Raw genomic sequence first — 58243 nt, 5'->3', positions numbered from 1 at the left:
TTTTTGACCATTTTTTCAAACCAATCCACATATGCGGTTTTTCTAATTTCCCAAACCGTATCCGCACTGCAAAACTAAAAAACTGCAAAAACCGCACCGCAAAAAATGGTGCGGTGCAGTTTTTGCGGTTTTGCGGTTTGGACTATCACAAAATGATTAAACTATCATAAATACAACAAAATTTGAGCAACACTTATCAAAAATACCATAAGTCTTGAAAATAAAAATACAAAAGAAATTAAATTTCAACAATATAATAATTAGTGGACTTTGGGTTGAACATTCACATATTGGACCTAAATAAATATAAAAATTGGTATTTTTATAATATGTGGTACGGTGCGGTTTGGACCGCATATTAACAATTCAAAACCGCACCGCACCGCGCGGTTTAGGAAAAATTCAAACCGCGACCGCACCGCGAAGAATTTCAAACTGCATTTTTTTTGCGGTGCGGTGTGGTGCGGGCGGTTTGATGAACACCCTTATGAACTATATGACAAAAGAATATTTTTATTTTTTTGAAATTAAATGGAAATACTCTACATCGAGCATAATCAACAAAAAAATAAATTAACTAATTAAACCGTTTAAATTAAAAAATATTTAATAATAAAAATAGGAAAGTTTTAATTTTTTTGATCGTTGATTACATATGTAAAAAATAATTTAAAAGTAGTTAACAACAAAATTATATACTAATCAAGCTTTACCGTTTAGTTTTTATTTTTTACATAAATAGTTACTATAAAATCTATAGAAATGTAATACAGTAGAACCTCTATTTAAGAATACTCTATTCAAGAATAAATTCTAATTTATTATAAAATAATCAAGTCCCGATTTGGGCCAGTTATAAATAAGAATAACCTCTAAATTGTAATTAGTTATACATTTTTTTCAGTCCCGTATTAACAAAGTATACCTCTATATAAGAATAATTACATCTTAATAAAATATATACATGTATTTTGTAAATTTATATATATGTAAAATTAATAATTTTATTTTAAATTATAATACAGGTATGAAATTATATTTAGTTTAAAATATTTCTATTATGATATAGTATTAATATTTATTTATTGTTATTATTGTTACATTGATATCTTTTGGTTTTTTAATTTTTTTTTTAGTGTAACTCTATTTAGTTATAACCTCCCAATTAGAATATAATTTACTTGGTCCCAAGTGTATTCTTGGATAGAAGTTCTACTGTAATTAACAAAATTTTACCTGAAGTTTAGCCACAATTATTATCTTTCTACATAAATAATTTTATTTTATTTTATTTTTATTTAAAATTTGAGATGTGGGATGAAGATGTTGGTGTATTAGAGCATCTTCAATAGTACATTATTATAATAAATCGATCTGAAATTTTCAAATCATTTCACTCTAAAGTTGTGTATACTATGTCCCAAGTTCTACACTATATATAAATGATGTTAGATTTTAAATGTACACTAAATTGGTGGATAATTTTTTTTTTTCATTTTAGCCCCTCTTTTAATTTATTTAAAAATAATAATAAACTATTTGTTGAGTGATTGCCTATATAATTACATCATAAATTAGTTATTATTTATTATCAATATGAATAATATAAAATATGAAATCTTTAAAGCAAATTTTTTTTATTTGATATCATATTTGGAATGATATTTGATATTAAATCATTAAATTTGTTGTACCAAAAGTAATATACAATAAAAAAAATGTACACTAAAATAATACTTGAAGATGGTCTTAATTAATTTTGAAGAGAAAAAGAGCAATGGAATGCAAAGCAAATCCTATAGTTTCGACAAGTTAGCATTTGGATGGTTGTTTTGTTTCTGAAATGGCTGAAGCCTTGACTATCCGCAACACGTTTTTTTAGTGCATCTCCTTCGAGTATAACATATTATTATTGAGTTTGTCTGATTGAGTATTGTGATTAAACTGAAAAATAAGACTAATATTACTAATTATTTGGGACTTAATTTTGATGACATTATTGGTCTTTGTAATAATAGGTTCCAAGATGTTAGTTTTGTGCATTGTAATAGATCTTGTAATGGTGTTGTCGATTATTTTAAAAAGTATAATTGGTGGTCAGGGATTTAGGGAAGCCTACTTGTATTCAGAACTTAATAATAGCGGATGATGTAGTTGAATAAATCTTCACCCCTATTTTAATAGAGTGCTTGTTCTTGATGTTTCGCGGTTGATACTCTTTTTCAATAAATAATAATAATCAAAAAAATCCTAGCAAAACGTGTCAAAAAACAAATGTGGTCGCTTGTTTCACCATTTCAGCACTCTTGTACTAAAAATTACACACCTAATTTTTTTTTAATTATTTCCAATTTTTTTTTTCTAAAGATTTTCATTTTTTATTATGTATATATATGTATATATAGGCAATAATTAAATTTTATCTTTTTTTCTAAAAAAAATGACAAAATACATTTCTATTTTAATTTACTTTAGGTTCTAATAATTAAAAACTATTCACTCAATCAAATTATGGGAGAATCGGAGTTGAATCCAAATTCAACTCAAGAAAAAAAAATAAAGAATACAAGCCAAAACATGGGTTAATCTCTCAATTTGTAGTTATATGAGCATTGAATAAGTTAAATTAAGTTTGTGAACCAAGAATTAATATTTACAATAAAGAGATGTTAGTTATTATCAGCAGTAGCAGTGTATAATACTTTTTTTAGTATCATATATATTATTTGTAGTATAATTAAGTATCGAGTCCTATATTACTCAAACTAATAATATTTAGAATATATCGCAAACCAATTATAGGACGTCACTTTTAAGTAGTATTAAACACCACCAGTGTCCAATAACAATATTTTTTACAATATCGTCCCTCACAAGTGGTGATTACTTGTCACTATATGATTGGTTGTTGAGCTTTCAATATCACTACCTTTTTTTTTCCCTTTCCTAAGTAAAATATTTTTTGGAGGAGTTGGGGGAGGCAAGGATATTTAGTTTGATATTAGAATTATTGGACAATTGTAATTAATTAACAAACTAATATAAGCCGTTTTGTTCTATACTCAAAATTGGATTATTTCTCAACTCAAAGTGCTTAGCCATATACATAATAGATAGCTCTATTTTTGTAATTACATGCATGATCATATTAGAGTATTTAGTGAGACTACTTACTAACCGATAATAAGGAATAAATTGTATGTCCAAAATTTGAAAATTCCATTCACAAAAAATTAAGTTCACCAACACTTATGACTTATATATGTACACTTATGAAATTGACAATGTTTTTTATATATATATTTATTTATAAGCAGAGCATCAAATAAATGATCAACTTGGTTGATAAAGCCAAAAAGTACAAAGCTTTATTTATTAATTTTATTTTGTCTCTCACGAAACATAAATATATAGTGAATTAGTACAATACTATATATATGATTTACCCAATATGATATATACATACAAAAAGACACACCATGATCAGTACTACAGTCTTTAAATGACTTCAAATATTTAATTGGATTTACCTTATTAGGGAATTAGTCTATCAAATATAATATATATTTACATATTTATATTTAGTTGTAAAATTTCTCCTTAGTACAAAAATATTGTATAGGAATTTTCACCCTTTTAAAAAAGTTGTTTTGTAGACCTTTTATCTTTTTTGGTATTTAAAAAGAATTAAGTTCATTATTTTTTTAAGATTGCGTATATTTTAGTTATTTAAGATTATTTGTAAATTTAAAAAAAAAATTAAAAATAAGATTTAAATAATTATTTATCACAGTATAAGATGTAACGTCCGCGCTTCAAGCCTGCATTTGGCCCTTACACCCACGGACTAATGGCTCTTATACACGAGTTCGTCACTTTAGCTGCTTCATGGACTGATGACTGACCTTACAGACCAACACGAGTGTTTCCAACGTGCTTTGTCCTCACTCGCATGCTTCCTGGGAAAACTTTCCAGGAGGTCACCCATCCTGAAATTGCTCCAAGTCAAGCACGCTTAACTGTGGAGTTTTTTCGTGATGGGCTACCGAAGAACAAGATGCACCTTATTGATATAGGTAGTACCAATCAATTTATTTAAGCTCTCTTCAACTGTGAAGTCCCATACCTACACAGTCTCAGAATCATCCCACTTGACATTCTCCAGGCGGTGTGGGATTGCACAGCTTACCCGGTATTTTCCCTTACGGATCACGGGACTACTGACTGTCACATAAGAAAAAACAATCGTGTGTGCAAAAAAATATACAAATCTTATTTTCGGTATTGTAAACTACTTAAAAATCTTTAAAATTTTAAAGCTAATCTTAAATAATTATAACATATACGATAATAAAAAAAATTATTTTTTATAGCAAAACAAATATAAAATCTACTGAAACATTGAACTGTAGAGTGGTAGCCACACTACACACATTAGATAAAAAAAAGATAATATATATATTGTTATTAAAATGAAGAATATATACAAAATTTCAGAAATTCTCATTAAATTCCAAATCAAAAATTCTATTTCTAATTAATTAATTAATTAATATATAACTATTAATTAGATAGAAGAGAAAATGGATAATTTGGATTATATCAATGAGAGAAAAAAACAAAAAATATACATATATTATATGTAGCTTTCTTGGACTTTGTCCAATTTTATTGATTTGATGAAGCTAATTATATTGTGAATGGTATATGAAAACCATAGATTAAAAAACAAGCAAACAAGTACATGGGATTCGACAAATAATCGTATTACATATGAGGTCACACATATATATTAATATAATATAATATAATGATTTATATTAATTTATATAGTCCGACCCACATGACAATATATATGAGAAATTAATTAATTAATTAAATTTGATGTTTTTTGTTTTTGGCTTCTTAAACTATGAAATAATATTAATCTTACATAAATCATTTTGTTATAGAAACAAGGTCAATATATCATCACCCCCTAGAAATGCATTCTTTGAGCCACAAAAATGGAGAGAAATTCTATATATTAATTATTTATTATTAATAATTATTATATATTAAATATTAATTTCATTATATTTATGGGAAGACTCCATAATTTATTTTTGGTACATTGGGATTTGACTGTATCTCAATGTAGTTATGTGAGAGTCAATAAATATTAGCACTAACACCTAGATTTGCTCTTGTTTCTGAGTATGAATTTATATATATATATAAATTGTATAAATTAATTATTGAACAATGATAATGTTTATGAAACATATTAGAAGAAGTACTTCACTCTATTCTCCATAATTAATTAATAAATTAAAAATTATTAATAATTAATAATAATAATATATAGAGAGTTGCATGCATGTGGAAATGGAGCTTGATCTATAGTACACTGCTTATTATTATCATGAGATTCTTTTTTATTTCACTCATATATGTTATTAAATATATAATTAATTATTTTTATTTTAATAATTATATTTATGGTAACTAGTACGTAGGAATTTGATTTCGATTCAATGTATGGACATATATCATAAGGAAAGTTAAAAAAAAAATACTTAATTTTAATTTTTTTTTTTAAAAAAAAAAACAAAAACAACACAATTCAATGTAAACGGTTTGGTCTTGTGATATGGCTATGGGTGCTTCAATTTACCAATTTTAGATTTTTGTGTTCTTCTTACTAGTTTTTACTTTTTTCACTTATTTTTAATTTTTTATTAATTTTAAAATTTTGGGATATGTTACGGTCTTTATTTACTCTATTATTATTATGTTTTTTTTTTCTTAATTTTAAGAAACTTTTGTGTTTTTTTTAATAAAAGAAAATTATCATTAACTAAGTCCTAAAACTTACATAAACTCAAGTAATTTTGACCACCAAACTCTTGCCTCATCAAGAGAAAGAACGAGTTTGGCAAGGTTATATATGAGCTATAGAATTTGTAGAACGATTGCAAAATAAAAACTTAGAAACATTAAGCTTATTACAAACTAAATAAATATCTTGTAAAATCGAGCCATAATCCGCCAGACAAGCCTCTCTTTTATTTACGAATTTTGTAACAATTTGACAATCCGTCTCCTCCTCAATATTATGACATCCAAGACGAGAACACAATTGCAACCCAACCAGTATAGCCATAACTTCGGCAAAAAAAAAATGGAGTTAAAAGACGCACTGTCGGTATTGCTGCAAATGCCACACAAATGTCCTATAAAGTCTCGCATGACCGCTCCAAAATTCATACAATAGTCAGAAGGCCGCAACCTAACATCAAATTTAAGTTTGAACCACCCTTCAGTTAGAGGAGACCACAATGCCTCAGGGGGTCAACCAATCGGACTAACAGCTGAAGTATGACTAGAAACCACATTGAATTCTCACTTGAGCTTCTTGATAAGTCTGAGAAAATGAAAAGGCCCAGCCCAATATGCCTTCGATATCAAGAAGTTTTTGGTCATGAACCCAATGGTTTCGACGATATAAAATGCGCCAAAGAAGAACTAGAAGCAACTCCATCTCATCTCTACGAAGAATAAATTCACATTCTCGGAGGAAAGAGAAAAAGTTAACTTGAGGCAACTCTTTAGATGTAGGAGCAAAATCCACTAACTTAATTATGGAAGCAAGACTTGTACAATCCCAAAGTGCATGGAATGAAGTTTCATTTTTTCAGCACACAAACTGGACAAGAAGATTCGTGGGAACTTTATGAGAGGTAGGATTAGACTTAGTAGGAAACCAATATAAACAAGCTCTTTAAATAAATATTTTTACACTAGGAGGAATAGTAAGACTCCAAAGGTACTTCCACCAAGAAGATGAGCCCAAAGAGGAATCGAATTGACCCAATCCAAATAACCTTATGGCATTCCAATACTCATTCTTAATCATATAACTCCATGAAGAATTATAGTGCCAGATCAAACGGTCTTGATGTTGATTAGATCTCGGAATAGATAGTAATCGTGAGACTTCATTCACCAAAAATAAAGATTCAGCAAGACTTTTATTCCATTAGCTAATTTCAGATCACTAATCATAGAAATTGAATCAATTAGCCACAAAGAATAAAAGAGAGCAGTTGAAACTTTCGGGATCTAAACATGATGTTTAATACTCACAGAAGACCCACCACCAATAAACCAACGACCACCTTCTAAGAACAACTCTTTCCCCCACAGAATACTCCTCCAAAGATAAAAGTCTTTGTTAGATTTTTCAATAAAGAGAATATTCTCTTTTTAAAAGTAAATACCCTTCATAACTCGAGCGACAAGGGAATGTGGAATAGAATATAAACGCCAAGCTAGCTTGTTAGCTAGCAAGGCCTTATTGAAGATGAAAAGATCCCGAAAACTCATGCCCTCATCCGCTTTATGCCAACACAAGCAATCCCAAGAACACCAATACAGTTTCCTATTATCATTATCACCTCTCTAATAAAATTTGGCGCAAAGTCTATGAATTTCTTGAACCAGTTTTACAAGAAGCCGAAATAAATTCATAGCATATGTTAGAATAGATTGGATAACAAACTTTAGAAGCACTTCACGCTCTCACGCAGAAAAAGATTCAACTTTTCAACCAAAAACTTTATACCATACCTTGTTCCGAATAAACTGAAAAAGATTAGGCTTACTTCGACCCACAAAACAAAAAAGATTAAGATATTTTTCATGACAAGAAACTTTTGTTCTTAAAACATGAAATATTTGTTTTCACTAGTATATATTTTTACAAATACATTTTTTTGAATGGAAAATATAATTTTATTAATCGTTAAATACCTTTACTAAATGTTGGTAATAAATCACATGAGACATCTCCCAAAAAAGATTATCAAAATACAAATTAAATAAATACTCTAATAAAATTATATGACATGTTAGTTGAACGTTTAGCAAAATATAAATTAAAACATTCTCCTTTTATTTTAACAAAATTAACAAAATTAATTACCTTCCACTAGCAAATTAATTAACCATATATGTATATTAAATGTTTGTGTATATATACAGCTAAGTAATTAGTAACCATGTGGAAAGAGTACAAAAAAAGATAAAAGTGTCAAAATGTGTAGAGAAAACCTTAATTTTACTTAAAGAATTTTCAGATATATATGTAGAAAAACATTTCTGGCCATGGGAGACTCTAGTCAAACTCTATAAATATATATATATATATAAATTACACGTGTGTCATGTAAGTATCCAAAGAAAAAAATAGTATTTTTTTGAAGTTGTGAAGGCAAATGGTGTATTTTGTTTGTTCTCATGACTTAATTTGAAATAGTTTTATCAAAAAAAAAAAAAAATGGAAATACTTAATTTGCAAATAATATAATGGAGACAAATTTTAGCCTTACATATTATATAAAATATAAACTATAAGATGCTTAATCTATTTTAATTGGCTAATTAATTAAATAATAAGATTTTTTTTTTCATTTTTATATTTTAAAGCAGTTTTTTTTTTTTTTTTTTTTTTTTTTTTTTGTATTTTTTGATAGAAATTCACATTGTAATCCACACAACAATTAATGGAGAAAGTTAAATCGTAGCTCAAATATACATAATAACTACGGGAGCAGTCCAAATTATAAAAATAAATAAAAAAAAAAAGATATATAGAGTGATTCCCCTTAAATAATTTATGTGTAAGTTAGTTCGATTTTTAAAATGTTATTTTAAGAGTTTTGGAGCTTAATTTATATTAGAACATGTTTGGATACATTTGATTTGATTTGATTGTTACTAAAAAGAGTTAATATTTTGATGACAAACTAATCTTAATTTGTAACTTCTCCAAAATATGGTTTTAAGAAGCTAAAGCAAAAACTTAACCAACCAAGCTCTTATTATAAAATTGTTTATTTTCGCAATAACTTGAAGAAAAAAATTAATAATTTTTTATTTTTATTTTTAAAAAATAAAACCTCCAAAGAGTTGAAACAACTATATATGAGAGAATTGACAAGTCTGCAATAAAGACCATATACTACAAAAATTTTTACTTTTAGTCACAATAAAATTTGTGACTAAAGATAATAAAGTTGTAGCTAATTATAAATTATCATTATTGTGTTGTGACTAAAAGATCCGTAGCTAAAAATATCAGTCACAAGAATTACAATTTGTTGTGACTAAATGTATTTTTGGTCACAATATTTGTTGTGACTAGAACTAAATTAGTGACAACTTGTAACTAAAGACAGTCACAAGTAATTTTTTATTGTGACTAAAAGTCACATTTAGTCACAAAAAATTTATGTTGTGACTAAAATATTATCACTAATAATAGCAGTTTTTTGTAGTATATAAACTTGCAAGTTGCAACAGTGAAAATATCCCTATTTCAAATAGCATTAACTCGTTGATCAAGATCCTATTGACTCGACAATAAGCTAAGTTATTATTAATCTCCCTAAAACTAAAAGAAAATCCAGCAAAACAATTATTCGAAGTTAAGTTCTTGATGCTCTCCACACCAATCGAGATATTCATAATAGCTATTCGAAGATGAAAGCGTCAAGATAGCATTAGCACAATCAAACTCGATGAAGAGAATTTATCCCCATGGAGCTCCATTTCGAGAACTAATTCATGTCTGATCGCGAGAAGTTTATTTAATAATTAAAAAATAATTAAATAACTCGTATTATTACTCATCCTCTCAATTAAGTTTATTTTAATCCATGTAGAACTAGCTAGTATCAAAAGGAAGGATTACAAGTATGACTACCTACCAGTAAGCAACGGTCTATTATAATTAATTTTGCTTAGTGGTAAGCAAATTAAAGGTGAATATTAATTAAGGAAATTAATTAGTAATTAATTAGCTCTAAAGTACAAATAAATAAATTAATATATATATAATATAAATAGGCCATCATCCAAGGACAAAGAGACAAAATCTAGGTCAAAGCTAAGTATAAACAAATGATCACAAACATGTAATCTAATTAATATATGATAAGAAACAAACAAACAAAAACGTAATTAATTAATCTTCATTTTTTGTTCTAAGTATACTTACTTAGGTGCTAGGCCCTCTTGGAAATTGGAGCTTAAAAATTAATTTAATTATTACCATTTTTTTAATTTCACACAATCTCACACCTATCTACCTTTTTTCTGTCCTTGATCTAAGGCTTGATATCAAATCATAAAAGTTTTATTTATAATTTTTTAGTAATTATTATTATTATTATTATTATTATTATTATTTTACAGTTTGAGTTGTTTGGCAATTGCTCAAATGGTTTTTATGTGGGTTTTGAGTTGTTTTATTAGTTGCTATGTGAATTTTTCGTAAAAATACAAAAAAAAAAAAAAAAACTACTTTCAAGTGTAAAAATTAAAAATAAAATCCTAATTTTTTAATAAAGAAAAAATATTTATCATATATATTAAATTTCAAAGATTTATTCACATATTTAACAAAATTTAAAATATTTTTCGAAGCACATATTATATTAATTTCCAGATTTGATAGATAATGTGAAAATAATAGTAATTTGCTTATTAAGTGTTTTTAGAATTAATAAATTAATTATATATTTTAAATAATATCATATTATTAAATTAAGTGTACATATTGTTTATAAATTTTAAGTGTAAAATTTACTAAATTAATGTGAAATATTAAAATTAATAAAAATAATCTCACTTAATTTATTCTATACAATTCTATATAATCATGATGGCCGCACAATGTAAATTTATGATCATTTTGCGACTATAATAGTCATTTATAGTCACATAATGTAATCCATAATTATTTCTTTGACTATATATACAAAATTATTTTGTTAATAATTTTTTTTTTTTGGTAATTCATAATCTGTTTATAAATATTTTTGATAGATAATGTGAACATAATAGTAATTTGCTTATTAAGTGTATGTAGAATTAATTAATTATTTATTTTAAAATGATATCATATTATTATATTAATTTTGTTTACAAAATTTAAGTACCATATTGGTAATATTGATATATTCCCTTATTCTTAATTATTTACTATTATCCTAAACTTTTACAAGTACCTGTCAATAAAAGGCTGCCATAATTTTCAATATTTTTACAAAAGAGAAAGCATCTTTAAATTAAAAAAAAAAAAAAAAAAAAAAAAGGTTTCTTTATCTTTAAACTAAATAAAATATTGCTTCTCTTATTATTTTATTTCTTTACTTTTAATAAGATTTTATTCTTCTTTTACTATTAATAAATTTAACTTTTAATCCTTCATTCTTTTAAACAATTTTTCTTATGCCATTGCTGCTCATCATAATAAATTTTCTTTTTATTTCAAAAATTTCAAAAACACATTAAAACTTATTAGTTTAATATTTAAACAATGATTTCAAATAAAGTAAATAATAATATATATTTATATATTTCTTTTCAAAAAAATAAAAAAAAACAATGGTGTGTGGAGTGGGTATACTGGTATAGGTCAGTGACTTGAAATTAATATTTAACAAACTGTACGGACTTATTGAAACTCAAAGAAGATACAGCATGAATTAGTGGGCTCCACTTCTCATAAACCGCCACGTGTACTTACATCTCATGGTGACGTGGCATATATATGAAATAAATAGATATATTTATATTTTCAAAAGAAGAAGAAGAAGAAGAAATTGTTGTTATATGCCATAGTCATTACTCTCACCAAAAATATATTATGCCATTAAGATCCCAGCTAAAAATATATGTTGATAAGATATTATTTATTTCCAATTGGGTTTTGGCAGATAGATTATTAGTTGTTGTTGTTGTTGTTTTTTATTTTTTTTTTTAATTTTATTATTTTAAAAATAAATAAATAATTAATCATGTCTTTATATTATTGTGTTTTTGAAGAAACATTTTAAGTTGTAACTAAAGTGATTGTGTCTCTATTTTGTGCAGAAAAAAGTGGTCCTTAAAGTTAAACCCTGAAATTAAGGATGTTTTTAGAGAGTTTAGGTAGGCAATAATATTAGGAGACATATTATCTATCAAGTTTTGGAATGTATGTTTTCAAGTCTTTAATGGGTTAGGTTTCATTGTTTATTTCTTGACATTAATTCTCATCAACTTCCCTTCTTCACTATACATTGGAAAATTATCCATAAAATATTAATTTTTTTTAAAAAATTTACAGTTTGGATTTCTCCGGTAGTTTCTATATTGGTTACTATACGGATTTTTGTTGCGATTTAAGTTGCTCCGTTAGTTGCTATAAGAATTTCTATGTAGAATTTTGTAAAATGCAAAAAAAAAAAAAAAAAAAAAACTGTTTTAAAATGTAAAAAAAAAAAGTCCCTATTTTATATTCATATATCTTTTATATTAAATGTGGCTATTAAACAAAAAAAAAATATTATCTTTTTTAAATAAATTTACAGTATATATTTTTAAAAAATATCTTTATATTATTATTTGTTTGACATATATTTATATATATAAAAAAATTATTTTTTTTAAACTCACTGCACATATTTTTCTATTAGTATTTTTTAAAAACAATACAATAAAGAAAATGTTTATGATTTGTGACTTCATTACTAATTGTATTTATATAAAATAAATCATTCTAATTTTTCTAAAAAAAAATATAACTAAAAATTTACAAAATTAAATTAAAAATTAAAAATACAACTAAATATACATACATCACACGTTACCATTATATAATTACATAGTATATATTTCTTCTCTTTGTTGGGTTTTATTGGACCACACCAAATTTTCTTAATTTCAACTCTCTCTCTCTTTCTCTTTCTCAAAGCATTTATTATACAATTAAAGAAAGTTTTATTTACTTTAAATGCAACTCCAACTCTTTCATGAGTTGATATATATACATTTGTTAAGGTCTTTATCTAGCTCAAGAGAATTTTGGACACCAAATCCATGATGGGGACATTCCATTATATATAATGAATAGTATAAGTGTATATATATATAGCATTTTAGAAAGATATTAGAGAGAACATGTGCAATTTACATAATAAACTTCTTAATGATAATTTAATAATCCCATTAGTTTTTAAAATTTTATCACAAATATGAATGATTGTGAAGCAAATATAGTAATGGGTTGAAAAGGTTTTCAAGATTTGGTGGACACAATGTGTGTGTGTACTTATCCAAATTCCATTAGCTAATAATGAAATATGGCCAATGGGTCAAGTTGAAATGGCAATGAATGAGTAATAATTTCGCAAAGAGATTTTAGCAAAAATGTCCTTAAAAGAGTTTTAGTTTAGCAATTTTGTCCTTAATAAAAAAAATTGACAAATAATTCCTTAACTTTTATAGACATTAGCAAATAAATCTTTATTATTTTAGGTGAATATCATAGAAAAATATCAAAATTACTTAAAACATCATAAAGACTTAAAAAAAATAATTATATAAAATATTAATTTTTTGTAAAAATTTTACATTTACGTTTAAAGATTTTTTCTTTTTACATTTTTACTTTATTTATAAAAACAATACGAAAACAACAAGATGACTACATAAAAGTAGTAACAGAAAAATAACATCAAAATAACAACAAAAAATAACATATAAATAACAAAAATCAACAAGAATTAAATAAATGTACAACATAAAAATATTTCAAAAAATTGTATTTTTTAAATAAAATCATAAAAAAAATAAAAATATTTAAAATTCTATACGTATTTTTGTATATTTGTAAAATAATCCCTAAAAAAACTCAATTGGTCTTGATTCCAAGAAAAACACTTCTCAAAAACCAAATTGCAAATTTAAAAAATACTCTAGGGGCATTAGAGCTAAAAATTTGTACCACTATAATTGATTAATGATGAAGAAATGATTGGCAATCCATCCCTCTTTTAACATAATAATTATTAAGTAATGAAAGTGGAGAGTAAATCCACGTAGGCATCCATGTGGCGACCAGTAGACAATGGCCACGTCATCCCAATACTAAATTATTAAATAATTATTAAGTGGGATTTTTGGCTTGTGATTTTGTCACTATTGTCTTCATTAAGAGACAAAAAAATCCCCTTAACAAGTAGAATAATAATTATAATAATTAATAATAATAATAATAATAATTAATGGGGTATATGTGATGTGATTAATTAAAGTAAAAAGGCCTAATTTTATGGGCCCAAAAAGCCCTTTCCAACTCGTGGGCACGACTTCTTTGCCGGGCAACACACTCTCTCTTCTTTTTTTTTTTTTTAATTAATTATTACATTTTTTCATATAATTAATTTTTCTTAATTTACTTTTTTTAAAAATATCATCATATCTTATTAAATCAAATCAACCATAAAATTATGTTCATTCTTCAAAAAAAAAAAAAATAAAAAAAAAAATCAACCATAAAATTATTTGCTAATTCAGATGACACATGCACAATCAGTAGTGAGCCTAGTTACTTTAGCAATAAAATATATTATGGTGACACAATTTACAAATCGTTTTACAAAAAAACAAGTTTTATTCACACTATAAAATTTTATAAATGTATATTATTTTAATAATTTTTTTTACATAAAATATATGTATTGAATTATGTTTTTTTTTTAATTCATATTTTGAAAAAAAATATATATTAAATAAAAATAAATTATATTTTAAATACTTTAACAAAAAAATTAAAATTATAAAGTTATGTGAAATTTTAATATACATATATAAAAAGATTATATATGATTTTTTTTAAAAAAAAAATATGAAAAATAAAACTAAAATAAGTATTGACATTAACACAAAATAATTTGAGAAAAAAATATTAAGAGTAATTTTTTAAAAATTATTTTGAGTTTATTTTTTAAAAAAATATTGTAGTGCACTTATATTATTTTACCGAGTGCAAATAAACGTTACTTTTACAAAATTCAAATAAACACCACATAATCTTGAAAATAAAGTCTTACAATCATGAATAAGTAAACCGAAAACAAAAGACATAAAAAAAAATTAATTACTAGATTATTAATAATTGTTTTGATAAAACCACACCATTAAATGTAATAAACATCACAAATTACTCACACATATGTGGGACAAACACATTTTTTTTAGAAAAAATGTAAAATCTAACTCTAAAAATAAGTATATTATTTTAGTCATAACTCTTAAAAATTGTGATAACAATTTAGATAGCTATACTTCATTTTTTTTATATCTATATACATACACATATATGATATTTTACATCTTAAACTTTTAACAATTTTTTTTAATAAAATTAGAATAATTTACAGTAATTTATTGTAGGTATGCTTGTTTTATTTTATATAAGTATAAAGTAAATTATTATAACCTTGTTGTCTATACAAATAAAGGAATAGTGTTTTCTAATGAGCTGAAGTTGTTGTTTAAGAATGTTATAGTTTTATTATTTAAATGTTTAGGAGTAATTTTATCATATGTGGCTTACGATATGAATTCTGCAGCTTAGGGTTTGGCAAAATATACTTTTCGGTTAGATGATAAGCTATCTTAATTTGAGAAAGTGTCGTCATCAATTGTAAAACGTTGTATTATTAATCATGTATAATTTTAATTACTATGTTAAAAAAATAAAATTATTTAGATGCTCAAAATATATATATATATATATATAAAGGGTATATTTATTTTAAAATTGTACAATAAGAGAACCTTTAGTTTTAACTGTATTTTAAAAAAAAAAAAAGTTTTCACGTGCAAATTTTAAAATTGGCTTAGTTAGAAAAGATGAGAAAAAGAAAATCAAAATTAAAAAATTGGGTCAGTCTTCTTTTTGATTAAAAACTCCAAATGCAACAGTGTTAGACATAAAATGACAGAAATCACAGTGTCCCATATAAAAAAAAAATTAATAATTACAATAACAAATTATTACAACTGAGATACAACTAATAATAAGTTAATAATTTTATTTTATTTTTAAATTTTTTTGCTTTTCTTTTAATTTTTTTTTTCTCTTTTGTATTTATGGGGAACATAGCCTCATAAAATACGCAGAAGAGGCACAGCAAACACAGCATGGTTTATAAAATAAATAAATAAATAAATATTTATAATTTATATATTTAATTTTTTTTTATTTTGGGTTGTTAAGCACTCACTTGAAACATTTTCTCTAACTCTTTTAATTATTTCATCATACATTAACTTCAAATAATGTTGTTATTACCTAATACACTATTAAATGTTTTGTTTTTCTTCCTTAATATTAGCACCCTTTACTAATTACAATCTCTTTTTTCTTACATTATTAAAGAGGGTCTTCCATAAAATGAGCACCCCTTTAACTAATTAATTTTCTTGTTTTTTTTTAAAAAAAAAAAATTAAAAAGGTTAAATTGAATTTGAATAATCTAATATTTTCTTAATTATAAAATACAGTCATTAAAGATATAGGATGCTTATTATTACATTGATCATAGTAGAGTTAGATTAGAGTAGCCTTGTTTTGGTCCAACGTTGAACATTGTCCATCCTAGTTTTGACTTTGACTCTATGATATTTAAATAAAATAATGTGATTAGATATTTTTAAAGGACATTAATTTTAGGAGAAATCCTTATTAATGTATTTTAATATTAGGTTTTTGTATATTTTCATTTAATAAGTTATATAAAAAATTACTAAAGTGTCATATCATTGTTGTGTTAAACACCTTAAAGATACGTAGTTGCAATGCTTTTAATATTTCTTATTTTTAAACAAATCGTTTTTGGTGCATTTTAATATCGATACATTTTAATTTAATAAGTTATATAAAAAAAATACTAACTAATAATAAAGCGTTACATCAGTATTGTGCTAGACACCTTAAGGTGCGTAATTACAACGTTCTTAATTTTATTTTTTTTAGACAAATCGTTATTTGTACATTTTAATATCGAATCTCATATATTTTAATTTAATAAATTTCATAAAAACTCACTAATAAATTATAAAGCCTATTAGACACCTTAAGCTACCTAATTACAATGCTGTTAATTTTTTTAATTTTCTCACTAGGTAGAGAGTATAAGATACCTTTTCAAAACTTCCCTTTGTTTAAAAAACTTACAAAGAAGATTGTCCAAATCCCATAATCAAAAGAAGTAAAAATTAGTGTCCCAAAATGGCCTAAGACCTACTCTATTATTTGGCTTTCTCTTAGTAAACACACTAGTTTTAGTTTTAGTCTTTGTTTTTTTTTTAATATTAAATTTTCACAAATAAATTAGACAAAAGAGACAGATAGTTAAGAAAGAGGAAACAATAGGGGGTTATCACTTTAGGGGTATTTATAGCCCTATCAGTTATCACATGATTTGTCTATATATATAGACAAAAAACAAACTCATGTAATCTCAGCACCATACCCACTTGGGTCTGATTCTCACCACAAGCCAACAATTTCTTTTTTTTTATCTTTTAAAAAGATCATTATATAATCAAATAAGGTGCAAATTGTATATCTCAAAAAAAAAAAAAAAAAAAATAGGTGCAAATTGTATATTTTGGAGTTTATTTTATTTTCTCTTCTGTCCCTTTTAACTTCAGTCTTTATGTAGATTTGTTTTCTGTGTATACCAAAAACCCCTAGTCATGATATTAAAAGAAAAATCTTTTTTTTTTTCCTTTTTGGGGATATGGGCCAGAAAACGGCCACCCAGTCTGAATTTTCTGACGTAATTTCGATTTTCCCAACAAATGAAGAAAGAAAAAATTGCTGAAACTTTTAGGGTTAGAGCAGTACAAATATTACACAGGTTAAAGACTTGAAAGTTACCCACCCAATAACAATTCTCTACGAAAATTGAACAATTTCTTCTACTATCAGATAAAGTACTATTTTAAGTTTCGATTTGCAGATAAGAGATAAAAAAAAAAGGTAATAGTTGAAAAAACAGCTTGACTATTCAGCTTAATTGCTAAAACTCTCTTGATTTTTGAAGAAGTTTGTTCTTTTGGGCTAAACTCGGCCCAAGTTTGTTCTGAATGGGCCTGTTCTTTTTGGCTAAACTCAGCCCAAGGTTGTTCTGATTGTGCCTTCTTAAGGCCCATAAAAGATAGGGCAAAGTTAGTTACTTAGAAGGCGTTTGGTTGGGAGGAATGAAAATATAGGAATGGGAATGTGAATAGGAATGGAATAAAATTTAAAATGCATAAAAAAATTGATAAAAAATTCATTAAATTTTTTTTCTTGTTACATTGGAAAGATAATTCCTTTATTTTTAAAATGGTTTTTTTCTTGTTCCATTGGAATGATCATTCCTTTCTTTTTAAAATGAAATAGTCATTCCACCAAAATAATAGAAAGAGCATTCTATTGAAATGCTATTCCAATACTTTAAAATACAACCAAATAAAGAAATGAAATAAAAAATTATTTCCTTTCCATTCCATTCCATTTCATTACCTCCAACCAAACGCCACCTAGTTATTTCGGAAGTTTTAAAGTTCAGAAATTTACATAAAATACTATTTTAGTAGAAAAATTTATACCATTTCAAAGATTTATTTTTTATATTTTTATAATTTTCAGAAAAAAAAATTACAAAAACAACCAAAAAAAAAAATCATAAACCGTATTTTATGATCTTAAAAATATTTAAAATTTTGTAAAACCATATTTTTATAATTTTTTTTTTTTTGTGTATTTTTGAAATAATCTGTTTAAAGTTGTCAAACTTGTGACAATGACAACTCGTTCAAAGGGTATAGTATTTGAAATATATATAACATGAAGATTATATTAACTTTTACATATTCTTTAAACAATTTGGCATAGTAAACATGAAAGTGACATATTGTCTCAGTTTTTTTAGGGAGAATGATATTCAAATTTAAAAGACAATATTTATCATACAAAATGGATTAATAGAGCTGTGTTCAAAGAAGGGTAGAATTCATCAGAATCTATTTTCCCACTTAATAAGAAGAACAGATCATATTTCTTCCATAAATGTTTAATTAGAAGAAAGCATTGCCCCCACTTAAAGACACAGCTTTAGCAGAGAGCATATACTAACCCATAGCATACTTCTGAGTCCAGCTTCTTGCAGTTGTCTCATACTTATTCCTATCAGTCTTGTACATATGGGCGATCTCGGGCACCAACGGGTCATCCGGATTGGGATCGGTCAGCAACGAGCAAATTGAAAGCAATACCTGAAAATTCAAAGGTATAATTTAGCATTTGGTAGTACCAAAAAGTCTGTTTCTTGTGCATAGCATAATAACTTTCGTGACTCGTGATATGTGTAAGATAGCTTCAGCTAAAAATGACAACAAATTGAGCTAGTGGATAGACTTATTTCCAAGTTTTTCTGTAATAAATGAAGGAACACGTGAATGTGATGGTCCAACCATTAATACAATCTTGAGTTTAGAATGAGGACATAGAGACATTTGTAAACTTTAAATGACTTAAAACCTATATACACTGAATTGGAGCAGATTTGTACTTGGAACAATCAGGGAATGTGGGGCAATGCAAACTCATTATTTCTCTTTAGCCATGAAACTGTGGGACCAATCCAAACTCACAATTGTGTGGTGCCATAAAGTTTCAAGTGCTTGTGACAGAAATTTTACCTTGGATATGGTTAAGGCAGGGCTCCACTGCTCCTTCAGTATATCGAGACAGATACTACCATTGCTGTTGATATTAGGGTGAAAGACCTTTGTTCTGAATGCAACCTGCAAAAAACATCTCCAGAGAATCGCCAGATTAACAAAGTCACGTGTTTAAAAAACACAATATTCCTACTCGAAATTTAAAGTATCTTCTCATAGAATTTGTTATCTGCAGACTTCAGATACAACACTATTATCTTTTTATCAGACTTTCATTTACAGTTATTGACCCTTATACACTAGTAATTTCCACTACAGTTGAGGAATTCAAGGCCTATACTACTCAACTTTCTCCTCAAGAACAGTTGTAGTTACAAATTCCATGCAAGATAATAAAAATCATCCTAGGACCAGGATATGGCGATAAGAAAAACCTTGGTGTGCGTGTGGGAAGGAAAAAAGTACAAAAAGGAAAAACGAATAATCAAAAGATATCATTGATTTGTCCCTTGAAACGGTAAAAAGAGTAAAGCATAATTTAAGTACCTTTGGTGGTTTAAATGGATAGTCTGGAGGAAAATGAATAGTGACAAGAAACACTCCACCCGCATATGGGCTGTCTGGTGGACCCATAATTGTTGCTTGCCAATGAAACATGTCTTCGGCTACTGGGCCTAAACATGAACGAGCACAATCAACTTTGGCATATGAGATTAAACATTCCTAAACAAAATATCAACATTTGTGTCTACACACAGCATAGAAAATATCTATTTTTAAATTAAGCACAGGGACAGGCTAAATTCAAATCATAAAACAGCAACTATAAGCATTAAATTAAAAAGAAATAGCGAGAACAAAGAGACTGTAGTGTACTTTACTAGTTCATAAAAGAAAAAAGATACAATGATTGACAGTTCAACACAGCAATGATGCAAATATTCTATATTTTGCATTGGAAAAATCAGCAATTCACTGTAGTCCATTATAAAATCAAACACATTGTTTGGCATGAGACCAAATGCTATAATGTGCAACAACCAAGTGCAGTGAAAACGAGGTTCTGCACAAACAGAATCCTATTAGCTTTGAGTCGCTACAGTAAGAGATTCATATGACTTGAAAAATATAGTACCATGGCGCTATAACCAAAAACATGATTTTTAAATTGTAATTTTAGCTTGTTCTGCCTATAAACTGTTGATGGTCCGAACTTGAACTTCCAGTAAACTTATAAACTGAGAAATTCTTTTGTCAAGAGGCCCTATATTAGAAAGTTCTGATTTTGTACAAAATTATATTTCAGTATCCTCCACATGTTACAACACAAAGGAACAGTTCTATTTCATAATCCGTGTCATCATTATAATGCAACTCTAAATATAGTTTAAAATTAAAGAACAACGAAATCAAATATACAAATATATAAATCATAATTCATAGAAAAATAAAATCAAGAAAAATAGCAATGACAAAACACCTAGTGAAAGTGTGACTGTAAATTTTGTGTTTTGGTATTCCCAGCAATCAATTCAACAAACTAACAACCATTAAGCATTATTAATAACAAACAAAACGTATAACTATTATATTAACAATATAATTAGGTTGTTTGTTGCAGTTGTACCCCTATCAATTACCACTTATTACACTTAGGTCCTGGAAAGCAATTTCTTTAGCATTTCCTTAACTTTTTAAGGCTAATTAGGATTTTTTTCTCCTGAACTTTGACATGTACTAAATCATGTCCTCTGAACTTTTTAGGCCATTAAAAATTTCCCTTAACTATTGAAATTGTTAGATTTAAGGACTTCTGTTCAATTTTATTCAATTTTACTAATATGACAATTATCCATATACTAAATCCTACCCCCAAACTTTGATATCTACTACACCATGCTCCCCTAAACTTTCAAAAGTACAAAATTGTGTCCCTTAAATTTTTAGTAAAATTAGACAAAAATTTCTAAATCTAACAATCTCAATAGTTCGGAAGGAATTTTAACGACCTGAAAAGTTCAAGGGACATAACTTGGTACATGTCAAAGTTCAGTGGACAAAAATCAAAATTAACCACTTTTTAAATTTATAACTTAGATTCTAAAAAACCTCATTCCGTTAGTTTTTTCTATCAATAGTTACACTTTTCACACATGGCTACTAGCTAGTTTAAAGCCAGTTTATTTCAATACTAAAAATTTAGGGCAATACCAAATAAACTCATTTTTTCTCCGTTCCTTCAAGTATTAACAACTAAGCATTCAAAATGAAATTTTACATTAGAAGTCAAGTTGCCAAAAAGGCACAAACTAGTGTATGAGGCAATTTCGAACTTATTAAGATTGAATAAACCCTAGTCACATCAAGTACAAAAAGTGTAACATTGACGAAAATAAAGGATGAGAAAGGTAATATAAAATGTTAGGGACTTCAAAGCTAAAAATAGTTTTTAGGATCTAATTATAAGTGAAATAACTAGTACATACTATACAAAAAATAAAAAAAAAACTATGTCAAAGGGATTGCTTGGACTCATCATTGATTTATGTTTTTTGCTTACATATAAATAATTAGCAAAATAATCAAAAAAGATGTATTAAAAAATCTATAATATGCATAAACACGAGTACATAATTTAGAAAAAGAAAAAAAAAAAAATCAAGCATTTTTTTTTTAATTTAAAAAAGTGAAAAACAAAGACAATATTTCTTTCATTGTAAAATTTATTTTAGACAAAAAATTGAAGGGAATTCAATCAAGCCCCAAATGTTTTTCTATACATTTTATTTTGTCATATTTATAATCTGTCCAAAAACGAAATTTACGGGCACTTCTGATTAGGTTTTTTTGACTAAGTGAGATGTGAGACAATGTATAATAATATCCTACGATCCAGGCAAAGAATTTGGGGCAATTAGCTAGGCTAGGCTTTACTCAGCTGAATTCTTATATCTCGTTCTTGCATTCAATTCTATCATCAAAATACACAAAAACTCAAATGAAAAAGAAAATCTAGGGCAACAACAATCAATATCATCAACATGCAGATACAAAAACACACACAGTACTGGACCCTAAATCACACACAGTAAAATCCGATCACGAAATAATTTAAAAGAAATTGAACGAACCAGCGCTGCAAGAGGTAGGAGGATCCTTTTGAAGATCCTTGAGCTCTTTCAAGATCCGCTTGGACGCCATGGCTGCCTACCTTGCTGCGATTATTAGGATATTATTCAAAAAAGAAATCAATCGGAGAATAGAAAAAAAGAATAAAGAGAGAGAGAACTGACCTGAGCTGAGTTGAGTTGAGAAGAAGAGATCCTCTTCTTCGAATCTTCTTCTTCTTTCCCCTCAATGCTTTCTTCTATATATATATACTTATTATTAATTTCTTTCAAAAATATATATAATATACTTATTATTTAATTAATAATTTTTCAAAATAATACTTATCATGTTATTACATCTTCATCTTGTTATAAATAAATAGTTTTTGGTGAACTTTATATTATTAGTTCAAAATTATTTTAAAATTAAATAAATTTGTATAAAATAAAAAATAAAATATTTTTTTAATTATTTTTAAATAATAATATTAAGTGTATAAATATAAACTTGCTACATGTGTAAGAGTGTACACATAAGCAGTTCATGTTGGCAATTAACTGTAAAAAATAAATAATACCTTAAATTTGCTAACAACTCTGTAGTTTTGAGAGTTTTACTATCAAAATTTGAGTTTGTAAGGTTAAGTATGCGTAGAATGATAATTAAAAAAAATTAGCTGCAAAAAACTCGTAAATAAATAATGAACCTTGTTATTGGGTAGCAATGATCCCTAACATTTTTTTATACGTGTTTTCTTATAATTGATTAGTAATACTCTCTAAAAGTTATTATATTAGACTCAAAACTTAATTAAAAGTAGAAGAGTGATGTATTTTAGCATTCTCATAAATAATATATATTTTTAGAATATTTGCATCATAAATCACTTATATTTTCGGTTCCATACTTTTATATATTATATGTTTTTTTTCAAAATATTAAATTCTTAAAGTTAGATTTTTGTTACTTCTGTACTACCATTCCGTTAAATAATATTCAAACATGGGAGGATTTGAAACCTACATACTTAATATATTGGGTTCATACACTTATATATTACTTGTTTTTTAAATAATTAATCTAGAAAACGTTTCAACTGAACCTTTCATTGCTTGTATCACTACCAAATAATCTATCTCAAGTGCGATTTTTGTCTCTTGATCTAACTTAAAGCTTCTTTCACCAAAATAGCTTTAGTAAGTTCTAGCCGAACACTGCTAGTAAAGCATCAAGTGATTCCTTCAAACTGAAAACCATGATCATTCCTAGCCACCATTCCAATACCGTAGCCTTGGTCACCATCAAATACAGATGCATTTACATTGACCATAACACTATTCTCTTGAGGCACACACCAACGCTCAAGACCATCCCCGACACTTAGACTAGGGGTGTTCGCGGTGCAGATGGTGCGGTTTTTAATCATTTTTTCAAACCAACCCGCACATGCAGTTTTTCCAATTTTCTAAACCGCACCCGCATCGCGATACTAAAAAATTGCAAAAAACCGCACCCCAAAAACTGATGCGGTGCAGTGCGATTTCTGCAGTTTATGCGGTTTGAACTATCACATTTTTTTTTTGAAATCATCACAAAATAATTAAACTATTATTAATATAATTATTCCAAAACACTTAAGAAAATACAACAAGCTTGAGACTAATAAAAGTTATAACAACAACAATAAGTCAATAATCTTTTTGAAGTTTCAACAACACACCTAAATCAAAATAACAAACTTGAAACTAATTAAATTCCAACAACAATATAAAGGTACAACTAATATACTTTCAGCAATAGATTAAAAATAAAACAAACATAAACTTCCAACTCCAAATTTCAATACACATGTATGGGCTTGGGTTTGTTGCTGTCTTGTTGAAAAGAAGAGAAAGTTTGTGAAGAGTTATGAATTTTACCCTAAGATTTAAAAAATTGGGCCGAAAAAACCGGGATTACAAGCCCAATATACAAATCGTTAAAAATAGAAAATTACCATAAAAACGTCAACTACATATACGGAAACTTAACATAACAAAAATAACGTCATTTTTTAAAATGATTGCCAAAATAAGGAGGCCCATGAAAATTTCCCTTAAATAAATATAAAAATTAAAATTTTAAAACATGCAGTGCGGTGCTGTTTGAATCGCGGTTTAATAATTCAAAACCGCAAACCGCACCGCACCGTGCGGTTTGAAAAAAAATTCAAACCGCAACCGCACCGCGAAGAATTTCAAATTGCATTTTTTTTTTTGCGGTGCAGGCGGTTTGAGCAGTTTGATGTACACCCCTAACTTAGACTAATTCGAGATGACTCTAAATGAGAGTTTTGAGCTGCCTTCCATTGGTCGAGGAAACATTTAAATTCAATTTTATAATTTAACTTCTTGTTTGTGTACATTTTTAATGTTTACCTCTAATAACTAATTGATTGAATTTGTGATTGTGGAGGTTTTACTTTGGCAAGTGAATAAAGTTGGGATAATTTTTTACATTAAATATTTTTTTTAGTGGAAATTACCTGTAGTATGGATTTTTATTAAATGTTTAGATAAATATGGATAAATTTTAATTTTAGGTAAATTATGGTATTTTTCTATTTTAAATTATTATGTGGGTTTTCTTTTCCATATTTTTAACTTTTTTTTTTTTATATTTTCCAGAAAATCATTTTCTCTCTTACCTCTTTGTCTTCTCCACCACCATTGTTTTTGTTCACCTCTCTGTCTTCTCTTCACCATTGTTCCATCTTCACCATTATTTTCTCTCTTACCTCTTTGTCTTCTCCTCCACCATTTCTCTTCACCATTGTTCCATCTTACCTGAAGAGGAGGCATCGATTTACGCCGTCGAAGCGAAAAGAGGAGCCTATAAAACATCGTGAGGTCCCGTCGTCCCTCTACGTCCTCTGACCCCTTTTCTTCGGACAGCCACCTCTGCCCTCTCCTCTGGTTAGTTTTCTTGCTTCTACTTTTCATGGAACTGTTCAACTATTACTCAATGCTCTGCAAGTGTTTGATAAAATGTTTTAAAAGACCCCAAGAAAAATAATATGCTTCTGCATTGAATATCCCTTCTTCTCTACTCAAAGTTGACCCAAGCCATCACTTTCATGTCTTTGCATTTAAATTGTATTTTGTACCTAACATTTCATAACCATGATAAATTTAAAGCTTCTCTGAGTTTAACTTTCAATATAAGTGTACACGATTTAGTTTATAGCTTGTAGAGCACACTTATCAATAATTTAATCGCGAAAACATTTTTATTATGGTTGTGATTTTCCAAGTCATGCAATTAGCATTTGATTATACCTTTTAATCTGAATGTTTCTATTTCAGGGTTGGGTAACACTACAATTGACCCGAGATCCCACCTTTGCAAGAGGATTCTTGTCTGCTAGATCCGTCACTAGGTTTCTTTCAGATGTTTATTCTGTAGCTGCTGATGAAGTTGGGAAAATTTTTGTTATTGCTGATGAAAGGGTATGTATCTATCTACAATATGGTGTGCTTATCTATTCTTTGAGCTCCTATACACATGATAAATTTGTGTAGCATTTTTGGTAACCTGAAGTTGAATTACTCACTGCGAAGTATTTTTGGAGCAGGCAGATCTTAGCAAACCAGAGATAATTCCTGTAACGTTGGTTGGCATTCACACTGTTATTGATTGTGCCATAGGGCGCCCAGAAGAGCCTATAAAGACGGTAGGATATAACTAATAATTTTCTCTACAGTAGTTTTATATTGATTGGTTTTTGCATTCTTTTTATGCTATATTTCTTTTTTCCTAAAAACAAGTAGAGGAATTCATGTGTCATTCAGCAAGCTCAGTATATATCTTTATGGTAAAGGTGCAAATATTGATTCCAGACCTTTGCTAAGCAATCATTTTTCCCTTAAACTAAGCTCTTTATTGTGTCTTCTTTATTTTTCAGGTCATTAATCATATTTAGAGAATGTCTTCATCTGATTTTGAATCTCCGAAGAAAACATCTAAAAATACGCAATCCCCTTCTTCTACTCGTGGTGTGAAAAGAAAGTGCATTGGTGAAACATCTAAATGGAACAAGGTTTTTTCTAATTATTCTCTTAAAGTACCAAGCTACTTATTTTCCATGCTCTTTTATTTAATATCAGTTTATTCATGATTTATTTTCAATGATCTTTTATATTGAAATTTAATATTAATTCATCTTAGCTACTTATTTGCAGTGACTGTGGTGCATTTGTGATTGCTTTTGCTGATCACATAATTCATGACACCATAAATGGCATATCTCCTAAACTCAACATTGCCAATTATCGTGATGACCTTGCTGTTTGTCTTTACCATCATGCTAAAAAGAAGCAAGAGGATGGGTACAAGACTGATGTAGAGGAACCTGAAAAGCATGAGAAAACAAAGAAGAAGACTGATGTAGAGGAACCTGAAAAGCCCGAGAAGGAAAAGAAGAAGACTGATGCAGAGGCACCTGAAAAGACTGAGAAGAAGAAAAAGAAGGATGTTGAAGAGGCACCTAGAAAACTTGAGAAGAAGAAAAGGAAGGTTGTTCAAGACGCACCTGAAAAACCCGAGAAGAAAAAGATGTAGTAGTTTTATATTTTTGGTGTGAACATAAATTGAGTTCTTATTCTTAATGTCTCAGGCAGGCTCTTTGAGATTTCATACTTTGTTTCAAACACACCCGGTTACTTTCTTATATTGTTAGGTTACTTTGTAAAGCATGACAAACACACCTGGTTATTTTTTTTTTCCTAATCTTTTTCAATGAATAGGTGTCTTCTAATTCTTGTTTCAGTAATAAAAATTGGATTTAGTAATGATGAGCTGTATTATGTACCAGGTTACTTTATAAATCATAATAGACATACTAAGTTACTTTTTTTTATTAAATCAAGACATCAAATTTTATAAGTAAAAAAATTAAAATTATACTTGAAACAAAAACAAATCTGTATAAATTGAAATTTTAATGGTACCAGGTTAATTAATTTTTTTAATTGAATTTCAAAATACTGATATTAGGTTACTTTCTTATGTAGTTAGGTTACTTTGTAAAGCATGACAAACACACTAGGTTACTTTTTTCTTCTTCATTTTTTTTATTATTTTATTTTTAAAAAAAAAAGTATTCAAAGTTTGATCAATATTCATTTAAGCAAAAGAACTAATGTTTTCCCAAGGTAAAGAATGTAACAAATCATTACAACCTTATGTAGTATGATGTCCATAGTAACTTGTTCCTTTTTTATGAATGAATATAACGAGCAACATCCTTAAGTAAAAGTAAATGAATCATTCTCTTGGCTTGTGTGGCTTCTCCATAGGTGGGTTTCTGCACGTTTTTCTATTATGACCTGATTTGCCACATCGTCCACACTTCATAACCACTCTTGGCTCTCCCCGTGCTCTTATTCTTCTCCTCCTTGGTCTACCGAGAGGAATTTTTCCTTTTGGAGGTAGGACAAGTATGTCCAATTCTTTTGGTAGACTCCATTCATCCTCATGTGGCAAAGGATAAACTGTTTCTGCATAAGTTGCTTTCATTGTTTCAGTTTTGTAGTAAGCAGAACAAAACTCATGATTGTCCTTCTACTAATGTTTGCAACTTGTGAGTTTCAATGATTGTCTTATCTTCTTCCCTTTTTCTTTTGTTTCTTGTAGTTTCTTCAATGATGAAGTCAGCAACTTCATTAGTATAATCAGCAAGTCTTCTGGAATTATGGTTACTTGAGGTACCATCTTCAAATATCTCACTTTCAATTATTGTTCTTGCTTGTAGTACCAAGGAACCAATCCCCATGTTGTGTATTGCAGCTTGATTTTTTTCTGAATGTTGGTAATGTGTTTGGATCAATTCATGATTAGTAACCTGTCACAAAAACTAAAGTTATTCTTTTAATTAACATATAACATTATTTCAAAATTATATATGTTTAATTGTTACCGTATTTTGGAATGAAGTATAATAACATTCTTCTATGCACAATGGTAACTCAAGTATAGAATTGCAACTCTTCTTCAAGTCTATGTAAAAAAGCACCGAGTTGTTAGTCAACATCTTTATCGGTGGCTCACTTTTAGTTACTTGGTATGAGATCTCAACATTGTCCCAAGTAGTGTTTATTTCATTTTTGATCAAATTTCCAAGATCAAATAATGAACAATTCTGGAATATGTACACCGGCCACTTTGTAATTTGAGTAGCGATTACTTTCATTCCACTCTCCTCCATAATGAATTAATGCTTTAACAAAATTCATTCTCCAAGAAAATTACAAGTATCGTGTCACTTCACGAAGTAAAAAGAAAAAATAAAAATCATTTATACGGATTTGTGGTATAAGAAACACAATCATATTCAAATTGTACCCACAACACAACGAACACAACCATATTCAAATTTAAAGTTCCGGAGTTACATTCAGAGGCAATAAAAAACCCTAAGATTGAACTAGCGAGGTGACTTTTTTCAAGGCATGGTATTTTTCTGCTATTAATTGCAGCCACAACACAACAAACACAACCATATTCAAATTTAAAGTTCCAGGTTACATTCGAAGGCAATAAAAAACCCTAAGATTGAACTAGCAGGTGACTTTTTTCAAGGCATGGTATTTTTTTGCTATAAATTGCACCCACAACACAACAAATACAACTATATTCAAATTTAAAGTTTCGAGTTACATTCAGAGGCAATAAAAAACCCTAAGATTGAACTAGCAGGTGACTTTTTTCAAGGCATGGTATTTTTTTGCTATAAATTGCACCCACAACACAACAAACACAACCATATTCAAATTTAAAGTTCCAGGTTACATTCAGAGGCAATAAAAAATCCTAAGATTGAACTAGCAGGTGACTTTTTTCAAGGCATGGTATTTTTTTGCTATAAATTGCACCCACAACACAATAATAAACACAACCATATTCAAATTTAAAGTTCCAGGTTACATTCAGAGGCAATAAAAAACCTTAAGATTGAACTAGCAGGTGACTTTTTTCAAGGCATGGTATTTTATTTGCTATAAATTGCACCCACAACACAACAAACACAACTATATTCAAATTTAAAGTTCCAGGTTACATTCAGAGGCAATAAAAAATCCTAAGATTGAACTAGCAGGTGACTTTTTTCAAGGCATGGTATTTTTTTGCTATAAATTGCACCCACAACACAACAAACACAACCATATTCAAATTTAAAGTTCCAGGTTACATTCAGAGGCAATAAAAAACCCTAAGATTGAACTAGCAGGTGACTTTTTTCAAGGCATGGTATTTTTTTGCTATAAATTGCAGCCACACCACAACAAACACAACCATATTCAAATTTAAAGTTCCAGGTTACATTCAGAGGCTATAAAAAACCCTAAGATTGAACTAGCAGGTGACTTTTTTCAAGGCATGGTATTTTTCTGCTATTAATTGCAGCCACAACACAACAAAGACAACCATATTCAAATTTAAAGTTCCAGGTTACATTCAGAGGCAATAAAAAACCCTAAGATTGAACTAGCATGTGACTTTTTTCAAGGCATGGTATTTTTCTGCTATTAATTGCAGCCACAACACAACAAACACAACCATATTCAAATTTAAAGTTCCAGGTTACATTCAGAGGCAATAAAAAACCCTAAGATTGAACTAGCAGGTGATTTTTTTCAAGATATGAGAGTTCTTTTGTTAAAAATTACAATCACAGCACAACACATTACTATGAGAACCAAAATAAAAACCTAAAATGAAAATTCCTTATCATTTTTCCTAAATAATATGTTAACTACATCAAGAATGTAATCAAATTCAATAGTTTGTTACCTTTGTCTATTTTGACTTCAGATTTTATTGATTTTCGTCATCGGCGGCTGTAGGATCATGAACAATAAGATGAAGAATGATAATCACACTAGAGGAGAAGGAAAGAAGTCAGATGAGAATCGCAAGAAACTTGAGAATTCCCTTGAGCTGCTATGCCGAACATGAGAATTCCATTGACCTTCATATATTAAGAAACCTAAGATCAACCATATGAGTTGCATAGAGACAAAAGCACCAAGAATTTCAGAGAGAAATCGCAGGAGAAGGGAAGAAATCGTAACAGAGTGCAAAATGAATCGTAACAGACTTTCAGAGTTACAAGAATTGGTGAATTTGGATATTTAGGGTGGGAATTTTATAAATGGAAATATCCTTTTATAGGTATTCTATTTTTTTCCATTTTTTAAGTTTTTTATTTTTTTTTCCAGATTTTAAGTTTTTTTTTATAAATGTCCATATTTTTCAAAATGGTTTTAAGAAATTCCATATTTATAAAAAATTCCCTTTTTTTTATATATATTTTTACAACATTTTATAAAAATAATAAGAAATTTACATAAAAATAGTAGAAAAATAACATCCAAATAACAACAAAAAAATTACATACAAATAGTAAAAATTAACAATAAATTAATAAGGGTACAATATAAAATATATCCAAAGACCATATTTTCTATAAATAAAATCATAAAATTGTAAAAATATTTAAAATTTGGTACAAGTATTTTTGTAATTTTTTTTATTATTTTTGTGTATGTGTGAAATAATCCCAATAAAGTTTGTATTGGTTTGAGTGAGCCCAATATGAGAAGCCCAGGCCCAGTTATAGCAGCCCAACTTGTTGTCTCTCTCTTTCTCTCTCTATCACTAACTCATCTCATCACCGGTACCATAGAAATTTTATCAAACTCGTTCACTGACTGGTCGGAGATCGGAGATCGGAGAGGACGAGTTCCGTTTCATTGGCCGCCGGATAAACAACTACTTCTACTTCACTCACAACAGGTACTGTACTTACGCTTTTGAGAATTAATTACAGAGAAAGAGACGATGGAAACTTTGTCTGGTTGTTTGAGTTTTCTCAAATGATTCTCTCTCTGTTTCGTGGTATGGATTTGTTCTACATTGCCATTCCACAGGGATATGATTAAGCTATTATCCATTCCTCTTTTCTTTGTTTTTTTTTTTCAATAAGAGTGAGGTTTGTCATTATTAGTTTATAATGTTTAGTAGTTTTAATTTGAAACGTTACTACATGTTCTGGTATCTTCATAGTCCTTTACACTTGAACTATGTGTATACAATCCTTATACCAGGAACCATCTCATACAATTCTCTACGAGATTTTATTCTAATTTGGATGTTTCAGAAGAGATTTTGCTCTCAATCTTTTTCCATTTGAAACGTAATAAGGGGTCAGGGCTAAAGAAATTTTCATAATTTTGGTTCAATAAAAATAATTCTGTTTTAAGTTTGGGATAATTCTATATCTTGTTTTGGATGGAAAGTGATCTTAAGCCAAAACAGAAGCTTAACAAAAGGAAAAAACTAAAGCTAGAAAGAAACAGTAGAAGTTAGTTCCAGTAACAAGTTACCTGTGCCTCATTCATCCTCAACCTCAAGCTTCTTCTAGTTCTAGCCAAATTATGTGCCATCTCATTGTTTGTTCTCACACAGTGTGACACAATAATTTTGTCCAGCTCTTTTATTACTCTTTGACAGTTTTACACAATTAATCCCATATAAGAACTAGGAAGAGCTGTTTCGAGTTAATCGCCTTAATATCTAGGAGACAATCTGAAAAGGCCTCCACTTTTTGAAGATTCAGCATTGAACACAGTGGTAATCCTTTTTTAGAGAAGTTGTGGACACTTGTGGTTTATTCATTTCCATCTCTTCAGCATTGCTGTTAGTATTTGATTCTGCTATATAGGCATTTATTATATAGATAAGAGATATATTATTAGTATGGTTTTGTTTTTCATAATTAGATTTTATAATCTTTTGTTTGTATGAGTACACTGGAATCTTGATATTGATTTTATACACACTTTTCAGATTTATCATCAGTTTTGGAGTGTATCTCTTTGGTTGATAAATTTGATTTTTTTCACAACCTACTTCTGCTCAAAAAATTGCATAAAACTGCCCAATCCGCCCTAAAAAATGGCAGCAGTGAAGCTCATGTCCTCTTCCCTGTAAGTAATTTTCAGACATGTTTGCCTATTAATAGTTTCAATTTCAAAGTAAACAAACCATAAGTGTTGCTTAACCCAACAATTTCCGCTTTCAAATCCTTTTATTGTAGGTTCCCTAATGTTTCGTTGGGTTTGCCTTGTGGTGAAACCAATTGGTTAATGTCTCCGTACAATCTACATACCCAGATAGCAAAACAAGGTATGCACACTCATTACACTTGTATTCGTATTTGCCATTTTGTAGCTAGAAATTTGCCTTTTTCTTGACTAAGAAAAGTGTTAATGGGTGTGTGCTTTTCCCTTCAACCAAGTGTTAGCCATAAAAGAATCAATACGTATCTTCTACGTGGCTACTCCTAATATTTTAAACTTTGGTTATAAGCATTCCATGCAAAACAATTATGAAATTGAGAGAAACATAAAATTAAATTCTTAAATTTTGTTTCTTTGATGATTATGTTTGCCAATCAAGTTATGTAGATAGAGTTTACAAAAGCAATTTTTATTTTTAGTTTATTAAAAGAGAAAGAAATAATTAAAGATATGATCATATGACGAAGATGACTGGATCAAGATGGTGAGGTAGCTGTTTAGGCTGCAAAATGTTATGTTATTATCGAAGGGGAACCAAAATAGAGTAAATAAGTGTGGGGCTTTTCCTTTTCTTTTTTGAATCTCAAATCAAGGGGTTTTCCAGAAATGATCCTCTCAACATGATTTAATGGGCAGTTTCTGTTGTTTCCCTTACAAAACCATAGAAGTGGAAACGAGCCATTAACCGCATGGCCCTTAAACTTCTTTCGTATAAAAGTAATTATGAGAAACTAGGTGTTAACCCATGCAGAGTAATTGATTTTAAATTAACAATATTTTGCATCTGATAGTACATGTATGTGTGTGTGTGTCTGTACTGGGTATTGTTCTTCTTGCAGCTAGTAAGAAACATAAGGGTTTTCGACTGAAGGCTGGATTTTGGGATTCCATTAAATCTGGGTAATTTGATATTTTGTTTAGTTTCTTATGTGGAACTTTAATGTTAGCAAGTTTATTCTTTGTTATGAAAGAAGTTGTGATTTTATGTATTACTCATAATTTACTTGCAAATAGCTGCATAAATAAATGCATATTGTTTCAGGTTTCTTAAGAATAGTACTACACAAGTTGTGGAACCTCCCTCCACACTTGAAGAAGAGGAAGAACCTTTGCCCGAAGAATTTGTTCTTGTTGAAAAGACTGAACCAGATGGTGCAATTGAACAGATCATATTTTCTTCTGGTGGAGAAATTGATATTTATGATCTCCAATCTTTATGTGATAAGGTAATTTTTGTTCTCTGTACAAAGCTCACATGCTTCTGGTGGAGAAATTGATATTTATGTCTACACATTTGGTACCCTGTGTTTTATCTAAATACAAGTTTGGCACCCTGTATTTTTAATAATGCTTATTTGGTATCTTGTATTTTACAATCATACCTATTTGGTACCCTAAATTCAAATTTTTTCAATAAAATTTAATCAATACAATCAATAGTCTAAAATTTTATGAATTCTGAATTCAAATTTATTTATTTGATAACATATAATTGAGAACTGTTTGGTTAAATTAATAAAACTGTATTGATTAAATTTTATTTTAGGATACCAAATATGTACAATTTAAAAATATGAAGTACCAATCTAGTATTATTGAAAACATAAGGTACCAAATATGTTTTTGGTAAAAACACAAGGTACTAAATGAGTGTATTCCCTTGTAAGTAATATGATTGAATCATCTCTGATTGAAATTCATATTCTTAAAGAAATGTGAATGAATTTTATCACTGCATTTTCCGTAGTGGAAAATGTTAAATTTGATTTTTACGTTTCATAGGTAGGTTGGCCTCGGAGGCCTCTGTCAAAAATGGCTGCTGCTTTAAAAAATAGCTACATGGTAGCTACTTTGCATTCAGTTCGAAAGTTACCAGGATCAGGTATGCAGCAAACATAACAGTCTTGTCATGCCCTTATTTCCTATAGAATTGGTAATGCATGTTATACAATATGCTTCTTGTTACATATAAAACTATTTGATGATTATCTTAGTGTATTTGAAGTTATTTGACAGAGGGAGATGATCAAAAGACGCTAATTGGAATGGCTCGTGCTACATCAGATCATGCCTTTAATGCAACAATCTGGGATGTCCTTGTTGATCCTTCTTACCAGGTTTCATTTATATGTGTAAATTGTGCATTGCTTTTTCCTTTTTTAGTTAAACACTTAGGTGAGCCAAACCTACATTGTCGTAAATTTATTTCAATGTTATGAAGCAATGGAATTTTTTGTGCCAAATTCATTATTGTTGTGGTTGTTGATCGGGTAATGTAATGTTTCGGCTATCTGGGGTATTTTGTTGCACTTTATTGAAGGCGAAACTAACTGAAAAATAGTTGGACATGGTTTTGTGATTTGTCAACACAATAACACATTAATTTTGATTGTATTCAATCTGATACTGTAGCTTTCTGACTGTCCTATCATTCAGGGTCAAGGCCTTGGTAAGGCTCTTGTCGAAAAGATAATAAGGGCACTTCTGCAGAGGGACATAGGCAATATTACACTCTTCGCGGATAGCCAAGGTATGACAACATTGTTATAAGTAGATTTTGGATTACTATTAAGGATTGGTTTTTCTAGATTAGTTAATTTTTATTGTTAAATTTTCCATATTCTTTGAGTGTTCTTTCCTTTAGGTTATTTACTAATCAACCAAAGATTTTTTAGATTTTGCACCCTTTTTCTAGATTTGCATGCTGTTATACTTTAATACTTGAAGCTTGAACTTGAGCTGTTCGTTATGGTTTTTTCAGTTGTGGAATTTTATCGAAACCTGGGTTTCGAACCTGATCCAGAGGGCATTAAGGGTATGTTCTGGTACCCTAAATATTGATTTTGGGCTTAAATAGGGTAAACCAGACACTTTTGTTCAGCAAGTTCAGACATTTCGAATCCTACTTTTTAGTAAATTTGTCAATTATGCATTTGGATTGACATTTTATGAATTCTTTCTGAACTATTATTTGATGGACTTGCAAAAAGGGTATATATCATATATGGCATTGACTTGCAAAAGTGTTTGATTGTAAAGTGAGTCTGTTTATCTTGTATATTGTCAGGGACTATAAATAGCTCTAAATTGGAAATTTCTTCTCCCTTATTCCCATACTTTTCTTGTGTGAAATTTGTCAAACTAATAATGTGAAATGCTAAAATTTGTAAAATAATCTCACTTAATTTATTTTATGTAACCATGATGGTCGCACAGTGTAAATCTATGGTTGTTTTATGGTCGCGCAGTGTAATTCTTGATCGTTTGTGTGACCATACATGATTATTTTGCTAATAAAAATTTTGTAAAATTATTTGGCCAATAAAAATTTACATAAACGCTATTTTTAAAAAACACTCGCAACATACATCTGTTTTATTTGAGGAAAGTACATATTTTGTATCATACATACTAGTTACTACCTAATGGATGGAGATTAACGGAATCATTAGTTTTAGAAGAAATTACATTGTATATCTATTTTATTTTACCTGTTTTATTTTTATTTTTATTTTTATAGTTTGTTAAGATATACCTATGTTTTTATTATATTTTTTAACTTAATGTAAATTATGTTTTAATTAAGTAGAAAGTGAAGGTAAATTAGACAACTCACTTAAAAAGATGAGTACATTTTAATGAAAATTGATTAAAGGTTACAAAAAAAGATATTTTTTAACTTATGTAGTTTTATTGTCAAAATTAATTATTGGTCCCAGCTGATTACAAGGGTAAACTTTGAGTAGTTATCTTGCAAATATCCCTATATGTTACTATTTGTTTTTTATTTTAATTTGTTATAATTTTTGGAAAATATCTAAAATCAACAATGGCATCATTGTAAGACCATCTCAAAGATGTAAAATTTGTGTCATTCAGGTTAGACAATAGTTAATATTGGGCCTAATTTTTATAATTGTGTTTGGAAAATAAAGAAGGTTTTTTTTTTTTTTTTTTTTTTTTTTTTTAGTTTTAACCAAAAAAATAACAATATTACAAAAATATTTTTAGTTGGCCAAATAAATAAATATACAGCCCAAATAAAAAAAAAGTTACACAAATACCACTTACACACACTTTCAACTCAGGATCAATACTTCCTGGGCAACCATCGTGCAACTACACAACAACCCAACGCAACCAAAACAAAAATTCAATGAGAAAGAGAACCACCATTAATTTCGGCGACTTCACCTGAGAAGACGACCAAAATCAATCAAAACAGGGCTGCTTCGAATTCATAAAAAGGTGTAGAAAAACGACTACAAAACTAAAATTCAACTGGAAATTCAATTTAATTTGTATGAAACTAATGTCCTGACTTCAATTTTTGGATCCATGAAAAGCAGATCTCAAAAAGTTGAACTGGAGTTCCCAAACAATCCAACTCAAGTATAATCCAAAAAAAATTACATCAATATTATAGTAAAATGTTTATCCTGGTGTATTTTTGTTGTTTTCCAAATTTTTAGTGGTGAATTTATTCATAATAAATCATTAAGAGACATGTAGATAGAGTTACGTACGTGAAAATACTGTTTTCATTTTTAATGTTTCACAACAGTTGCATGACAATTGCCTAAATATTTTGCTAACAGTTATTTCGTCCGATTGAAACCTTTGTCTGATGCAACCTTCAGCCAACCACCCAGCAAACACTCAGAAACTTTCGTCTAATTGAACCTTCGTCTGATGCAACCTTCGACCGACCACTTAGCAACCACCCTGCAACCATCTGATTCGTCTGATGCAACCATCGTGCAACCACGTAGCAACCACCCTGCAACCATCGTCTGATTGTGTAAGTGATGATAGTTTAAGTGGTATTTTAGTAATTAAAATTACATAAAAGGTATAAATGTTGTCTTTACCTTATGGAGGTATTTTTGTAAATAAAATATCAATTTATATTTTCTATGTAATAATTTCAATAAAGAAACTATTTATTTTTATTGAAAAAAGAAATATATATTCACATGAATAAATAAGAAGTGAAAAACCTTTCAATTAATAAAAAATTAATTAGTAGCAAATAAATAACTGAAAAAAAATAATGTTATAAAAGATGGCTTCAAAGGCTTGGTTTATACTTTTCAAATAAATCTTTTGAAATTTTTTGTGTTAAATTTTATTTGTGTTGTATTTTGTGTCAAATTTAATATAATTTTATAATATTATTAAAGTCATCTTTTATAATAAGCTAAAAATATAGCAATGCATGCACCACTTTTGTAGTTTATCATATTTATCAAACTATGAAAAAGAAAAATAATAAGCATATTTTATTTTACAAAGATATTGAGGACATAAATAGTTAAGTTCATCCATGTGTTCCACTTAAATATTTAAGTGATGATTGCTTCTTATTTTCTTTAAATAAAAATGATTGAGTTATAACTGTATGAGTTGAAAATTAAGCACATGGTTGGTTCTCATATCACCCTGTCTTATTATCCAACATGCTCTCATTTAGAACTTTTTCTATAAAGAATAATCATCTTCTAATATATTCCATCAAAATAAACAAATCTTATACTATTATTAGCATGACAAAGTTGAAAGGTCATAGTGGGTGGAATGATATTTTTGCAAACATCATTCCTTTTTCCATATTCAAAAGTAGAAAAAAGAGGAAATATACTTGTAGAGTAGAACCTTCAAAGGTCAAAAAGTTTTGCAAATGTATGTTAGTAGAACCTATTAAAAAGACGTTTTGGTAAAGATTTTAGTTTTTTTTTTTTTTATAATCGCGTTATAAATATTTAAAATCACTTGTAAATTTTTTAAATAATTTAGAATAATTTATAATGCTAAAATAAGATTTAAACAGTTACTTATTACGCGTATAATAAGATAAATAGTCGCACATGCAATAATATACGTAAATTTTATTTTTATCATTGTAAATTATTCAAAAAAATTTAAAAATTTACAGGTGACCCTAAATAGCTACATTGTATGCGTTCATGAAAAAAAAATAGATCTTAAAACTCTCTTAAATGCCAAAACAAATAAAAGTTTACGGAAGCATCCCTTTAAGAGATTCACTATAAACTTACTCAAAAGTTTTTATCATAACTTACCAAATTCAAATTCTCTATCAAGGAATTTGGAGTAACATTTGGATTACATTACTTCTTTACTTTCTTCTTTTGTATGCTCATTTTAATTTAAACCCCAAATGGAATGTAAGATAAAGCTTTTGAAAAAGAGTAGTTTTATTCCTAACTCTCAAAGCTCTCACCAGAAACTAATGCACTTTTCTTTTTCTTATGTTTCAAAATTCTCATTTAAAATAAGAAAATAAAGTAAGAAAACAACTTTGTTTTGGTTCAAAAATTTCCCTCCAATTTCTTCCTTTCATTCAAATGGGATTTTTCCCACATTTTCAGAGAAAGTAATGAACACAAAAAACACATTAAATTACAGAGAAAAAAGAGACCTTTAACTCAGAGCAACCTGATGTACCAATAGATTTACCTGACTCAACTCTATCTAAATGGGGACCATGTTGGTAAAAAAAAAATAAACTTTAGTGCATTTACTGGAGAATAACAACATTTTGAGGCAAAATGAAGTATGATATTTCACCAGATTGTGTTAAAAAAAATAGTAAAAATAGGCAAAAAATGCCTACTCAGTGTCTGTGCCAGCTCTTGGCTCTGGTTTCGGGCTTTCAGCATTGTTTCCAACATGCGTTTGGCTTTCGTTATCAAGCCGTCGCACATTTTCTACCATCTTCACAACATCACCAATTTTGGGGCGTTGATCGGGCATCCTTACAACACAAGACATGGCAATTTGTAACATTTCAACCATTTCTTCCTCTATGTTCGGGTACCTCATTAGCTCGATATCAAACACTTCATCAGTCCATTCCTCTCGGACAACTGAATGAACCCACCTAACCAAGGGAATAATCTCATCACCAGCAGTAGTATGGATTGGCGATTTACCAGTGAGAATCTCTAGCAAAACTACACCGAAGCTGTAGACATCAGAAGATTGTGATGCTTTTCTAGTGTCAGTTACTTCTGGTGCTCGGTAACCAGCAGCACGAGAAATTGGTGGCGCTAATGAACTCATTATGCTCGCTAAACCAGCATCTGAAACACAACCATACTGTCGCGTATTGAGAAAAATATTCGAGGCTTTGATGTTTCCATGAACAAGCTTCCCACCATTTTCTGCGTGTATACGTGCAATGCCTCTTGCAGCACCGATAGCGATTCTAAGCCGGGTATCCCAGTCTAAAGGAACTCTATCTTCACCTCTTTTACCTGAACAAACACAAAGTATCATATGTCTAAGCACATCACAAGCTAAAATTTATTCAGATAAACACAACTTGAACACTTATCTAAATCTGAAGGAAGAAAAGCCTTAATGGTTTGTATATGTTTATGAATTACTACTTGCCTTTTCCACTGTTTCTTTTAGGAAGCGTTTAGAAAGTTATGATATGTAGTTGCATCTTTGTTTGACCGTGTAATTACACAGAAATTATGTAATTGAAGATAATTGAGAGGTTTCAATTACACTCTCTAATTCTTATGCCTCGGACGATAATTAGGTAATTAAACTTTCTATTCTAAATATTATTATTTTTGTTGTAATTACTAACTATTTTGCTGGACAAAACATTATGAATTCATATGTAAATATCATCAGAGTAATTACATCCTAACTTCCAAACACACCCTAAAGCAATCCTTGTCCTAGTCCAAATCTCAGATTATGAATTCATAATTACACAAAATTCTATATCTATATCTATATATTTCATAACAAACTCATACAAAGCAATGAATTGCTATTCATAACCACAAAACAGATTATGCAATTTTAGAGAAATGAAAGACAAAATTAAAAACAAAACACATACCATGTAAAATAGCAGAGAGGCTTCCCTCAGTAAAATACTCATAAAGCATGAGCTTTTCTTCTTTAGAATAATAATAAGCCTTAAGCTCAACAACATTTTCATGCCTAATACTCCCAACAAGCTCCATCTGTTGCTCGAATTCGCGCTTCCCAACATTCACATCCTTCAATCTCTTCACAACTATTGTAGCTGCATCTTCTAGTATTGCTCTATAAGCAGTACCAAAAGTCCCTTTACCAAGTACTTCAGCAGAAGCTCTCAACAAATCTTCCAAATCAAATGCATAATTACAACCCTCAAAGAAAACCAATCTGTTATTAGCATCTTGACTCCTTGAAATCACTTTCTCAGGAGACATATTTCCCTTATTCAATTTCCCACCAGAAATCCCATCTTCTTCATCTCTTTTCTTCTTCCTCCTTGAGAAGAAAACAAGTATTAGAAAAGCAAAAGCCACAAGCCCCAAAACACCACCAGCTACTATAATTCCCAACAATGCTGTTTCACCTAGTTTCTTCCCATTACTTTTGGACTTAGAAAATGGTACTAAAGATGGTGTAATAACAGGTGAAATCTTAGGTGGGGTGGAGCTTGGGAATGAAATGTTGTTACCAATGAAAACAGACTTTGGAAACTTTTCAAGTGATTTAGGCAAAGTACCATTCAAGTTATTGTTTGACAAATTCAACTGTTGAAGTTTAGGAAGATTGAGATTAGGAATAACCCCAGAAAGTGAGTTGTTAGCTAGATTTAAACTAGCCAACTGAGTTAAATTTGAGAGAGAGTTTGGGATACTACCATTGAAACCATTATGTGAAAGGTTAATAATTGTGAGGTTTTTCCAAACTGAGAAATCCAATGGTAATGACCCAGAGAAATTGTTGAACTGAAGGTAAAGAAAAGACAAGTTTTTTAGATTAGTGAAATCAGAAGGGAAATGCCCATTTAAACGATTAGATCTAAGACTCAAAATCTGAAGACCTGAAAGACGACTGAGTGTATTGGGTGGAATCTGACCGTCAAATCCAACTCCAGGTAATCTAACGGCTACAACTCTAGTCTTGTCATCATTACATAACACACCAGTCCAATGGTCACAAACTGGAGAGGTTTCATTCCAATTAAGAGAACGAGAATGAGGAAGTTGGTTTACAAAATCAAGTAAAGCTTGTTTATCTTCAAAAGGGTCAGCTTTTCCTAACAAGAAAAGAAAACCCAGAAGAAAAAAACAACAAGAGATTAAGCTTAAACCCTCCATTTGAGAAAAACAAACAACCCACTTCTTCTTCTTCTAACTCTTCATGACCCTTCTTAGCTGAAACAAAAATAGCAGGTGGGTAATAATAAAGATGAGATTTTTAAAACTGAAAAAGAAAAAGAAATAATCTTTAAGGGTTTGATTGGTTTGAGATTTGAAAATTGTGTTTTCTAAAAGAGTGTTTTGGAAACAAAAATTTGAATTTTGTAAGTGAAAAATTATTTTTAAAAATATGATTGGTTGTAGTGTAATTTTGTGTTTTTGAGTTTTAAAAAATTAGATTTGTGATTGGTTGGGAATCCCAAAATAAAAAAGTAAGAGAGTATTTGAAGAGTTTTTAAATTCAATGATTTGAAAACATAGAAAACATAAAATTGATGTTTTTATTTTTTGACTTAAAACTCAAAATCATATTCAAATTTAGTTTTTGAAAACACCAAACCAATCAAGTATTTTTATGTGGACCCCCACATTTTAAGTTTTTAAAAACATAAAATTGTTTTCAAATTCCAAACCAATCAAGCCCATTCCAAGATAAATGTCGAGGAAAGCAGAGAGAAGACTCTGAGAAAAAATAAGAAAAATGACATAAAAATTTGAGCTTGGTTTGCAGGGGAGCCTTTGAATATTGGGTTTTTTTTATTGTTATATAGTCAAAAAGGGTATTTTTTTATTAAGTTAAAATTGAAAAAAAGAAAAAACACAGTGTCATGAGCTTCTTTTTGTTCTTTACTGTTTGTTTTTGTTTAATAAACTAATTTTAAATTGGGTTAAAAAATCATTGGAAGCGAAAAACAAAGGTTATTAAGCTTTTATTAACATAACACTCACCAGCAAAATTGACACTGTTTTTCAGATCTAGAACCACTAAATAAAGATCCAAACTTTGTGACCAAAACTGAAAAACCACTCAAAATAACACTGCATTTGAGAATGGGAATGAGAAAGAGAGAGAGACTAGAAGCACAAGGTGGAAAATGCTATTATGTGGGGTTATTAGATAGACTCATAGTCATAAGTGTTATTAATACACAAAAAAAAAAAAAAAGTGAGATAATATGTATTATTTTCAAATTCAAGGTACTTGTTATGATTTCTCTAAATTGATGGTGCTTAGCTAAAGTGGTATCCAACGTGAAATGACCTGAAATGGTAATCATTCAAGCAAATTATAGCCTCTAAAACAAACACATCAATATATACTCTATAGAAAAATTGTAAAATAGACTGGTGTACTGATATATTCTTATTTATTTCGGTATTTAGATTAAAAATATAGTTTGGACATTAAAATCTATATTGTAAATTATTTTGATTTTTTCAAAATTTTGCAGGATATCTTAAATAATTATAACGTACACGACTATAAAAAAATTAGACTAAAAAATTCTTCTAGATGCCGAAACAGTTAGGGGTTGTACCAATACACTCATTTTAGTAGGATGCATTCATATATGTTGTAGTTATTTAAGATATCTTGTAAAATTTTGAGAAATTCAGAAAAAATTAACACGCTGAAAGTAGGGTTTAAAAAATTTATTACACGTGTGACTTTTTTATTTTATACGTGTGTGAAATAGATGGTTTGAACATTGAATTTCATATTGTAAATTATTTTGAATTTCTCAAATTTTGTAAGATTTCTTAAATAACTATAACATACACGACTATAAAAAAAATTAGACTAACAAATTCTTCTAAATACCGAAACAGTTAGTGATTGTACCAATACACTTATTATTCTATATGTAAACTGGTAATTCTAAAGAATTTTGTAGTCTATTTCTAAAAAAATATTACATGCATTGCAATTATTTAGAATAGTTTATAAACTTTAGAGTACTCACATCACATTAAATACTCTAAAATAGAGAAGCTTTAAAATATTTAAAGAACCAAATTAAAAAATATATTACAGAATATTATAGATTGCACTTATTTAGAATAGTTTATACTCTATGTTTTAAAATTTTTCTTCATTTTAAAATTTACTATTCATGCTCTACATTTATAGAATATTATTCATTACACTAAACATATTTTATTAATTATTTTAAGTTTGAATAATTCTTTTTATATGAGGATATGTGTATATATTAATATTATATATTTGAAATGGGAAAAATATAATAAAATTTGAAAAAAATTGAGTTTTTGTGATGTATTTTTAAAAAATTAATGTATAGTGTAAAGTAAATTTGAGGTATAACAGAAAAATTGAGATTTTGGTGATGAGTGGAAAAGCTGATGAAAGTACTTTTAGAAAAATTTGAGTAATTTCATTGTTATAAATAATTTTTTTTAAAAGAGCCATAAATAAAAAAAATATTTTATTAAACGCGTCGTTATTTTTAAATTTTATTTTATGCAATATAAATTATTCATAATTTGAAAAAAAATTTACAGACAATCTTAATAAATAACAATTTACCCAATCATTAAAAAGAAAACAAAAAATAAAATAAAAAGCTATTATGAATGCAATATACTTCATAATTCTTTGATGCTTTAATGGTAGATGGCTTATTAAATTCTTAATTGAGGTTGTTATTAGATTTTTTTTTTTTTTTTATAATAAAGAGCTTGATAAGCCTACTATTGTTGATTTACTTTTTGAACTTTATATTTTGTGTTATTTACATATTAGAGCATCCTCAGTCAAAGAAGGAGTGAGCTTAAAAAAAAATGAGCTCCAACATATAAAGAAATAACTCCTTATAATAGAGAATAGATATGAAATTACTTACTTTTTAATAATATTTTAATTAAAAGTACTATTATTTTATTACATTAATTTATATTTATTAAATTATAAAATATTATTAAAATATTAAATACTAACTAAAATGGTTAATGGGCAGAACAAAAATAATACAAATGATTTTTTATTTTAACTTTTTAGCTTAAAAATATGGAGTAACATTAGAGATACTCTTAATGATAAAATACATTAGAAGTAATGAAATGAAATGAATTGAATGGAAATAATTTTTATTTTATTTATTTATTTGATTACATTTTAAAGTATTAAAATGTCATTTTAATAAAATGATTTTCTATTATTTTGCAATGCAAGATAAAAAAAAAATTAATAATTTTTTATCATTTTTTTATATATTTTAAATTTAATTCTATTCTATTTATATTCTTATATTTTCATTCTTCTTAATTTAATATGGTCTAAATATTTTAAGATAAATACAATAGTAAAGGGTAACTTGGTGCCCAACAATATTTTTTTTTAATGGAAAAATCACATTTAATGTTTTTTTTTTTTTTTTGAAAATTAACGTTTATTAAACATAAAATTAGACCTCACGATCATTACATAAAATGTTCATAGGATAGATGTCACATCAAAGCACCCAAAGCGATTATGGGAAAACGCTCATGGCCACATTGTGAGTAGGGGTGTTCATAAAATAGTCGATCCAATCCAATCCAATCCGCAAGTGCGGATATCCGCACTTGGATTGGATTGTAAAATTCAAAATCCACACTTGTACGGATTGGATGTTGATTGACATGTAAAAGTAACCGATCCAATCCAATCCACACATATTTATAACAAAATTAAAAAATTATATATACAAATAACATTTTAATGTAAAGAAAATAGTAATTTAAAAGTCTAATATATATAATACAATTATATTGCAAAACTTAATAGATAAAATGTATATTGTATTCTTATATATTTTTTTTTCTACATATAATTTAAAATAAACTTAAATATTTTTTTATATATACAATTTTTTTTTCTTCATTTGAATTTGTTATTTGTTATTTTATTTAATGTGTTGTTGGATACATAAAATAATTATAATTTGTTTTATTTTGTTGTTAGTTATGTGAAAAAAAGAAATCTTTTTGATAAATATTAAATAATTTAATATTAAAAAGTAACAAATCCAAAGTAACTGATTCAATCCGCACTTTTGCAGATTGGACTGGATTGGATTTGAGCTATTGTGCAGATTGAATTGGATCCAAAAAATAAAATCCGTACATAGTACGGATTAGATATTGTTTGACTAAAAAAATGCAGATTGGATCGAATGAACAACCCTAATTGTGAGCCATAAAATCACATTTAATGTTAGTGAAAGAGATAACTCAACACCCAAAATGGCCATTAATAAACCTTTGGTTCTATTCTAAACCCACCAAAAAAATTTGTTCTGTAATAAATAACTCAGCTAAGAAACATGGTTTTTCTTATTTTTTTTATTCTTTACTCGTACGGAGGGTAGTACTGCTGTGAGGAAAAATACTATTAGTTAAGAGTGACCGACAGGTGGTTTTAGTGTGAAGGAACACCATACCACCTAGTTTAGGTGAGAATTAGGTTTATTGGGATTGATGACGTGGCTGCACACTGTCCAAAATGTGGGGCCCACTTTTTTATTTCATTGACGAATAAGGAGTGTGGGCCTCTTTGAATGCTCGTGTCATGTCCTCCTTTGTTGTCGTTTTAACTCACAAAATTCCAAGATTTCATCTCCACCGTTGATTCTGCGTGTCAGAGATCTTGAGGACGAGAATTGGCCGTTCGATTAATTTGTGAAACAGAATTTTTGTCTGCTCTTGTTGTCGTTTCTACCCAACACGTGCCAAGTTTTTATTAGATCTTTCTTTACTCATAAAAAATATTTCTTTATCTATTTTTTAAAAATAATTTGTGTCATAAATAATTATATTTAACACCGATTACAAAAATATAAATTATATTATTAATAATAATAATACTTAAATTACATTTTCAATAGTGAGTATCTTGTTGTTAAGTATCAAATTAATGACCATATAGCAATTTTTAATTAGTCTAGATCATTGAATTAATTATACAAGTAAAAAAGAATGACACGTATAAAAATCTTAGAAATATAAATTATATATAATTACAGGTAAAAATTAAATTTATATATTTATTTTATGTGACTTAGAGTTAAACTTAATATTTACTTAAATTATGCTCTTTTTTTTGAAGAAAAAGTTCTGATTTTTATTTATTTATTTACTTTATTTAATTTTTGCAATCGAGAAAGATGTAGATCTAATTTTTAATAACTATCAATTTGGGTGTTGCTAAGAAAATAAATAAAATAAATAATTTGTTGAGAGGTAGATATATGAGTCTTTAATAGTAGTGTTTGGGTGGCAGGAAAATTGAAGAGCATTTAAAACATGAGACATTTTGTAAACACAAAATTAAAAGTTGCATAAATTAGAGAGCTTTGTTATGGTAATTAATTGAAGCTTGAAACTTGAAACTTGGTCCATGTTTGTATTTGTAATTGTGTTTATATTATATACATTGATTAGGGTCATGATTATAATGATAATGTATTGACCAAAATCTTTACAATAACACCATTGGACTGATAAATAAAATATAAAGTTTTTTGTTTAGGTAAATTTTTTAATTTAATACACATTAATATTGATAATTGATTTTTATTTAGTTTTGTCAAAGTCTAATAGGTCAAACCAAACTCAAAGAAGTGTCCATGTTAAACAAAACATTAAATAGAAATATAATTGGTAAGATGTAATTTTGTCAAAGATGACTAAGTGAGCAAGTGTGAAACTAGTATAATTTTTATATGGTGACTAGTATTATAATGAGGTCAAATTAATTTAATAACTTTAATAAAAATATATTATAATATAAAAGATTAGAGATTTTTACATGGTTGCCTCTTAAATTTATTGAGATGAGCAAAATAGTCCTTGAACACATTTCTTAGCAATTAAGCTTTCAAATTTAAGAATAATAATAATTGGGTAAATTTTTCAGGCAACAAAAAAAAAATATCATTTAAATTCTCTATTTTACAAAAATTATTTATTACTCTCTATTTTATTATATAAGAGTTTAGATTCTACATTTTTTAAAATAGTACCAAATAATAATCTAAGCTCAATTTTCATAAATATAAAATATAATAATAACTTGACTTTGGGTTATTGTGACCAAATTGATTATATGTATTGTATTATTTAATGTTAAAAATTAACTTCGCGATGGTTATATTAACAAGAAAATTGATAAAAAATTGAGCTCATATTTATCATTTAACAAAACAGATAATTTAATTAGTATCTTTTACTGTAAAGGAAGATGAGTCTGTTAATTCGGTTATTACCGTTATTAGCTGTTACATTTCTGTTTTGGTAGTTAGCAGTTAGGTTGTTACAAGTTTGTTATTTCCAGCTGTTCTCTACTGTAACAACTTTGTATATATTCCTTTGCTTCTCTCATTAATGGATAAGGCTTCTCTTTCAGTCTTCTTCTTTCTCTTTCTTTCTCTGGTTTTCATCTTCTTCATCGATTCTTTCTCTTTCTGTTTTCTCTGCTTTGTTTCTTCTTCAATGGCCAGATACAATACCAGATCAAACATGGTATCAGAGCCTTTTCCACCATTGACAGCAAACGTTGCTGTTAATGGTTCTGGTAATGGCTCCAATCCACAGGTCCCTCAATCGACTTCCAATCCATCTGCAACTCCGTGGAATAGAACTCGTGAACCAGAGAACAATCGCAGTCCAATTTACTTCAGTCACACCTTATCCGTGAAGCTTAATGATCATAACTTCCTCCTTTGGAAACAACAAGTAATGGCTGCCATTAGAGGACATCAGCTTCAGAGATTCATTCAAGATGTTGCACCTCCACCTCAATTCCTTTCAGACACAGATCGAACTGCTCAAAGATTCAATCCAGAGTTCTTGAATTGGGAGATTCAAGATCAACTCCTTGTTTCATGGTTGCTGTCTTCCATGAATGAGAGCCTTCTCATCAGAATGGTTGGGTGCAATTCGGCAAGACAGATCTGGTGTACCCTGGAGAAACACTATACTCTTCAAGTGTCATCAAAAATCCTAGAGTTTCGAACAAAACTCCAGAATTTAAAGAAAGGATCGTCATCCTTGGATGCATACTTGCTCAAAGTCAAACAACATGTGGATTTACTTGCTTCAGTTGGTGAATCTCTCTCAGCTCGTGACCACATTGCTGCAATTTTTAAAGGATTGCCAAGCGAGTATGATACGTTTGTTATTTCATCCAATACTCGGATCGAAGAGTATACTGTAGCAGAGATTGAAGCCGTGTTGCTAGCTTCAGAATCAAGGATCGAGAAGACTGATAAGGATTTTGATTTAAGTGCTAACACAGCAAAGGTGGACACGGCCTCTCAATCTGAGCATCTGCATCAATCTGAAGCTAACATCGCTCACTTTAACAGAAACTTTAGAAGTCCTGGAACTTCAAGAGGTCAGTACTATCCAACCTACCATAACTTTCCTTCTCCTCACTCAAATTTCATGAATCCTAATCGAAACTCTTATTCTAGCACCTTTTCTCGAGGATCACCTATGCCTTTCAATGCCACAAGAGGATCATATATGAATACCAGAGGTGGAAGGATGTCACAAACCCAAAATCGGCCTCAATGCCAGCTGTGCCATAAGCTAGGACACACAGTCCTTGACTGTTTCTATCGTTTTGACAAGAGCTTTACTGGTGTCACTACACCAACTGATGCTCCTTCGATGCAAGTCAATGTAGCTCATAACACCACTGCTGATGATGGATCGTGGTACCCTGACTCTGGTGCAACGAGTCATTGCACACCAGACCTCCAAAATCTCATGACAGCTGCAGAATACAATGGCTCAGACCAGCTCTATGTTGGCAATGGGACAGGTTTGTTAATCAAACACTCTGGGCACAGTCATGTTATTTCTAATGATCCAACTAAGCCTTTGTGTCTAAATAATCTCCTACATGTCCCTGAGATCACAAAGAACTTGCTAAGTGTCTCTAAATTTGCTCTAGACAATAATGTCTTTTTTGAGTTTCATGCTCATGTTTGTTTTGTGAAGGATCAGGTTACCAAGAATGTCCTCCTGACTGGGACCCTCCACAATGGCCTATATATTTTTGATCCTGGCCAATTCAAGATGCTATCCCAATCTCCCACTATCCCCAGCCCACTGTCAACTTCCAAGTCTGCCTTCACTGTCATTTCTGGTTCAAATTCCAGCACTAGTGTTCAGTCACCTCAAACTGAGTTTGAGCTATGGCACAATCGGTTAGGTCATCCCTCAAGTAAGGTTGTTAAATTTGTTCTAAAGACATGTAATATTCCTTGTAATGAAATTTCCAAAACTGTGTGTGAAGCCTGTTGTTTAGGCAAAATACACAAGTTTCCTTTCCCCAAATCTTCACCAACTGTCTATTCTGAGCCTTTACAACTTGTTGTTTCTGATTTGTGGGGACCCTCCTACATTGTATCTCATAATGACTATAGATATTACATGAGTTTTGTTGATGCATATAGTCGTTTTACATGGATTTACTTACTGAAAAACAAGTATGAAGCTCTTAAAACCTTTCAAACTTTTAAGGCAGAAACTGAACTTCAATTGGGAAAGAAAATTAAAGTTTTTCAATCTGACTGGGGGGGTGAGTTTAGGAACTTCACTGAACCTTTAAAACAAGCTGGCATAATCCATAGGCATCCTTGTCCTACCACTCATGAACAAAATGGCTTAGTGGAGAGGAAACATAGACAAATTGTTGAACATGGCTTAAGCTTACTTGCCCAAGCTTCAATGCCATTGAAATTTTGGGATGAGGCCTTTAGGTGTGCTGTGTTTTTGCATAATCGACTTCCTACACCTGTCTTGAATCAACAATCACCAATAGACATACTGTTTCAGATTAAACCAGAATATTCTAGTCTTAAAGTCTTTGGGTGTTTGTGTTATCCCAATATCCGACCCTACAATAAGCACAAGCTTGACTTTAGATCCTCACCATGCACCTTTTTAGGGTATAGTCTAAATCACAAAGGCTATAAGTGTCTTGATGCCAATGGTCGATTATACATCTCCCGAGATGTTATTTTTGATGAAACCAAGTTTCCATTTGCTACTACTACCATCTCCAATAGCACTTTCTGTCCTCCTGAGTCATTTTCTCAAAGTAACATTCCTCTTGCACCTTCCAATTATAGCATTGAAAGCTTGTTTCCCACACAGGTGTCTCTCAACACACCTTCCACCACTGTGCCACCCCCAGTTAACACCTCAACAATGCACACTGCTGCAGTTCCATCTGTCCATCTCCCTGTTACCTCTATTATCCCTACAGTTTCATCTATCCCTCCCAGTATTGTGTCATCACAACCTGTGCTTTCCTCCCCACAGTGTCCTATCTCTAGTGATCCATCACCATCTCGTGATTCTCATACACTCTCTGTTTTACCTCAGTTGCCACCTACACAACTCTCAGTCACTCATCCTGATCCTATCACGAACAAACATAGCATGCAAACCAGAGCAAAATCTGGGATTCGCAAGCATAAAATTCTGTTAGCTTCTCAAGAGCCATCCAATGTTAAAGCAGCTCTTAAAGAGGAAAAATGGTGCAATGCCATGTCTGATGAGATGGTTGCACTCAAAAAGAATAAAACATGGACATATGTACCTTTACCACCTGGGAGAACACCCATTGGGTGTAAATGGGTGTATAAAGAGAAGCTTAACCCTGATGGTAGTGTCAACAGAAACAAAGCAAGGCTCGTGGCCAAAGGTTTCCATCAACAAGCTGGTTTCGATTTTACAGAGACATTCAGTCCTGTTGTAAAACCAGTTACTATTCGAGTGGTGTTATCTCTTGCCTTGACACACAACTGGTCTATACAACAACTGGATGTGAATAACGCTTTTTTAAATGGAGATCTCAAGGAGGAGGTCTATATGACTCAACCCCCGGGGTTTGAACTTCAAGATGCTCCTCATTTGGTTTGCAAGCTTCACAAAGCTTTATATGGACTCAAACAAGCCCCCAGGGCTTGGTTTGAGAAGCTTCACAGTTGTTTGACATTCCTTGGTTTCACATCGTCCAAATCTGATCATAGCCTCTTCATCAAACATACCACCAATTCAATCACTCTGATATTGGTGTATGTCGATGATATTATCATCACGGGCAGTGATTCCACCACCATTGACACACTGATACAGGATTTACACTCTAAATTCTCACTTAAGCATCTCGGCCAGCTCCATTATTTTTTGGGAATTGAAGTTAAATCCACTCCTACTGGTCTGCATCTCTCTCAAGAACGATACATTCGTGATCTCTTATCTAAAGCTCAAATGGATGAAGCTAAGTCTATGCCTACACTAATGATCAGTAGCTTGAAATTATCTGCTCATGATGGAGATCCTGTGCCTGATCCAACACTCTATCGTTCAATCGTAGGTGCGCTCCAATATTTGACCATCACACGTCCAGAGATCTCCTATAGTGTTAATAAAGTGTGTCAATACATGGCACATCCTCTCACTACACATTGGCTTGCTGTCAAACGAATTTTAAGATACTTAAGTGGCACTCTGTCTCTCGGTTTGACATTCAAGCCTCTTTCAGCCTTTGAAATCACAGCCTTTAGTGATGCGGATTGGGCTAGTGATCCAGATGATCGAAGGTCCACTTCAGGCTATTCAATCTTCTTTGGATCCAACTTGATTGCTTGGCAGTGTAAGAAACAACATACTGTTTCTCGTTCGAGTACTGAGGCTGAATACCGCAGTGTTGCTCAAGCTGTGTCCGAACTCACATGGTTGCATTCTCTGTTTTCAGAGTTACATATTCGACTGCCTAGACCTCCCATTCTGTGGTGTGACAATCTTAGCACTGTCCTTCTCACTGCCAATCCAGTTCTTCATGCTAGAACTAAGCATATTGAGCTGGATTTGTATTTTGTTCGTGAGAAAATCTCTCAACAACTGGTTCGAGTCAACCATGTTCCTGCAACAGATCAGATTGCAGATGGATTCACTAAGCCTCTATCCAGCTCTCGATTTGATATATTTTGTCTCAAACTTGGTCTTGATGTATGCACCAATTCCAAGTTTGGGGGGGAGTGTAAAGGAAGCTGAGTCTGTTAATTCGGTTATTACCGTTATTAGCTGTTACATTTCTGTTTTGGTAGTTAGCAGTTAGGTTGTTACAAGTTTGTTATTTCCAGCTGTTCTCTACTGTAACAACTTTGTATATATTCCTTTGCTTCTCTCATTAATGGATAAGGCTTCTCTTTCAGTCTTCTTCTTTCTCTTTCTTTCTCTGGTTTTCATCTTCTTCATCGATTCTTTCTCTTTCTGTTTTCTCTGCTTTGTTTCTTCTTCAATGGCCAGATACAATACCAGATCAAACATTTACAAAATACAGAATTCAAATAGTATTTACCATTATAACTTGTATCAAATGAAACCATATAATTAAGTTTCATAATAATTATTTTATTATTTTATCCCTTAAATTCCTTGTATATTTACAACACAATCCTTGAACTTAGTCTAAATATCCCACCAACAGAAGTATTTATTATAGTTGTATCAAATTTATAATTTGGAGTTAATTACTAATTAAAATAAATTAATTCAATGAATTTTGCTACAAAAATTAATTTTAGAACCACTAATTATTTTTTTTCCCTAATCGAAAGGTATATTTGCTAATGTTTGTTGTTTTGTCTTTAAGCTTTAAAATATTCTTTGAATATATATGAAGTTAGTTTTTAATAAGTTCTAAAGAAAGAATTTCCTAGGTAAGTAAGACTCAAAGAAAGTCAACATAGAATCCCAACCAAATAAGCTTAAACTATAACTTAATTTCAATTTGACCTAACAATTTGAGATGAACTTATCTCATTATGTATTATATTGAGTGAAAAAACTATAGAAATTTCTCTATCTCAATCCCCTTGATGTACTTTTTTTTGGTGGATTTCTCTTGTGTACTTATGTTAGTTAATTCTAGTATATAAGTCTCTTTCAAGCTACAACTAACTTTGAACTACCACATATACTTTCAATAATGGTTCTTATACTCAAATCCTTTAATTCTTTCCATTTGGTTGGTCACAATTCATTCTTACTAAAATGGACTCATACTTTGAACCATAATAAATAAATAAAATAAAAATATATATTTTATTTATTAATTTCATTTTTCAACTACTTCTATTCTATATACTCTCTCTTTTCTCTTTTGAGAGTTTCCAATTAATTATTAAAGTAACCCTAAAAGAATGTTTTGTAGTTGTACTTTTCCTAGTTACACACATACATTTATATAAGTTGAAACACATTGGATTGTGTTGTGTTTTTCTTTTTTCAATGTTTAAAATTATGCCTCATAAAGTAGTGAGTGGAGAAGATTGAAATGGGCCCAAAATATAAAAAAATAAAGAGAGAGTCAAATATGGATAATGGATACACATCATATGCAAATGTCTATTGTCTACTATATGCTCAACAATTTGATTTACAAAACTTGGTTTTATGTGTTTCAGATTTGGAATAATATTTGGATTATCCATATCTAATAATAATTACTCTTTTTACAATTAAAAAGGAACAATGATAGTTTGTCTACAAATTGACCCAATTTGGTTTTTTGTTAATAAATAATTTGATTACATATTTTGGTCGTGTATTGTTTAAATTTTTTGTGTACTACACTACTTTTTTATGAGGTTTAGCCGAGCATGTTTTATGTTTATTGCACTTTATACAAAAACATCTCAATCAATCCAACAGCCAAAGTGATAAGCAAAGCCCAAAAAAATGATTAATTGGGTTGGGCCAACTGGGATTCTGTCTCTGGCCCACTATTTACTACTGCTCGAAATTAAGGCCCATTACGTAATTGAAAAAGGTTATTTATAATTTTGTATATAATCTATCCCCAAATCAGAGTGGCGCAGCGGAAGCGTGGTGGGCCCATAACCCACAGGTCCCAGGATCGAAACCTGGCTCTGATATATAAGAGTAGCTTCCATTGCCATCAATTCTTTTATTTTTATTTTTATTTTTATTTTTATTTTTATTTTTATTTTTATTTTTATTATATAATGTCCCCCTCTTTTCAAGTCAAATAATAATATTAAAAAACTTATAAGAGCATTAAAAATAAGAAAAAAACTTATAAGAGATTCTTCACTTAGGATATGTTTGGCAAGAAAGAAAAAATGTTAGAAGAATGGGGAGTTTAAAGAGAAGTGATGGATGGAATGGATTGTTACTTTGTTTGGTGTTAAGAATGTATTTAAAATTAAATGTAAAATTACAAAATTGTTTATTATATATATATTTTTTATTTTTATGGAAAAGTATATTGTAATTTTCTATAAAATGATTTTTCTTATTATAAAATCCTTCTTTTTTTTTTTTTTTTTTTTTTTTGAAGAAAAGCGTACTTATATTAGATTAGAAACTGTTAGACCTAGCGGTCATTACAAAATATAATATCAGGCATAGAGGAAATTGGCACAGAGTCAAACCTCTGATGGGAAAATGCCCAGTTAGCCACATTATGGGCCATAAAATTACACTGTCTACGAACAAATTGAAAAGTACAACCAATAAAAGAGGTGGAGGTATTTTTACAAAAAGAGACATAGTTATCAAGCTCCCAACATGACTCCTTCCCATTGAGAAGGTTGATCACCACCCTCGAGTTACTCTCCACAATAAGGAACTCAATACCACGAGCTTTAGCCTCCTCTATAGCCAAACAGCAAGCCGCCGCTTCCCCACAAAGAGCATTAGAAAAATCCAGTCTTTTTGTAGAAACCCAGATCACCTTGCCGACGTGATCCCTTGCAACCAATAAAATCCTTCACTCTTTGAAAGGATTGATTTTTGAGGATTTGAAAATTGAAGGGATAGCATTTCCCTCAATCTTTCCTTTCACTCTCATTTTCTTTCTTTCTATCCTTGTACATTTCCTTCTCACCAAACATAATGTTAATATGAAGTCAAACATATGATGAACTATTATTCAATTGATGCTTACTCAAGCAATGTTTATTATTAACAAATTGGATGTATTTACAGTTGAAATTAAATACTTAGTTTTTCATATATACTGATAATGGAGAGAATTACAACAACAAAAAAAGGCATAATCTCCACTTCAATATGAAAAACTAGTAAAAGGGGTCAGCAAGCAATTACCTAAACATGAATCAATTTTGTTATCATCATCATCATCATCATCATCATCATCATCATCATCATCATCATCATCATCATCATCATCTTAATAATGATAAGTCATCTAAACATGAATTAACTCTTGTGAGTTCCAACCTTCCAGTCCATTCCTGACAAGGCTTCAAAGTGATTGGTCTTTCAACAGCTGCACCATCCACACAAACCATTCTCTTGTACTCATCATCTCCAAAATCTGCTATGGCTTTTGCTTTTGTTGCCCATGGATTCCATACCACTACATATATACATACACCCAACAAAATGGTTCAACACTTATTGATATGAAATGGGGTCAAATGAATTTTCTATTCATTTATAGAAACAAAAAATTTACCAACATCAGGAAGACCCTCTCTTCTTATGATGAAAGACTTTTTTCTCTCATGATCAAGGATAGCTACAACATTTTCAGCACGAACATAAATTCTATCCACCTAAAGAAAAAACAAATTAACAATGTTTTGATATTGAACAATTAATGAATTTTATGTAAATTTTTTTTTTACCTCAGATTCAAATGTTATGGCAGTATATTGCTCAGTGAAACACTCTCTTTCTTTTAAATTGTCAAGATAATAAAGTGTCTCAAGTCCTTCTATTCTGATTTCACTGTTAGAAATAAATGAAAGAAAGATTAATAATAAGACAACATAACAATAATGGATTAGTAATGAAGCTTTTTTTTTTGTTTTGGCATACTTGATATCTGAAATGGCAAAATATGTATGAAAGGCAAATGAGAAGCTGAATGGCTTTGTATCAAGATTTCTGACTCGAGGTATCAAGATTAGATTCCCTTCTGAACCCAAACACACCCTCAATCGAATCTCGAAACTAGAAAAAAAGATTAATAAGTTCAAAATCACAAGATTAATGATTATGATTATGATTATGATTATGATGATGGTTATGTAGTTACCGGTGAGGCCAGATTTTCATGTCATCAGCAGTGGGTTTGAAAACCAAATCAATGAATGTTTTACCAATTGAATCTTTAGGAGGTAAAGGTGGTGGATCATTATCAATTGACCAAATCTTGTTCCTCACAAATCCATGTTGTTCCAATGTTCCACTACTTCCAAACTATTCATACATTTATATATATAAACATGAGTTATATATATACATAAACAATAATCATCTACAATACATACATTATATATATACATAAACATATATTATATACCTGTGGAAAGCAAATTGGGATTCCTCCTCTAACCGGTTTTGGGGGCTTAAAGATTGCCTTCAAATACAATAGTTAAAATCAATTCTTCAATGCCATTAAGAACATACATCAAATAGTTTCAGAACATAAATTATCTAAGCTGAAATTTTCCCCTGTTTCTATAAAAGATTCAATTCAAAACAAGATCAAATTTCTTTCAATTAATTACCTTACTACTAGTGAACAACATTTCATGTCCACGCTCATTCATCCACGAACGAACTTGACCACCATGCAAACTCACCTATGAAAATTTCTTTGCATTAATGTTATGACTAATTTGATTTAATTAAAAACAGAAATGATTAATGGCTTACACGAACAGAAGCCCCTCGATGATTCTTGAGAAGAACTTGTTCGATTCCATTTCGATCTTTCACAAGATCCACTGAATAAGTTCTTGGTGAAGAAGAAGATGAGGAATTACCACTACCACCACCACTGCTACCGTGCATTTTTTATTATTTTTAAAGATCAAAATTGCAACTTTCTCTCTCTGTATATATATATATGTGTATATATAAATCAGTTGGGAAAAAGTGGAAGGAGATGACTGAATCAGGTGATAAACTCTCCCGAAATTCTCGTGAAGAGTAAACCAGAAATCCAACTGTACCAATTTTTAACTAACTAACTAACTTCTTTGCTCTTTCTTTCATCTTAATTAATCAAATTTTTTTCTTTTATTTTTTTTTATTAAAAATGTCTTACGCTACAAAATCTGAAGAAAAATACCATTTTTGTTTGGATTGGGAAAAAAAGGAACGAATTTCCAGAAAACGGTTAAGGAAGGAAGAGAAGAGAGTGAAAGTACAGAAATGCCCATATTCAGAGTTTACTGGTTGGAGGGTAAAATTGGAATTTCCTTGATTAAGGTACGTAGACTAACAGAATTAACTGTCGGTCTGCCCCTTAATTTTGTTGATTAAAAATATGTATTAATTAAAATTCTTCAATAATAATAATAGGCTAATTTTTGACCCCCAAACTCTAATATATATTATTGTGTC

The 58243-nt window shown here is 29.4% G+C and overlaps 5 protein-coding genes, 2 long non-coding RNA genes and 1 other non-coding gene across 12 annotated transcripts; 4 read left to right on the top strand and 4 right to left on the bottom strand.

Moving 5' to 3' along the window:
* The first annotated feature begins 17217 nt into the window (after window positions 1-17217).
* Window positions 17218-17543, top strand: LOC133038068 (uncharacterized). The gene is made up of 2 exons (XR_009688027.1): window positions 17218-17435; window positions 17477-17543. It is a non-coding gene; the product is annotated as an uncharacterized LOC133038068 (long non-coding RNA).
* Window positions 17544-18959: 1416 nt separating this feature from the next.
* On the bottom strand, window positions 18960-23004 carry LOC115716169 (ubiquitin-conjugating enzyme E2 10). Its single transcript, XM_030644916.2, has 5 exons — window positions 22848-23004; window positions 22686-22769; window positions 20101-20228; window positions 19573-19677; window positions 18960-19146 (listed from the first exon to the last, which is right to left on the bottom strand). The coding sequence occupies exons 2-5, from the start codon at window positions 22753-22755 to the stop codon at window positions 19003-19005; spliced, it is 447 nt and encodes a 148-aa protein (XP_030500776.1). The 5' UTR covers window positions 22756-22769; window positions 22848-23004; the 3' UTR covers window positions 18960-19002.
* Window positions 23005-24937: 1933 nt separating this feature from the next.
* Window positions 24938-28079, top strand: LOC115702956 (uncharacterized). 2 transcript variants are annotated; one of them, XR_009688024.1, is made up of 5 exons: window positions 24938-25619; window positions 26010-26153; window positions 26279-26377; window positions 26609-26743; window positions 26886-28079. It is a non-coding gene; the product is annotated as an uncharacterized LOC115702956 (long non-coding RNA). The 2 variants fall into 2 exon arrangements; XR_009688025.1 differs by having other exon boundaries at window positions 26609-26767.
* A 96-nt stretch (window positions 28080-28175) lies between these two features.
* LOC115702955 (uncharacterized) lies at window positions 28176-28837 on the bottom strand. Its single transcript, XM_030630432.2, has 2 exons — window positions 28622-28837; window positions 28176-28546 (listed from the first exon to the last, which is right to left on the bottom strand). The coding sequence occupies exons 1-2, from the start codon at window positions 28733-28735 to the stop codon at window positions 28253-28255; spliced, it is 408 nt and encodes a 135-aa protein (XP_030486292.1). The 5' UTR covers window positions 28736-28837; the 3' UTR covers window positions 28176-28252.
* Window positions 28838-31334: 2497 nt separating this feature from the next.
* Window positions 31335-35902, top strand: LOC115716162 (histone acetyltransferase TAP1). Its single transcript, XM_030644907.2, has 9 exons — window positions 31335-31500; window positions 32554-32693; window positions 32804-32892; window positions 33626-33686; window positions 33829-34012; window positions 34569-34668; window positions 34803-34903; window positions 35223-35316; window positions 35548-35902. Exons 2-9 carry the CDS (start codon window positions 32662-32664, stop codon window positions 35625-35627), a joined length of 741 nt encoding a protein of 246 aa, XP_030500767.2. The 5' UTR covers window positions 31335-31500; window positions 32554-32661; the 3' UTR covers window positions 35628-35902.
* A 3205-nt stretch (window positions 35903-39107) lies between these two features.
* On the bottom strand, window positions 39108-43009 carry LOC115716148 (probable inactive receptor kinase At4g23740). 2 transcript variants are annotated; one of them, XM_061116099.1, is made up of 3 exons: window positions 42445-43009; window positions 40672-42057; window positions 39108-40066 (listed from the first exon to the last, which is right to left on the bottom strand). In XM_061116099.1, exons 2-3 carry the CDS (start codon window positions 41927-41929, stop codon window positions 39420-39422), a joined length of 1905 nt encoding a protein of 634 aa, XP_060972082.1. In that variant the 5' UTR covers window positions 41930-42057; window positions 42445-43009; the 3' UTR covers window positions 39108-39419. The 2 variants fall into 2 exon arrangements, with proteins under 2 accessions (XP_060972082.1, XP_030500748.2); XM_030644888.2 differs by having other exon boundaries at window positions 40672-41986; window positions 42761-42912.
* Window positions 43010-54702: 11693 nt separating this feature from the next.
* Window positions 54703-54774, top strand: TRNAM-CAU (transfer RNA methionine (anticodon CAU)). Its single transcript has one exon. It is a non-coding gene; the product is annotated as a tRNA-Met (tRNA).
* Window positions 54775-55267: 493 nt separating this feature from the next.
* Window positions 55268-57974, bottom strand: LOC115716157 (putative glucose-6-phosphate 1-epimerase). Of its 3 annotated transcripts, XR_009687996.1 has the most exons (9): window positions 57551-57974; window positions 57403-57477; window positions 57195-57251; window positions 56928-57091; window positions 56708-56842; window positions 56515-56617; window positions 56343-56442; window positions 55970-56243; window positions 55268-55740 (listed from the first exon to the last, which is right to left on the bottom strand). XR_009687996.1 is itself a non-coding variant. In XM_030644900.2 (8 exons), the coding sequence occupies exons 1-8, from the start codon at window positions 57686-57688 to the stop codon at window positions 56050-56052; spliced, it is 966 nt and encodes a 321-aa protein (XP_030500760.2). In that variant the 5' UTR covers window positions 57689-57974; the 3' UTR covers window positions 55798-56049. The 3 variants fall into 3 exon arrangements, 2 of the variants coding, with proteins under 2 accessions (XP_030500760.2, XP_060971968.1); XM_030644900.2 differs by lacking the exon at window positions 55268-55740 and having other exon boundaries at window positions 55798-56243; XM_061115985.1 differs by lacking the exon at window positions 55268-55740 and having other exon boundaries at window positions 55798-56243; window positions 57403-57472.
* Window positions 57975-58243: the final 269 nt, after the last annotated feature.

Source organism: Cannabis sativa, chromosome 5 (assembly GCF_029168945.1).
Source record: "Cannabis sativa cultivar Pink pepper isolate KNU-18-1 chromosome 5, ASM2916894v1, whole genome shotgun sequence".
In the NCBI taxonomy this organism is placed as follows: domain Eukaryota; kingdom Viridiplantae; phylum Streptophyta; class Magnoliopsida; order Rosales; family Cannabaceae; genus Cannabis; species Cannabis sativa.
Note: the sequence above shows the minus strand (reverse complement) of the source record. Positions and strands in the feature narration are given on the sequence as shown.

Excerpts from the sequence above, each read along its gene's own strand:
- LOC115716157 (XM_030644900.2), bottom strand. The coding sequence starts at position 57,688 with ATGCACGGTAGCAGTGGTGGTGGTAGTGGTAATTCCTCATCTTCTTCT. Across the intron at positions 56,843-56,927 it reads ATGAAAATCTGGCCTCACCG|TTTCGAGATTCGATTGAGGG; the intron begins GTAACTACATAA and ends CTTTTTTTCTAG. Across the intron at positions 56,244-56,342 it reads AGAGGGTCTTCCTGATGTTG|TGGTATGGAATCCATGGGCA; the intron begins GTAAATTTTTTG and ends GTATATATGTAG.
- LOC115716162 (XM_030644907.2), top strand. The coding sequence starts at position 32,662 with ATGGCAGCAGTGAAGCTCATGTCCTCTTCCCT. Across the intron at positions 32,694-32,803 it reads AAGCTCATGTCCTCTTCCCT|GTTCCCTAATGTTTCGTTGG; the intron begins GTAAGTAATTTT and ends CTTTTATTGTAG. Across the intron at positions 35,317-35,547 it reads ACTCTTCGCGGATAGCCAAG|TTGTGGAATTTTATCGAAAC; the intron begins GTATGACAACAT and ends TGGTTTTTTCAG.
- LOC115716148 (XM_061116099.1), bottom strand. The coding sequence starts at position 41,929 with ATGGAGGGTTTAAGCTTAATCTCTTGTTGTTTTTTTCTTCTGGGTTTT. Across the intron at positions 40,067-40,671 it reads CCTCTCTGCTATTTTACATG|GTAAAAGAGGTGAAGATAGA; the intron begins GTATGTGTTTTG and ends GTGTTTGTTCAG.
- LOC115716169 (XM_030644916.2), bottom strand. The coding sequence starts at position 22,755 with ATGGCGTCCAAGCGGATCTTGAAAGAGCTCAAGGATCTTCAAAAGGAT. Across the intron at positions 20,229-22,685 it reads TCCTACCTCTTGCAGCGCTG|GCCCAGTAGCCGAAGACATG; the intron begins GTTCGTTCAATT and ends GTTCATGTTTAG. Across the intron at positions 19,147-19,572 it reads CTGCCTTAACCATATCCAAG|GTATTGCTTTCAATTTGCTC; the intron begins GTAAAATTTCTG and ends TTGAATTTTCAG.
- LOC115702955 (XM_030630432.2), bottom strand. The coding sequence starts at position 28,735 with ATGTTGACTAACAACTCGGTGCTTTTTTACATAGACTTGAAGAAGAGT. Across the intron at positions 28,547-28,621 it reads ATACTTCATTCCAAAATACG|GTTACTAATCATGAATTGAT; the intron begins GTAACAATTAAA and ends TTTTTGTGACAG.